The sequence below is a fragment of the Pteropus medius genome, unplaced genomic scaffold, assembly GCF_902729225.1.
Source record: "Pteropus medius unplaced genomic scaffold, Ma_sr-lr_union100, whole genome shotgun sequence".
NCBI lineage: Eukaryota > Metazoa > Chordata > Mammalia > Chiroptera > Pteropodidae > Pteropus > Pteropus medius.
Genome location: NW_024349800.1, coordinates 29,240,585 through 29,301,532, shown reverse-complemented (window position 1 = coordinate 29,301,532; position 60,948 = coordinate 29,240,585). Strand labels below are relative to the sequence as shown.

Here is a 60,948-nt window from a genome sequence, read left to right as displayed (position 1 = left end):
TAAAAAATATTTAAAAAAATTTTTGGCCAGCTAAATTTTTAATATTTTACTAACTAGTTAGCCTCGAGTCTTGAGTTCACAAATATTTTATCAGATTTTTAAAAGTATTGCATATTCTAAATTATGATTTCCATGAGCCATTTACTTTGTGGAATTATAACTAATATAATTAATGATTGGAATGAACATCTTATAGCTATTTCTAATAATTATATCAACAGCTTCTATATATGACTGTTTCAAACTTTTATTATTTGAAAATCATGAGTACTCTATCCCTTATACCAAGAACATCCATACATATACAATTAAAATATGACCTAGTCTATTTAATGAGGAAATGATTTTTTGATATTTCCTAAATATTTGCTAAACTTGGAAAACATACTACCTCATTCTAGTTAGGATTTCATTTATTATATTTACTTAACTATATTATGGTTTTGTGACCAATTTGAAAGGCAGTAAGTATATCATCAAAAACATCAAATTAGCTCCCTCAACTCCATATTACATCTGATAACTGTACTAAAGAAATAGGCACTGGCTTTAATATGGCAGGTTTCAGTTTGTGAAATAGTTGTAGTAAAGTTGGGCAAAGATGATAACCATAAGATGACTAAGATATGTAGGAAGTTATCCATTATTATAGCAAATGTGATCTATTATTTCTAAGTTTTTCAGATATTTCAGAATTACAGTAAATAAAGGGTAGTAATATTTTCTAAGATGTATAAATGGTTAACTTTTAATAAATATTTGATTTATAATATAAATAAGAATATATAGGTAACTCTTGAAATTAAAAAATGGCACATGTAAAATGAACATTTTAATATAAATCATTAGAATATATTTATAGTATATATAAATCTATACATTAGAAGATACTACTGAAACTTTGCTCTACAGAATATCACTCTAGAATTCTCTTAAAAAATATATTACTGGGAAGAATTAGATGATGACTGTGAAAAAGATTCTCCCATTACAATGCTGCTTCTGTCATTTAGAGTTTTGACAACAGTGGTAGCTGGAGACTGGAGCACTTTCCGAGAAAGTCTCATTCTTCCATCAGCTGGATCACGTCCAAAGTATTTCACCTGTGTTAAAGAAACAAATTTACTTTTAAAGTTATTGTACACTGACATCCACATTAAAAGATATTTCAATTTACATGGTCCAAATAAGGCAATGATTAATGATTGTTTTTATTTGTTAACAGAAAGCGTAGCTCAGTGTTAGGTGATGGTATATGCTAATACATATATTTTGGTTAAGTAATGATTATAAAAAAGGAAAAGAGATAGGGGCATTTTGTTGCCTAATTATAATCTTCTGTTAGACTCATCTGTGCCTTCTTATTCTCTCCAAGCCAGGTCCCTACACCAGAACAGTCAAAACCATGGTGAATGATTCTAGACAAAGACTTTCTGAGCCTAATTGTGCTACAAACTATATGAGATTATGCTTAGGTCACTATGCTTAGGTCACTCAGATTACTGCTCAAAGGACTATCACACTGGAGGTTATTTGACTTCACTTTAGTGAAAAAGTCAGGGGGAAATGTGGCAGTTTTTAAGTTGCTTCTGATGTCAAAACAAAACAAAACAACCTTACACAGAGGTATTATGTCTTAGTTCTTATCTTTCCCTAGAGGCTATCTGAACAAGGGGACTACAGATTGGGAATAAACTAAAAGATTTAGTTACTCAGGTGTTAGGTGTAATGGGAACAATGTGATGTGTCCAGAAAAACCCAGGTTAGCAATAAGTTCTTTCATCCACTCATGAAGGACTATAAAAAGGAGGTCAATTTTGTCATCAGAATTGTAGAACTAAATAACATGGCTTTCATCAAACTCAAAAACTTTTAGCCTCAGGCAGTGCAGAAGCAATTGAAGTCTCAATTCGAAAATGACATTAAAAGTCTTCAACAAAGTTACATTTATCAGGGTTCTCATGTCCTGTCTCCAAATCATTGACTTGGCATAGCCATCACTAAGCTGCTCATATACTTTTAAAAGCTCTAGTGGGGACTATTGTTCTAACCAAACTGTAAGTTCCTTGAGGGAAAGAATTGTGCCTTAAATCCTTAATGAGTCTGTTTAAGCAACCCTAAGATTAAAAAAAAGAACGGCATATAAATAATACAAATCACTGATGTTGATTTGATTTTTTCAGCTTACTTTTTGAAACAAATAACTGAAACTTCAAATACAATTTATAATTCTAAGGCTAAAAGTTTGAAATACAAGTACCTGAATTTCTTGGCCAACTTCTAATCCTAGGGCAGTGGGATGTTTAATCTGAAAGAGAACATGTTAGTTGTCATATATAATTACTTAACATCTATGGTAATATACTACCCCCCACCCCGCCCTGGAAGTGGAAAATAGCTTTATTGATTTTTCTGATTATAAAATCTTAATTATAAAGATTTAAAATAATACAGAAGTATTCAGATGATAGTAAAAATCATCCCAAATCCTTCTACTTATAAACTATTATTAACACACCAATGAGTATTTCTTCAAATGTCTATTTAGTGTGTGTATACTGCATTTGTATAGATGGACCTTACTGAGCTTGTTGTTTCATTCAATAATATGTTGAGGACATCCTTTCATATCAATAAATGAAACATAGTCAAGTATTCAAATGATATAATTTGTATAACCAACCCCTATAGATGATCATTTAATTTGTTTTAAATTCTAGTACTGTAAATGTTAATAATTGGTGAATATAAGTGAAAGGTATATGGGTGTTCAGTGTATTTTCCAAAACAAAAATTTGAGGAAAAATAAACTGCAGTGTTGTGATGATTATGTATTCATCTACTTTACTTATCTTCTTAAAACATATCTACACGTGGAACTCCTAGGTCCAAAGGTACTCATATACATTTATCAAATATTTTCCAAAAAGCTTATCTCAATTTACATTCCTATCAGCAGTGTATGAGAATACCCATTTCTTCTCCACATTCTTATTCACACTGGGAATTTTCAACTATCTGAGAGCTGAAAATGGTAATTTGGTTTTATTTGCACTTAAAAAAATTGCTATAGATATTAAATATCTTGATTAACTTAAAAAAAACCCCATTTGTCCATATTCTTTCCTTATTTTCCTACTGGTGTTCATCTTTCTTACTGATCTGTATAAGCCCTTTGTATATGATGCCTCTGTCATATGCTATAAACATTTTTTTCCCTAAGTTGCTGCTTGTTTTTGAACCTTTTTTAATTTTGCCATATAATTAAAAAACACCATGAGGTAAAATTTTATCAATTTATTTACATTTTTGGCTTTGATATCATGCTGAGAAGTATTTACACAGTCTCAAGATTATTAAAATGCCCTCCCTCAACACTCCCCCCATGCCCCAATTTTCTTTTTCTTTTTTCACTACCTTAAAAAAATGTATTTTTTTTTTACATTTAGCTTCTTATTCTAGGTGGGATTTTAGTATTAAAAAAGTAGAGATCTTGCTTTATGATAATCAGCTGCAACAGTATGATTTATTGAATAATCTTTGATTCTTCACTGACTGACTGTTTAGCAGGTCTTATAGTCCCATATATATAACTGGGTTTATTTCTGGTCTTTTTTTTCCTGTTGCATGGACTGTATTTCTGGGACAGTAATACACTGTTTTATTCTCTATAGCTTTATATTTTAATACATGGTAAAACACATTCCTATTAGTCTTCTACTCCATAGTTTTTTGGAATGTTTTCATATTCTGTCTTTATGTATAAACTATAACAAAAATTAAATAAATTTAAAAACATCCTGAGAATTATCTTGCCACGATTGGTTGATCAAGAAAATTGGGAAAACAGTTATACCTAGATATTTTTAGTAACTGCTTTGTGTTAACTTTAGATGTTATTCTACACCAAAATTTTTAAGAGTGTTTCTATTCTGGAAGAAGAAATATAAATAGCTGTAAACAACATAAAACCTTTGGTCTGCAGCACCTCTGTCATTTTTGGTTTTCTATATTAGGCCAGTAGTGGACAAAGTACACAGTTCTTGTCAACCTAGGAAATTTCACTATAGTTATTTTAAGGCAGTTTTTAAAATAATCAAATCTCATTTTTTACCTTTCGTTGATCAAGTTGTGAGTTATGAAGTAGTACTGCAGTCATATTAGGATATAGTTTAACCATTACTCCAGTGTCTCTACAAAAAAGGAAATAAGCCTGGTTAAAATATTAAGTATCTATGTATCTACTGATAATCAAACTGTGATTATGTTTTCATAGAAAAACAAAGTTAAAAAAAAAAAAAACCCCTCCAGTATATTTTTATAACTATAAAAGATATGATTATCTAGAAGGGATACTTATTTTTTCAATTGGAAATACACCCTGTATGTAAACACTTGTGAATCAAAGGACAGAGAAAAGATGAAAGAAAAATATATAGTGAAGAGCTTTTAGAATATATATTCTATCAGTCTCTTCATAAATTTTACAAAATTTTTTTAAATGCTATTCAATATTTTAAAATAGTGTAGCATTATCAATCCATTATGTAGTCATTTAAGGAAGGGGGTTAAATAAACTGAGATACTTATTCCATTAAAAATTTTCCTTATTTACTCTGATCTGAAATAAGCCATTCTATTTCTTAGTTTTCACCTGTGATATTAAATCATCTTACTGCCTTTTAACATTCATGCTACATCTAATATCTTTTTTTCTTAAAAAGAGGATTCTTTGATCCTGAAAATGTAATCTTTTTATCTGGTAAAAAAAATGCTTTGAAGTTGAAACACTCATTTAAAAAAAATGTGCTACTTAGGCATTAAATAGTACTATCTTTAAAACACCAACAAGAAACTACCAAAAAAGGAAAAAGCAGAAAGAAAAAGGAAATATTGCTAAGTCTATTTTGGGCCAGTTAACTATTTACTGGGAAAATTAAAATGGTGAGAAATTTGTTTAAATCAGTTAGAAGAATCTATTAATGTAATCACAGAACCATGTTACTGAAAATCTACAAACTGGTATAGAAAATAAAATTATATTTAAAAATATTAATGATTGGTAATTAATGTGTTATCTAAACATATAATTTCAAAGTAAATAAAACATGAAGTTAATATGGGCTTGTAATGTAAGTCATTAAAAAAAAACAGTACAGCATATTACTTGATATTACCTGATTTCAGTTATTGTGGCGGTATATACTGCTCCAAATTCTAGCTGCTGCTCTTGCTGTAAGTGCAAAATAAGCCATAAGATTGATAAAACAGCAGTAAAAAGTAGAAAAAGTATCATAAGATCTGTACTTACATCATCTTTGCAGATTTCGGTAATGAAGTCTCTTGCTTCATGCATAGCACTGGGTGTTGGTGCAAATATAGAAAATGTTTCTTCATCCACCTGACTAATAGTTACACCTTTTAAAAAGATAATTTAACATTAAAGTTAAATTGCTCATTCCCGTGGAGACTAGTCTTTAAAGTAGATGTGAGAGGAGGGGAGCAAACTGGAAGTAACCAGGCAGGGTTGTGCCGTGTTTAATCACTGCTTTAGGAATGAAAGAATTGACATACATACTGCACACTTGCGATGTACGCAACATTGTACTAGCCAATTTCCTCTTTCTTGCAGTCAATGTCTCCTCTTTCTTGGTGGGATAAAGCATATGTTCTAATTTTGGAGGTTTTGGTTTTGCCTACTTAATTATGAATAGAAATTATACTAGAACCCTTTCTTCACCTTTTCTTTCTTCTTTTTCCTTACCCTTTAGGGTGGTGAACACATGGATGAGGGATGAAATCATGTCAGTTTCTCAATCTTAACTGGGTAAGGCGACTCTTCTTCTCACTTTCTTTCAATAACCTCAAAACTGGTAAGTACTTGGTAATTCAAAAATTGCTTCCAGAAAAAACAAATTAAAGTATACTATTTCTGCACATACTCTTTAAATAAGAGTCTAAATAAGACTGAGTGAAAAATAGCCAAAGCAATCAAAAGAGAAAACTAAAGCAAACCTAAATGTTTGATCTGAAATTATTGCAAAAAAACCCTGAAGAATTCTAGGCCATCCTTTTTGAATATAGTTAAGGATGATCATTTGCTATTTTATAAATAGGCATACAGAAAATTTACAGTAAAGAGATGTCAATGTTAAATCCTTTTCTTTTGGTCTTTCTCTTATTTATCAAACATATTTTTGGAGCAACATAATAGAGATGACATGGCAAACTTACATGGCCTCCTAACTTTATCTAAAAAACCCAAGCTTCATACAACTCTTACCTGTTTCGGCCTGAAGTTTTTTTAAGTAATATCCACCTGGTCCAACAAATTTTGCTCGTTTTGATAATGGAACCTGAACAGTTTCTGAAATGTACAGATAAAAATATAAATAATTCAAATACATATATAAACCTAAAACATGTCCTGGTCTCTTATTTTTATTCTGGCCTAGACACATGTAAAAATATTTCAGTTTGACATAGAAAAAGTTTTTTATTTGACTAAAATTACTGAAAATTCTGTCAAGAATATCTCCCCAAATTTAAAGTATTAAAACTATAAAAGTATTTAAATAGTTTTGTTTTGTTTATGGAGATAAAAAAACATTTAATGATAGTAATATACTTTCATATATTAATGTTTACTTTATCTTGAAATCAGTAATAATTTTAATGTATTACCTACAACTGGTCCACTTTCTTTTCTAGATGTTCGAGGTTTTGAAATAGTTTTGTTCATAATCTGTAATATCTCCTTCTTTGCCCCTAGAAGAGATTAAAAACATAATAAATGTTATAACTACATAAAATAGATGTGATCAGGTATAGCAGTATTCTTAGTTTTTATGGCATTAAGTCTAAACTCTTTAGCTTAATCAAAGCTCTTCACATCCCAATTACCTTGACAATTCTATTCGAATTTCCTTCTGTATAAATTCCATTTTAGAGTTACTAAATTTGTAAAAATGGAATTTTCACAGTTCTCTTACTTTGGTGATTAGTCATGTGCCTAATAACGTAATACTTCTTGATCTACGTTGTTACATGAAAATTTATTTTCTAAAGCATTATTTTATAATAAGCCTAATGGAAATTATAGTTCTATTAACAAACTAGAGGATGAAAAGAGAATGAGGCACACTGGCTTGGCTTACCCGAGGCTTGTTGAATGGCTTCCATTACAATTTTTACTGGTATTCCAGGTAATTTAATATCAGCCTAATAAATAAAAGCCAAAGAATTATATAAATTGCTTCATGACATAATTAAATATTATTTTTAAAAAGAAAAAGGGCTTAAAAATACCTGTAATGCAGTTATCCCCTTATTAGTGCCGGCCATTTTGAAATCCATGTCACCATTATAATCTTCAATTCCCTTAAGAAATTTTAAGAAATTGTGATATAATTTTAAACAAAAACAAAATTCACCCATCATCAGTGTAGAGAAATTAAAAAAAAAAAGCTTTAGCAGTAAACTGTCTCCTACAGTAACTGCTTTCAATTTGTGGCTTTTAATTTACAAATATTTTACCAGAAAATCACTAGTTTTAGATTGTGTTTTCCCCAATAAATGCATAAGGATTAATTTATGACCATCCTAAAGTGAACTATATTATGGATACTTACATTGTAATATATATTTTTAATTCACATCCTATAAAATCTAAGGCAAATGTGCAGAGGAGGAAAGTAAGAACAAAGACCTCTATTCTTTGAGTCCTAGCATTCTTCTAAGATTAGGATGCTTGTAAAGTATGTATAATCTTCACCACTGAATATTTGAAACTGTTAATATACTTGCCAGAATATCTGTTAGCAAACGATAATCTTCTATTTCATCCTTGTCAAGACTGTTTTTGGTGACCAATCCTATTGCCACACCTGCAACAGCCGATGAAATTGGAACCCCTGTAATTCAGGAAAAAAAAAAAACAAAAAAACTTCTGTGTAATGTGTTGCAGCAGCCTAACATATGTATTCATCATTCTTTTGACATTTATTTTAATGTAAGTGGATAGTGTTCTAAATTGATAACCACCAAAACTAAGCTGGAATGTTCTTAATAAGTCATCTGACTACTCATATTTCTTCTCAAACATATAATAAAAGCCCCTTACAACAATGCTAACAGGTAATCACTGTGTGCTGCAAAAACCTCTCTATAATAGCAAACTTAACTCTTAATTAGTTTCTTTGCCTTTTGGGGCCTTCTTTTTCTTTTCTTTTTAAAAGTAACTGTGTATTTGTGAAATCCTTCTAGTCTGAACCCCTCAGTCCACCTTCCCATGACAACCACTATCAGGTTTTCTTGTGTATCCTCCCAGAAAATTTCTGTGCACAAGTATAAATATAAGTGTAATCTTTTATTTTCTTTACTCATAGAGCATACTTAATGATTCACTATTCTGCATCTTTTTTTCACTTAATAACATCTTGGATATAGACACATAATGCCACGCAAAGCTCTACCTTCCTCTTGAATGGCTGCATATTACTCATGGTATGTGTTTATAAGCCACACAATAGAAGTAGGATTTCTGAGTCAAAGGGTATATGGATTTACCTTTGTTTTACTGTCAAACTGACTTCCAAAGAGTATGGCATTTTATACTTTATCAGCAGTATATAAAGGTGCCAGCTATTCTACATTCTTGTTAATTCTTGTCAAATCTTTTGACTTTTCCCTATCTAAAGGGTAAAAATGGTAGCTTATTATTTTTAATTTGATTTCTGTTTTTATGAGTGAGGTTGAACCTTTTTTTCATGTTTATAACCATCTGTTTCTTTTTCTATGAACTGCCTGTTCATGGCCTTCAACCATTTTCCTTCTTTAGTTGTTGGTCTCTTTCTTACAGATTCGCAAGAGCTCTTTCAATAGCGATAGGTCTTTGTTAAATATAAATGTAGATTAAAGTGAATAAAATATATGAAATAATTTTCTAATCTGTTGACTTTATCGTGATTTTTTTCCCATATAGAATTTTAAGTTATATGTAATCATAGCTCTTGGATTTTGCTTAGAAAAGTTTTTCCTTTTCAAGATTGTGATGTCTTCAATGTTTTATCATTTAAAAAAAGTTTAAATTTTGATCACTTGGAACTTATTTAGTATAATGGGAGTGTGCTTCTCCAAGCATCTCACTTATACCCATGGTTTTAAATATTACTTATAATGGTGATGACTTAAAAATCTATCCCTCCTGCCTAGTTCTTTTCGCTAAGCTGTGGAGATGTATAGCCAATCTGTGTGTATTGTATATCTCCAGCTAAATGTCTGCAAAACAACTTAATATATATATATATAATATATATAATATATATTTTATATATATAATATATATATATTTACGCATGCGCGCGTGCGCACACACACACACACACACACACACACACTCAATTTAATCATCTACAATAAATCTTTTTTCTCTTATATTCCCTATCTTGGTTGACACTCATGCCAGAATCAAGATTTCTTTCTTCATTTCCTATATCTTATCAGGTCACAAAGATCTGATTAGTTTGTCTGTAAAAGTTTTTAGAAAGTTCTCCTTTCTCCTAAATATTGAAATATCCATTGTTACTCCTGTAAGTCCAAGTCACTATTATTTCTTGCCCTGCCAACAAGTCTCCCTGTCTGGTTTCCCAGATTTTATTTCTCCTCCTAGCTCTTATTATCTTCCACCTGCATCCCCTAAGGCTATCATCTAAACTGGGAAGGGAAAAAAAAGATTCAAATCATGCCACTCCTCTACATAAAATCCTTCAAGTCCCCCATTATCTGCTTTCACGAAATTTTTATTTTTTATTTTATATATATATATCAACCCTTGGCTGACCTCACAGATTGCAAGGATCTTGTCGGCTTATAGTCCCTTATTTTTTTATTTTTTATGCCTACAGCACCTGGTCTTCTTAGGTGGTGTCCCATCCAAGTACTAACCAGGCCTGACACTGCTTAGCTTCCGAGACAGGAAATTTTTATATATGCTCTATTTTCAAAAACGTCTGGGAAACAGTGCATCCTGTTTCTAGAGAATCAGAATTCACATTAGCATATTAAGATGTGTTTAACCCATGTTAAATAAAACTGCTTCACCCTGCTCAAATGTACTTTAGAACAGAATAATTTTTTTCTTGGCATATAAAACATCCTGGGAACACTAAATTGGGAAATACTGGCTTTAAGTATTTCCTTTAAAATCTGGTCTCAGTTTATTACTTCATTACTTCTTTCCAATACATTTCAGAAACACACTATACTGTTTCATAATTTTGCACATGCTGTTTCTTTCACATGAAATACAGGCTCCACTTTTAATATGCCTGGTCAACAACTATTCAGCCTTTAAAACCAGATGAAATATAGCTGTCTCTATAAAGCCAATTACCTTCACCCTAGTTCTTCATCCATATTGTACAGTTTATCTTTTTTAGGATTTATTCTGTTTTCCATTCTGAGATTGGAAGACTGATGAATACAAGCTCCATTAGGACAAAGACTTTGTTTTGTGTCCCAAGCGCTTAGCACAGAAGTAAAGATTTGTTGAATGAGTGCATGAAAGTAAAAATAGGAGTAGTAGTTTACTAGTTACCTTGAATATCAGATTATGTTTCCCTTCCACTGAACACAACTAGAAAAGTATCTTTAGCTTTAGCTTTTTTTGCTTTGGCTTAACTTTTAATCTTACTAGATAATGTTATATATTCACATCATGCTTTCATTTTATCCTTAGTTATGTTGTCCTCCTATCTTATATACCTGTACTGTAAATGTACAAACTTATAGGGAACTCCTTGTGTGGCCTCTTGAGTGTCTCTAGGTTCCTTTTTCTTCATGAATAGCATCATTGATGATGACTATTTGGCAAGAATTGTTTTCATAGCCTCTTAACATGCTTACTCTTTCCCTGTTGGTGTTTCAAACCCAGAGATTATACTGAACCACTTGCAGTCTTCCTAAAATTCTGTGTACACTTCCATTGTTTTTCCTATGGCTTGTATAAATCAACTGGAAGATTACATGGTTGTTTTCTCTTATCAGTCTTTTTACTTCTGCTTGCTAATCCAAACTTCCTTGGTCAATGGAATCGACTAGGTCACCAAGGCACTAAATAATTCCAGTGTACAGCTTTTAGCCAAAAATAGGAATTCCAGCATATGTCTATATAGTTGAAGCTGTACTTTGTAACTATCTTGCTTCTGGCCTGGTTTGGTAATCTGTAATCTGATTTATCCAAGTCTTACTAAAATGCAATTTTAAAGAAATCTTGTATTTTATACTAACCGAGTATATATAAAGCATTAGAAGTTTTGTGACAAAATTCTTTTACCTGCATCCATTAATGCTAGGCTTCCACAACATGCAGATGCCATAGAAGATGATCCTATAGAAAGAGAAATACTTTATAGTATACTGCTTTTTAAATTAAAATGTATAAAATTGTTAGTATTGGTTATTTCCTTAAAAATATTGTTATATAAAATTCAATATTCTTTCCTTTTTAAAAGCACTTAAGGCAAGCTCTCCTAAACCAAGAACTATAAAGCTGCATTGTCCAATATGGTACCTATTAGCTATATGTGGCTACTAAATTTAAATTAACTGAAATAAATTCAGTCTATCAAATGACAGCACAGGAATTGAGAACTTCCCTTATCAAGAGTTATATTAGCTAGCAGTGCCAGAGATTCTAATTCTAAGAATCCTCCCAGAAGAACCAGCATGCCTCTTTTGTTGCTTAATCAGAAGGCAGTTAAGATACAGGACTTTGGCTCTTTTACTGGGCCATAAGCCATAGCCTAGTCACACCCAGTAGAGAACAGAAAGTCTCTAGTTTAAATTTTGAGCATGCTTTGGGTTTCTTTCCTTTTTTAAAAAATATCTTATGACCATTTGATCAATGTCTGCTACATCTTTGAGAACTCAGTATCCTTCCTGCCTTTAATGACCATACCTTGCTTTGACTTTTGGACTGATTTTTTTTTTACTTCAAATTGACCTTTTAACCTAGCCTTTCTCTGTGGTGTCTTCTTCTATTTGTGATACCTTACAGGTGTTCCCTGCCTAATGGATCACCTGATTTGGGCCCTTCTCGTCAAGCTGGCCTTGCTCTGTGGTTTGTTTGTAAAAATAAAGAAAAAATAACCCAAACCGGATCTCATAACAGATATATAAAGAGAAATATTTGTTTTATATTGCTTTCAAAACATCTAACAAGCTAAGAACAGAAATTCAGACAAGAATACAATTAACTAAACACATTTTTCTCTTGCAGTGGGTTTGGGTACTGAAGTATTAAGCAATGTAACATTTGTCATGAAAAATTAAGAATATAATAAGGAGTTTGGTCTCTTTGACTAGGAAAAATATATTTCAATACCATACCATTTGACTCCAGGACTTCAGATGTGACTCTTATGGTGAAAGGAAAATCTTTGGGAATAACAGGATACAAAGCTTTCTCAGCAAGAGCACCTAAATGAGAGTAACAAATAATAAGCAAAAAAATGTACTAAGTCCCTGTAAGGATACCATATAAGTTTACAGATTTGTACTCACCATGCCCAAGTTCTCTTCTGTTTATACCAGTGACTTTGCCAATTTCGTTTGTTGCATAAGGAGGAAACTTTAAAAACAAACAAACAAAAAAACCACATACATATACAACTGACATGGAAAGATATCCAAGATATAGTACCAAAATAATAAAACAAGTTACAATACTGCAAAATTCCATTTTTGTTAAAAAAAATAGTACATTCATATATATACAGAAAATGTCTGTATATATATATGAAACATATATATCTAAAACATATACCAAATTACTAAAATTAGGTACTTCTAGTGTATATGTGAATCAGGGTGGAAAGTGGATGGTTTTGGGGATTCACATCATAAATTTCTATAATGTTTAAATTGTTAATAATGATATATTTTTGTAATAAGTACAAATACATATATATTTTTTAAAAATGCACATTGAGGAAATAGAGCTCTTTTCCAAAAAGTTTTACTTTAGCCAGAGGTTGCAAACTTTTATTTGACCAATATGTTATCTTAAAGGGATATAAATTAGTTGTGATCATTTAAAAAATTAAGAAATTTCCCATAAAAATCTGGAATTCCAGTTTCTTTAACAAAATATTTTTAAGGAGTAATGAAACATGAATCTGATCAAGCCTCTGGATCTTGCAGTCGATTTGCAGGAGATAGGACAGAAGAATATCAGAATGTACAATCAGCACCACCTAGACTGTGGGGGAACTCTTTAACAGACAGATTATAAGGAAAAGAATGTAATGGAGAAATCTATGGATTAAAAGAGACCTAAAGAAATATCAAATTTTTAAAAATGGACAAGACTAGACTATAGTATCTAGGAATGTACACTAGAAACACAAAGAAAGAAGTGATTATAAAACTTAGGAGAATAGTTACTTTTAGAGGAAGAAGGGTGTTGAGATTGGGATGAAAAACATGGAGTGGCTTTCAGGGTGAATGGGTGAATGGCAACATTCTATTCTCTAACTTAGGTGGTAGTTATGTGGGTGTCTGCCTTATAAAAACTCAGTAAGCCATCCTTTATTTTATATGGTTTTCAGTATCTGTATTTTATTTTATAATAAAAAGGTTTTTTCAAAAAATGAGAAGATAACAATAACAGGCCTTATCTATCTCCTGCTCCCTCCCCCACCTCTTTTCCCAATATCAGCTAGAGCAGCATTTTTCACAGCTGCTCTTTTAAAAAAGATTGCCATGTGCTCTTTAGCTCATGACACAGGAAGTGCTTCTGTAGCATCTGGTATATCTAGAATAGGATATTTATAAGGGATTCAAGACCTGTTAGAATCATCAGGTTTATGGATATTCTCTAGCATATATTAGATGAAATGTTCTTTATTAATAATAGCAAGTTCACCAAAATTGAGATGCGATTCTGGGCAGCCAACAACAGTCCCTCAAAGGTGAAATGACTTGCTACTTTACACTAGCCTCCCAACGTGTATGCTTTAAATACTAAAATTAGTTTTATATGTTGTATCTGGTCCTTTATGATTAGTTGTGAATAAAGTCAATCACAAACTCAATTATATATAAAGTACTTTAAATAAAAATATAAATATTTAAATGAACTAACAGGAAAAGGTGATTTTCCAGGTAAGGTATTTGAAAAGCCTAACTTTTGTTTGACACATGTGAACAAGTACAACTCTTTTTTTTCTTTTTTCTTTTGCCATTTGTTCCACAAACATTTATTTGGCACCAGATGTGCCAAACATCATTTTAGATTACACAAGAAAATGCAACAGAGAACAGACAAGGTCTTTAGTATTTTAGAATTTCCATTCTTGTAAGGATTACAGATTCGATGAGCTATAATAAAAGTACAATATGTAAAATAAACTTAATTGAGCATATATCATCAGTGGAAAGTGCTGGAAAAACATAATAAAAAAGCTGGGAGAGGATAGAAAGTGTTTAAGACATGCCTAACGCCTGTGATTTCAAATTCTTCTTCAAGCAAATTTGAAAGTTTTTTTTAATTAAAAAAATTTTTTTTAAGTATAATTGGTATACAATATTATATTGGTTATATTAGTTTAAGGTATATACAGGTACAACTCTTCCTTCACTAAAACAATATTGTCTACTATACTTTAATGTATGTATACTTTTATGTATGACTCAGACAGGAAGTTGATTGGCAAGCTACTACTTAACTCTCTAAATCTCTTCTGTATGCAATAAAATAACAGCTCCCATATCCTCCTTAACAGATATATAAAACTAGCACAGTAAATGTTAATGTTAGAACCCAAGTAGTGGGTATACAAGCATTCACTGTAAAGTTCTTTCAACTTTGCTGTTTCCTGGAAATTTTTCATAACAAGATATTGGGGAAAAAATTCACCTTACCTCATAATGCAGCATGAAATTTTTATCTTTTATCCCACTACAAACAAAAAGCATAATGTTATAAACATCATAGCAGTTACAAACAAATTTATTTTAACGAACAACTAAAAAAGGGAGTTGGTCTGTAACTGAAAACGAGGAGAATTAGAAGAGTGAACGTCAGAGATGGTATTTTTTTCTGGCCCTTATAAATGAATTCTACACAGATTTAGGAAAAACATTTTGCTTTAATTATAAGCACTGAAATATCCGGATCTGAATACTAAGATAGTAGATACATATTTTTAAGCATTAACTATTGAAAGAACCCTAAATGTTATAAACACATTAGTTAAATCTCAGAGTTATGATCTTTCTCCCAGTCAACATGTGAAATGAAAATCAGTAACTAAAATGATATAGCTGAGAGCAATTAGAAGATCTGACAAGCATCATTTTAAGGTTGAAAAGAGAACTGTTGTGACTGTATCTAGAATGGGGGAAAATAAGGATGAGAAAAAACAATTCGTGGAAGCAGGAAATCAGGTTTATCTTTAACCAAGGAAAAGACAGGCATATACAGGGTCTTAGCATAAATAGTGCCCCCTTTGGGTTGGATTGCAAAAGGTACCTCTCAGTGAGGCAGAGCCCCGTGGTCTTCCAAAACCCTTAACCAGGGAAAGGGAAGCAACTCTGTTAGGCACTGAGGAAAGAAAGAGCTATGTGGCTGTGAGTCCTAGGACTCTGATGCAGTAATGCTGGTGGGGACTGTAATATAGATTCTTATCATATAAAATTGATCAAAATGGTTTTACTGCTAACTTTTTAGGAACAGAGGAGGAGAACCAAGTACTTTTGAACACAAATTCAAATGTGCCTTAGGATTAGATAAGGTTTATTCATTTATTAACAGCCTTCAGATTCTTTTCAGCAACTGGGACTCCTGCTTACTTATTTGTTCTCTTCTTTATAATAGAAAAACCTATCCATTCAAGATTGCCCAGAAAATCTGCCCTAAGGAATGGTTCTAGAGACAGAGAATAAACTAAATGTACCCATATTAAAGAATTAAATTCTTTACCAGTATTCGTTTGAACCAATGAGTTACAATATAGCACAAAAATTCCCTTGAAATTACTATTATATAAACAGAAAAAAGTACAGAGATATAGGTTTTTAAAAGTAATGCATAATAATATATCACATGAGCTTCAATTATATAGTAGAACATCATAACCATCTAAAGAACAGGGGGATGCGGTGGGAGGAACATAGTCTCAGGGACCTGTGGGACAGTATCAACTTACTTTATAGCTGTTATAATTCGGTCCGACTTAATACTGGATTCTAGTGAATCAAATGTAACAGTACAAAAAACCTAAAGAAAAAACAAAATTCTTTAGGCTTTAATTTACTAACAACAAATATAAAAATGAAACATATTTAAAGAACCTAATTAGCTCTTAGAGACATGGGATAAATACAATCTATACAAAGCTTGCCATGGTATTTACTAGAGTAAACATTTGTTAATAATCCAAAGGTGTAACATCACAAAGACTACATATGTAAAGCACTGTACATGGAGTGCTAGGGGAAGAGGACAGGAAGAGGAAGGAATATAAAACCTGACCATAAAGAAAGCCTCATTAATGTTATCATAAAATAATTGCATTAACTGCAATTTTGAAGTTTACTGAGCTATTACTGTCATCAAAAAGTGAAATTATATTCAAAACTGAAAACAGAGGCTTGCATAGGAATAAATGGCATTAACATGTAAACAAATTATATGCAGGAGAAACAGGAATAGCTGTGTGACCAGCACTGCACAACAGGCTTAGCCAATAAAACTGTTTTTTAAAAAAAAATCAGTCTTTGAAGAGACATAACATAATCCAGAGACTCTACATATCATTCAAAATGTCCAGGATACAATCTACGAAAAAAAAAAAGAGGAAACAGGGCCTATTCTCAAGAACAAAAGACAATGACTAAAGACTGACTCTGAGCTAATTCAGATGTTGGATTAACAGACTTTCAATAGCTATTAAGGACTTTCAAAAGTTATTATACCCAAAGAGATAAAAAAAAAGAACAAATGGAAATTCTAGAACTAGAAAATATATTATCTCATAACAAAAGGAGGTGATAGGAGTCAGTGAACATGAAGACAGATTAATAGAAATTGCCAATCTAAAGAACAGGGGGATGCGGTGGGGGGAACATAGTCTCAGGGACCTGTGGGACAGTATCAAGAGGACTAAATATATGCATGCAATCCCAGAAGAAGAGAGAATGAGGTACAAACAATATTCGAAGAAGTCGTGGCTGAAATTTTCAAGTTAAATGAAAGACAAATTTACAAGTCAAGCTCATGAAACTCTTAGCAGGTTAAATACAAAGAAAACTACACTTTTCATACTGCTGAAAACCAAAGACAAAATCTTGAAAGCACCCAGAAGAAAATAATAAATATTACAAGGAACAATGATTTGAATGAGTCTTGACTTTTCAGAAAATGGAGGAAAACAGTGGAATATTTATAAATGGTAAAAGAAAAAAATAGAAACCCAGAATCTTTATCTAGCAAAAAGATTCTTTGTACAGAAAAGCAAAATAAAGACATTTCAGATAAATGAAAAGTAAGAATTTGTTATCAGAAGACCTATAAGACAATACTAAAGGAAGTCTCATCAGATTGAAGGGAAGTAAAAATGTATTTATAAACTTTGATTTGCAATGCCACCTTATATTCAAAGGGAAAAGTGAATTTTAGAAATAGTGTTGTAAAACTGGCTCACTCTGGAGGTTTTCACCTCAGACCATGTATAGGAATAAATTCTAAGAGATTAGTGGTCTAAATTTGATAGCTAAAACTAGAATGTTAATAGAAAAAGTAGGTGCTTATTTTTGTGACTATGGGGTAAGGAAGGATTTCTTAAATCAGACTTTAAAAACACAAACCACAAAAGTAAAAGAGGGAAAGATTAATTACATTTAAATGAATGATTTTATGTTTCTTCTAGACATATAGTAGGGTACCACAAGCAAAGTTAAAAGGCATATGAGAAAGAGGGAGATGATATGATATATACACATTCTGGTTATTGTAAAGGATTAACATTTAAATATATAACAAGTCACTGAAAAATAGCAGGAAATAGAGAGTAAACCATATTGAAAAATGAAAAAACATTGGCCAAAGGATATAAACACTTAATTCACAAAAGAGCAAACCTGAACCAGTGCCACCACTTTGCTCAGCTCTAGGGATACTATGTGAAAACAGTGCTCTAGACTCTAGAGGTGTGCAGCCCCACAGGGCATGGTGTACTCAGTGACTTTATTGACTGGCTATTATATAATGATGCTTAGCTTCACTCATAATGAGAGCAATACAAATGGAAACAATGACATGCCACTTTGTATTTATTAGATTGGCAGAATTAAGGAGTGATTAATATAAGAGGTATAAAGCATAACACCATACGCAAGACAAGAAATACACATATATGTTAACTATAAGAGAATGGGTGCCTCTACAGGCTAAATGGAGAAAACAAATCAGAGTCTTGAAGAGACCAAGAACAACAATATGCCATAAACTAAGGTATATGAATGACTAAATTTTGTGTACCTCAAAAAAGCTTTTCAAAATGTTTTTAAAAAATCAGATGCTAATCTGGACAATACATTCCATAAGATAAAAACCTATAGCATCTACATAATGTATTTCTATTAGATCTACTTAAGCAATCCTGAATCAGCAAATGTAGCTTTTTATATATATATTACCTGCGTTTGTCCCCTTTGAAATAATGCTGATCCATGAAGAATTTTCAACATATCTACCTCACAATTTATATTCCTAAGTGAAGTCAAATCTCGACCATCGCACCTATAGTAATAAAGGAAATAAGCGTGTAAAGCAGTGTTGGAAATGAGAAAAATCACATATTATCTTTTTATCCCTACCAGGAAATTCTCAAGCCCAGATACACATCATAATTACCTGCAGAACTTTAAAAACTTTACCTGGCCCCACCCTAAGACGAGTCTCTGAATCAGAATCTTAGGGGTTGTGACCCATACACATATATTGTTAAAAAGCTCTGTAAGTTATTCTTATGAGCAGTCAGGGCTGTGAAGCACTGCTCGATATACCAGGCCCACAGAGAGACAGTCAACCACATCCACAAAATCCACACACTCTTCAAAAGGTACTCATTTATAAAATAAATATTGTAGTTCTTTCTTGTTAACTTAAAAAAAAAAGTTTCTTTCTTTGAGAAAGTTAGCCACTTTCAAGGCAACTTGCAGAGAGAGTCCCTGTTTGAATTCCATCAAAAAGGATATGTTTACCTTTTGTATTCATTCAAAATAATACTTCTAAAAACCTCCTTTGCAACAACATTGAAGGACTCTATTATTTCATATGACTCAACTTCTGGAAATTTTTCTATAGAAGGAAAACAAACCAAAACAAAGGTTTTCTTTTTTTTGGAAGGTAGGATTTCTCTTAAATTCACAGTCTCAAATCAATTAACTACGGAGTTAAACCAAGGGAGTTCACTCTGCACATGTACTTCTCAGGCAAACAAAGCAGATAAATCAAATGTTCTCAAGTAGAAGAAATACAACAAGTATTATACCTTAAATGTACTGTTATTGGGAACTTAGTTTGCTTTCTACCAGAAAGAATAGTGCTTTGAAATCAGCTCTCTATTGCATTGTTACCTGACAAATCCAGCCAACTGTATTATGAAAAGGTCTGACACTTTTAAGAGTAGTCACCACTGTTTTGCCTGAGGAACTTTTATCTTAGTCTGCAAATAAAGGAATAATTTTCTTTACGTATTGCAAATCCCTAACTACGTTTCCCCCGCCCCCCTTTAATTCCCGCACCTCCTCACTTTTACCGCTGACCTACTGATGTTGCATCTCCCCTTACTATCAATGCTATCTTTGAAGGCAGGGTGTCTCCTCCCACGCACACAAGGCCCGCCCCAGGGGCCCGGTGCCCCAGGCCCGGCACACCAGGGTATGGTCCATGGCTCCACCTGGGGTGCCAACCTAGGACCTTCTGCGTGTAAAGCAGACTTGCTAACCACTACACTATGGAGCCACCCCTAACCTACAGAGTTTTTTAATTAACATTTGTCAAGTTCTTTCATGAACCCAGTACTTTATGTGTGTTTTTTATATGTCTTTAATCTTTATAATAACTTACAAAGTAAATTCTATTGTTATCCCCATTCTACAGAAGAAAAAACAGGCCTAATGGAGATGGAGAAAATTCCCTGAGATCACACAGGTAGTAACTGACACAGCTGTGATCTGAATACAGATTTGTCTGCCTAGGCTTATGCTTTTAAATGTTAAGCCACTTTACCTTATCAGTTGATTTATGCCAAGTTTTAAGCAGTGTTCTCTCAAGCATTTGATTTATTAAATATAACTTTAAAGTAATCAGAACATAAGAAATGGCCACAGAAAGATATATTAAGTATTGTATCTTCATCAGGCAAGAATAATTTTAAATATTATACTTTAATATGAACTTTTATGTTTTAACTAGATTGCATTTGGAGAGGAAATAATAAGACATTTAAAATATGATCCTATGAACCCAGAGTCATGAAGATATTATGTATAATATAAACACAAAATCACTTTTCTTTTTAAATAGATGTTATACAACTTCTCATTCTTAATAGGATGAAAATATAGTAACAGCAAACTTTTTCAATGGGAGTTACAGGTAATGGCCTTACTATCAATGCTAACAGCAGAATTTTTATCTTAAAATAATTAGGTGAGAGGTTATATGTCTGTCAGTAGAAAAATTAACAAGAACTATAAGTCATGTTTGGTACACATTGTTAGTGTGATTGATATCTATAATAAAATCCTTGCTTAATAATTTCTAGAGAGCTAAATTATCTAAAATTTAAATTTCACAATTCCACATGAAATAATAGCACCAATTAACATTTATTGAACACCTGCTATATGCCAGGCAAGATGTAAATTATTTATTCATTTAATCCCCATAAACTGAATATTATTAGTATTGCAATTTCACAGATTAAGAACTAAAGAATTTTAAAGACCATCTTCCGAGGCTTCAGATGACAGGTAACAAGGATCCCTCTTAGAGTATAAGAATCTAATCCAGAAAAGATCAGGACTATTTCACATTCAACATTTACTGGCACCCACTCTGTATGAGGTGCACTACTGACCACATTCATAGACATTAATTTAACAGTAACCTTGGGATATATTATTATCACAAGTTTACTGAAGATAAAAATGAAGAGCAATGAGAATAACTGATTTCAAGGTCTCATACATCCAAAAACTTTTAAGTCTATTCTTTAAAATATTTTTTTAATAAAAAAAAAATACCTTTTAGTTGTTCCTCTGTATCTAATCTTATCTTATTAACAGCTTCATCTCTGGAAATCTGAAAGAAAGTTGAGGTTCAGTTTAGATGCCAACATTTAACATTTCTATTTTTAAATTATTTTACAATTAACACATTATAATAGTACTCAGGTTTCTCTAATGGGTAGTGTTCTCTAATAGATTAGAACTGGTTACTGATTTATAAGAAATACTACCTGTTTATGAATTCATTCAAATATATTTACACAAGTCCCTAAAACTTATACTAATCAACAAAAGGAGAATGGAGAAGCAAACAGCTAGGCTTTTCTATAGTTTTCTGTTTAGAGATTTCTCATAAAAATAGGGCTAACATTCATAAACAATTTATGTGAGATATGACAAAAAAGATTTCCCAGAACAATTATTTAAGACAATATCCAGATATACCTACTTTATCATGTTCATAATTTGTAAACACTGCGTAGAGTCTTTCCATGGCGAGTCTATTTTAAGACAAGATAAATATCAGCATAATATTTGGAAACATGAAGCAGTGTCTATTACAAACAAAACTAAAATACTTAAAAGCTAAAATATTTAATAAACATTTCACGAAGCATTAAAAAAATATATTTATTGCACTTTAACAATGCTAATCTGTTTACTGTTTATAATACGATACAGAACACAAATTTCTTTCTCCTTGTCAGGGGGAATCACTCACAATGGTACTTCTTTAATCGTTCAATTTCTTTCATCTTAGATTTTTCTTATACTTTCTCTTAACCACTTTTTTGCTGTTCTTTCTATTCTAGCTGTTATTTCAGGTAACTCTTGTTGGGGACAGTTTATATAACAGTTTAATCTGACCAATAGCTGTGACACTGATACTAAGAGAAATATTTACTTATTCAATTTAAAATAAAATGAAATAATTTTCTGGTGATTCATTCATATATACTGAGTGCCTGCCTATGTGCAGGCATTGTTGTAAGTACTGGGCATACAGAGGTGTTTATACCTGATTTTGAGAACCACAGCGGTTTCCTTAGATATTCAAATATCTTCTGCTTTATTCTCTTTTTCTTGACATAGAGAGGTAATGCCGATTATTTGAATCTTGACAAATAAACTCATTCCCTCTTTCTTTTGAGATTCAAATCTAGGTTACTGAAGAGGTATTTGGGTTTATCCTTTTTAAAACATTAGACTGGTATTTATGGTAATGACCCTTAAAACAGAAGGGTGCTATTTAAGAAGTAATGCATGAATAGGGCTTCCATGGGAAGTTTTTTTCTGAGAGGAAATTACATCTGGTGACAATTTCATAGTTTCTTTTGTTCTTACTTATGCGTGTGTTTCACAATCTCTGACGAAGGGATAAATAACTTCTGAGGTGTCCTCTTGGTAACACCAATTTCTTTTACCAACTGCTGGATGCCCTGAATTATTTGTTGTGTATATTTTACTCCCACTTTGATAGCATGGCAAAAGTCCTGCTGTAAAATGTTCTCTGCAGAGGCTTCCAACATGACTATTTAAAGAAAAAAAAAAAAAGATTGCTATTGAACATTTCACCAATATAGCATTTTCAAATAACATGACATGACATAAATTCTACAAATCAATTTTATTAGATGAATAAAGAAACCTTGATATGTGAAGTTGGGTTTATAGTCTTCTTAAATTTAATGAGGGAATTCTCATAACGAAACTGAAAAGAAATGCATATTTTTTATAACATCTTTATTAGATATAATTCAAATGCCATAAAATTCTACCTTTTAAAGATACAATTGCATTGATTCTTAATATGTACTTAGTGAAATTTTAAAATATCAGCGCAGTAGGTGTCCAATAAATGTTTCCTGTTTAACAATTATTTGATGTTACCTCCCACTTAATTCTGTCATTGTCACATTGTCTGATTCTTGCACAGGAGGGAAAATCTTTGCAGTGATACTGTTTTAAGTAAACCTACTAGAGGACACTAGCTACTACCATAAAAAGGTTGCTTTTGTGGTTCTGTAACAATAAGACTTCTATGCAAAGTAGGGCTTTTAGCATGGTATCTCACTAAAATCTGCTATTCACCTTTGGCCTTGGTTTTTGCAAGGCTGAATAGAGTCCTGCCAACTTGTGTAGCATTCCTGGCATTTTTCAACTTGTACAAAGATCATGTAATGCATAGTTAGCATCATATCTAATAGTTTAACCACATCATGTTGACATTAAGATTTATTATTATCTAAAAAGTCACTTCTAAGGCTTCTAGGTATAATCTCGAATGAAAAAAATCTTCTTTGCTTTATAAGTTGGAATTCTATCAGTCAATAGAAACAATTCCAACAGACCTGTGAAATTAAAACAGAAGATCTAATATTGGTGTCACTAGAGTCCTGGAAAGAGGAGAAAGATGGCAGGACTGAAAAGTACTGGGGTAGAAAAAACAGCTGAAAGCTTCCCAAATTTGGCAAAGATACAGACGTACAGATAGATTCAAGAAGCTGAGTAAACCCAACATAGGGTAACTCAAAGAAAGACACATCATAATTAAGCTTCTGAAAACTAAAGACAAATAAAAAAGTCTTGAAACCAGCCAGAGAAAATTGACTCCTTACTCATATGGAAAAAGCAACTCAAATAACATCAGATTTTTCATCAGAAACCATGGAGACCAGAAGTGGTATAACATTTTTCAGGTGCTCAAGGAACAGAACTGTTAACTCAGAATCCTATACCCAGTGGAAATATTTAGATATGAAAGAAAAATCAAGACTCTCAGGTGAAGGAGAACTAAGAAAATTTTGTCACTGGCGGACTCACCCTAAAAGTAGTTCTCTAAACAGAATGGAAATAATAAAGGAAGAAGCCATGTTAAGAAAACCATGTTAAAAACAAACCATTTAAAAAATGGACAGAGGACCTGAACAGACACTTCTCCCAAGAAGACCTACAAATGGCCAACAAACATGAAAGGATGCTCAACATCATTAGCTATTAGGGAAATGCAAGTCAAAACCACAATGAGATACCATCTCACACCTGTTAGAATAGTTGTTATCAATAGGACAAGAAATAACAAGTGTTGGAGAGAATGTGGAGAAAAAGTAACCCTCATATACTGTTGGTGGGACTGCAAATTGGTACAGCCATTATGGAAAATAGTATGGAGGTTCCTCAAAAAACTAAGAATTGATCTACCATATGATCCAGCAATCCCCCTACTGAGTATTTACCCCAAAGACTGGAAAGCTCATATCCGAAAAGACATTTGCACACCGACGTTCATAGCAGCATTATTCACAGTGGCCAGGACGTGGAAACAACCAAAGTGTCTTATGATTGATGATTGGTTAAAGAAGCTGTGATACATATATACAATGGAATTTACTCAGCCATAGAAGAGATGAAATACTGCTATTTGCGACAACACGGATAGACCTTGAGATAATCCTGCTAAACGAAATAAGCCAGACAGGAAAAGTTGAAAACCAAATGATATCACTTATATGTGAGATATAAACCTAAAAGCAACAAACAAACAGAGAATCAGGGACATGGACAACAGACTAGTGGTTACCAGAAGGTGGGGTGTAGCGGGGAGGGAGGAGATAGATGGGGTAAAGGGGGTCAAATATGTGGTGACAGAAAGAAATCTAACTATGGGCAGTAAACACACAATGCCATATGTATATGCCTTACTGTTGAAATGTACACCTGAAACTTACTGGATTTTGTTAACCAGTGTCACCATAAAAAAAAAAAGACTACCATCTGATAGTTTATGCAGTCTTTAGAGTATCATTCTTCCATTTAGTGAGCAGTAAGTGAGAATAGCCAGCTGAAAGGCTGCCTATGGCGTTTCTATGGCAAGCCATACATGAAGATCCTTAGTTCATTCCTCCAATGTCCACTTAAAATTAGAGGGTTTAAACTCTAAGGCAGATAGAGGCTATATGACCATTTAAAAGCAAGTTTATATCTGTGCTTTAATAATAATAGCAGGTATAAACTGTATGACTATTAGTTATTATGCTGGGCACTTTAGAAACCTTAACTCTAATCTTCACAACAACTCTGTAAAATAGCTAAATCAATTTACTAATTGAAACTGTAACTTTAAGCAAAAAAATATTTCAGATGTAGACCAAGAGAATTTTACACATAAACCAATGCTTTGCTCAAGGCCTTTTCTGGGATACTCAGAAATGATGTAGGAGTCATCCATTATTCATGGCTTCCCAAAATCTTGGGAATACTCTCTCTAAAGTGTGATAGTTCTCTACAGTATGAATCCCCCTTCTGGAGGAAGAATCCAAAAACCATTTTCCTTGCCTCTCTGGTAGTCAAAAATGCAGTCATGTGTCACAGTTCTGCCCAATGAGATGTAAAGGGAAACTATTTTGTAGGGACTTACTGGAAGGCTTTTTTTTTCTTTTTTTAAAGGTGAGGCAACTCTTGGTTGACCTCACAGATTGCAAAGACCTTGTCAGTTTACAATCCCTTATTTTTTATTTTTTACGCCTATAGCACCTGGTCTTCCTAGGTGGTTTCCCATCCAAGTACTAACCAGGCCCAACCCTGCTTAGCTTCCAAGATCAGACTAGATCGGGCTTGTTCAGGATAGCATGGCCGTAGAGGAAGGCTTCTTAAAAGGGAGGGGGACTCACTCAGCTGGCACACATCTTTTTGCTATTCCCCTCCTCTTTCTTCCTCCTCCCTATAAGTCCAATACGTTGGCCAGAGTTCTGGTAGCCAGTTCATAAACATGAGATGACGGTCACACCTTGAGGATAGCAGAGCAGAAAGCTAGACGGAATCTAGATTGCTAAACTCTCCAGGACTCACTACCTTTGAATTTCTTTTACCTGATAGAAAAATTCCCAACTTAAGTTTTGTCATTTAGTTTAATAACACAATCCCTAACTAATATGTAGATAACATACGACTCCTGTTAAATGTGTCATACAGTACCTAATTCTACTACTGACCAGTAGTCCAAAAGAAGCTGGAAATGAGGTGTTTCACACATTAATTGCACAAAAAAAGCACTAAAAGTTTAAAAATTTACATTTCATCAAAAGGTACCGACATAATAAGGACCTATTTCAAAAAGTCTCAGATATCAAATGCCATGTAGTAGAATAAACTGATAAAAGAGACCTTAATTAATATGTCCAAGGTTATATGACTAACATGTGGCTGATGCTGGGTTTCAAACCCAGGTCATTCTGACTTTTAAAGCCCATATTTCTTCAATAGAACCCAGGCCTGATTTTTATTCATGCAATTATGATATTTCTCTTACAAGGAGTAAAAGTGATCCAGGGCATTTCTTTTACTTTATTACTAGTTGTCCACCTCTGAAATAGGTCACCTGCTGTCTCAGAGGACATCGGATAGGCTTAAAATGACTGAATTAGCTAAATTAACATTTTTAAACTAATAAAATAATTTATTATCAGATTTAGAACTTTAATTTTTAGACTAGCTTATCAATCTAAAAATAATTACTATCTTGGTACAGATTTTTGTATATTTCAAAGTTGTATAATATTCTATAATTATAGGTATTATCTGATATGAAGCAAGAGCACTACCAAAATAAGGCAGCAATAAAACAAAACAAAAATCTTTGACTAACAGATAAAACATACATACAAAAAAGAGTTTAAGTGCATTTTTAATAAGCCAGAACTTGTAAGTAAAATCCAGAACAAATGTAGTACGTACTTACCAATTTGACTTTTAGGTGCTCCAGCAACCACTAAATTTAAAGTACTAGAAGACATTTCTTTTCGTGTTGGGTTAACAACACATTCTCCATCAATCATTCCTATTCGTACTGCCCCTAAAATATATTAAAATATTGGTAATTGTTTAATAAAAACTCTAGGGTTTCAAGACATTGCAGCGATGGCTTCAGTTCAATCCCTATCTTCAATTGTGACAACAATAAAGTTCATATTTTTACCATGATAGTCAAAGCCCAAAGGGCATCCTACCCTACCTTACCTCACTGGATCACTCTGAGTTGCTCCAATATACCGTTTCTCCCACTCCTTTGTGATTATGCTCATGCTTTTCTGGTCTGCACTGTACTTTCTCCAAGGCAAATGCTTACCATCTGATCCTACTAAGGTTCAGCCTAAATGCTGACTACTATGAGTAGCCCCCTTGACAGACTTACCTTGTAAGAGTAAACTAACTCTTCTCTATCATTTCCTTAGCACTTTGACTATACTTTTATAATACTATTTATAAATAATTACTTGTGTTTCCCTTACTTATAATGAAAGGAAGAGCTGCCTCATTCATCTTTGAATTGCTGGTGCTTAGTCTGCCTTTGTTCCTTCAGCATGTAGCTCAGTATCTGGCATTTAGGATGCTCAATAATTATATACTTAATGAATCATTTTTATATTGCATGGTTACAAATTATAAGAGCTATAAATATAAACATATGTTTGTTTAATCTTGAAAGAGTATATACTCATGTCAATTTTCCAATCCTCAGAAGAGGTAACTAAGAAATCAAAGTAGCTTGGGACACAAAATCCCTAAGACCATAACATATTGCTATCAGAAATAAAATCCAAGGCAAGGATGAAGATGTCTCAAAGAGCTGAAAGAAGTCTTAGAATATCATCTAATTCAGGATAATAATAAGAGATAAAAAATCAGAGCCAATAAATTTATGCCCTTGCTGTAACATGCTCCCTAGGCATTTCTTCAAAAATTATAATTGTTTCTTGTTTTCAAATCCTAACTTACCGATAGGTCCATTCCAAGGAATATCTGATAATGAGAGGGCTACAGAAGCTTAAAAAAAGAAAAAAAAAATAAGAGCTGAAATAAAAATATTTCATTGCTTTTTAAAAAATTGACAGTGATAATTTTAATCTCTATTTTTATACTTACCACCATTAATTGCTAGGACATCAGGTTCATTAACACCATCTACTGCTAACAAATTACAAAGGACCTGGTACAAGGGAAAAATTCAGAGCACTTAACAAAATATACTTGATTTGAGAGGATTATCATTTCAGTTAACATCTTGGCCTAAAATATAGGAGCATTACATGGTTAAAAGCATGGGTTTTGTAGTCAGACCCCTTAATTCTTACTATCATTTAACTACATGTTTGACCATAGGCAAATTACTTAAGCCTCAAAAGTTTCCTCATCTTTAAAAGGAAAAATAATAGCATCTTCCTAAAAGGTTCTTATGAAAATTACTGGCTATACTGTGTGTAAAACATGTATAATACTAGGCATGTTGAAAGTATTCAGTAAATATTAGCTATTTCTTTTACGTAAAAACATTGTTACCTCTTGTTTGTAAGCACAGACAAAACAAACCAATGAATATTTTTATACTGCAATAAAATGCCTATATCTTACACTTAAGAAAATAATTTCTTGAGGCAGTGACATCCTTGTAAAGGCATATTTGCCTTTACTTTTTTTCCAAATAAATAAGATAGTTACTTAGGAAGTAGTATAAAAATTCATTAAATATTTCTGGTTCATCTAGAAATAAATAAACTTAAAGGAGACCCTACCTGTGTATCATAAAAGTAGCCAGCTGGAAAGAGAGGTCTAATTGAACGATCTGTCAAAAGAAAAAAAGAAGAGATATTAAATAGTACTGACAGAAGTTGCTTTACAGTTGAAAATGTTTTCCCTATTAAACACCAGGCTAAAAATTAATATAGTATGTCAAAAAAAAAAAAAAAATCCGCTTGGAACTGATTCACTGAAAAGGACGAAAGTAAATGTCACTGCTTCAATTAATACACACCGTGACCTAAAAACAAAAGATAGCAGAGCAGGAGCACTCAAGTCTAAAACTGGGGAGCAACTTTTCTTTGGGGTTCCATAGGTATCAGTCATAAGCAGAGGAAAGAGGCTTAAGACTAATAGCAGACCAAAAGAAAATCCTTCTTTGGTATTATGTGATTTAAAAATGCATATAAACAAACTAGCAGTTTCTGGGTAGAAGAGCTATAAACTACAAATGATCCCATAATATTTAAGGATGTCAAAGATTTGAAAGATTATAGGCATATTTCAGTAGCTGATGAATACAGTGCTTTCAGGAATTACTATACTAACCATGAAAATGAAAATTACTAGGGACAGGTTCAACAGAGTAGAGGTGTGGGCCATGGAATTTATATGTTCAATATAGATTCATTCATTTAGTCAATAAATACTTATTGAATGCATATTTTGTGCCAGGCAATATACCTGGTATAGAGGATTCAGCAGTGAACAAGTTTCTTCTCTCAAGCAACACACATCTGAGATACAGAAGTAAATAATCTTAGTGGTGTTAATGTAATGAAAGAAAATATGAGAGATATTGTAGAACACAGAAGGAAGAGATACTAACAGGCTTATCAGAGAAGGTTAATGCCTCTATCTTAATATCTTACCTATTACTCGACTAGTAAGAATTTCTTTATCAGAAGATCCAATCTCTCTTCTAAGATAGTTTGTGGGAATTCTACCTGCTGCAGCGGCCTTCTGTCTATAGTCAACCTGAAGTAGCAATGAAAAACATGAAATTCATTTGACTGCTTTTTATAGTAACAAACTATTTCTTAAAAACTATTTATAATGATGCTAAGTCTCCTAAGGTTGCTGATAACATATTTCAGATTAAGAGTGGAGAATAATTTATTCACTTTTAGCATTTTTTATCACTTAGGGAAAGGAAAGCTGATAGAAATGTTTTGGCAAATTGATTTTTAAAAAGCCTTCCATTTAGCAGTTAGATGACTACCGAGCGTCACTACTTCCCACAGTAGCTTACTCTGGTCAAGTCAAACATTTTCTTTTTTTATGTGAACTCTGATAGATATAACTGCATAACCCTTTTCATAATAGAAAGACCCATAAGATCGTAATGAACTTTTTACTCTTCAGCAAACATATACTTACAGATTCATTCTGAAGGGAAACCTACAAAAACAGTGAATTCATTTTTTACCCAACATTGAAGTACTCATGCACTTCTACTGTTCTTGTCAATTTATGAACATGAATATTCTGAAGTATGCTAACTACTAATATGAGAATTGCTTATGATGCAATGAATTTAAATTCTTTTAATTACTCAGTATCAAACAACTACAGAAAATTCTTTGTTGTGGGATGTTTACATTTTGTACTCACTAGACAGTGGACAAAAATATAAATTCTATATTTATGCTATACGGCAGTTCAGTTAAATCAGCAAATACTTACCACCAAAGGCATGAACTGGGAAGGTGAAGGTTTTGTTTTACTGACCGCTGTGACCATCACCGCAGTGTCACCTGACTTAGTTAAACACAAACAACAACATGGGTAAATTCCTTCAAAATCAGACATTAACATCCGACTAGTGACTAAATGATTTCTCACTCCAGTTAAACCCCAGAGAAAAAAACTGTTATCCCATGAACCAATGATAATAAAAATAATTATTCACAAGTAGTCCAATCTTGATCCCTTCTGCATGATCATGATCATGATCTGCATTAGAATAGTCACTGAGCTTTTCAAAGGCAATAAAACTAAATGAAAAAAGGCTCCCTGATAGCTTAGTCACATCCAAACATATTTTCTACTTCTTACAAGGAAATTTAAGCTATGCATATAGAAAAACTTCCCAAGTATTACTGTTGCAGAAACCAGTAAAATCACTTTCCTAGAAAAGCATTATAGAATTTATTAATGGAATAAAACAATCTCAAGTTTAGAAAAGATCTTAAAGGTCATTTAACATATCCAGTCCTCTGACTCCCTGGTTATCTGGAATGGTTCTGAAACTGGAAATGGTCTGAATTAATTTCCAGTACCACAATTTTAAGAAGTTATATGACATTGTAAAAATATTCAGTACCAGTCTCCATAACCACTTGTAAGATGAGTATGTAAAAAAACTGGACTTTTTACCTGTACTACAGCAGAGCCATCTGCAAATCTGGCCAATTTTCCAGAGGATATTTCTAATTTTCTGTTTAAAAAGTAAAAATTCAGTACAAACGGAAGTCATTAGTCTAATTCCCAGCTTAGTATAAAATAATCAGAGATTCCAGCAGAACTAAAGGTACCAAGGCCCACACAACCCCACCCAGCAACAAACAAAAAAGAGATAGAGTTCATAATCACTATGAAAAGTACAAGGAGAATTTGAGAGCTGCTTAAGGAAAAATACAGAAATCAAGGCATAGGAGTAATCTGAATGAGAGATAAAGATTATTCTCACTCAGAAGCTCTCTTCCTAACTAAATGTTAATTCCCATTTACCACCTTAGTTTATTTAGTCTCTTGTCATCTCTTGCCTCGTTGGCTAAAGTAGCCTTTTAACACACAAATTGAATCATTTCCCTACTTAAAATCTTTTAAAATCTCTCTATAGCTTTCAGGACAAAATATATACTACAAAAATTGCCTACAAAGACCTTTATGTTCATCAGTGGTGCCAAGACAAATCAGTGGGGGAAAGAAATAGTCTTTTCAACCAATGGTGCTGGGACAACTGGATATCCACATGCAAAAGACTTAATAAGTTGGACCCCTTCCTCATACTATAAATTAACTCAAAATGGATCATAGACCTAAGCATGAGAGCTAAAACTATAAAATACATAGGAAAAAACATAAGAGCAAATCTTCATAAACTTCTAAGTCTTCTTATATATGACATCAAATACACGTGACAAAAAAAGGTAAATTGGAATTCATTGAAATTAGAAACTTCCATGTTTCAAAGGATATCACCAAGAAAGTTAAGAAAGGTGGGGGATGCTGATGTTTGGGGAGGCTATGCATGTGTGGGGTAGGAGGTAAATGAGAAATCTCTGTACTTTCTCTCGATTTTGCTGTGATACTAAAACTGCTCTAAAAAATAAAGTCTATTTATAAAAATAGAAAACCGACAGAAGATATTTACGAATCATATATCTGATAAAGGACTTCTATCTAGGACATGTAAAGAATTCTTATAACTCAACAATAAAAAGACAACCCAGTTTTAAAAAATTGCAAAGGATTTCAATAGATGTCTCTCCAGAGAAGATCTACAAGTGGCCAATAAGTACATGAAAACATGCTTAATGTCATTAGCCACCAGGGAAATGCAAATCAAAACCACAATGAGATACTACTTCACATCTAGTAGGCTGCTTATGTGTTGGTGAGGATGTAGGGAAACTGGAACCCTTGTGAACTGCTAATGGAAATGTAAACTGGTGCACTTGCTTTGGGAAATAATCTAGCAGTTCCTCAAAAGGGCAAACACGGAAGTACCATATGACCCAGCAACTCTACCTTCTAGGTATATACCCAAGAGAAATGAAATGAAACATGCAAAGTTTGCATATAAACATTCATAGCAGTATCATTCATAATAGCCCCCAATTGTCTGTCAACTGATGAATGAACAAGCAAAATGATATACAGTAGAATATTATTCAGCCATTAAAAAATGAAGTACTGATACATATTACCATATGGATAATCCTTGGAAACATTATGCTAAGTGAAAGAAGGCAGTCCCAAATGACCACATATCATATGATTCCATTTATATGAAATGCCCAGAATAGGCAAATCCATAAAGACAGTAGATTAGTGGTTGCAGGGCTGTAGGGTTTGGGGAGAAGTGGAAAGTTACTGCTAACGGGTCAGAGGCTTCTTTCTTAGTAGATGAAAATGTTCTAAAATTTATTATGGTGAAGGTTTTAAAACTCTTTGACTAAAAACTATACTAAAACCACTGACTTTTGTACATTCTAAATGGGTAAATTGTATGGTATGTGAATTCTGTCTTACTAAAGATATATATGTATATGAAATAGGCGGCATTGTCAGGCTTATTTCCCAGTTTCTGCAGAGAGTACAAAAAGAAGTCACTGAGGGCTTGAAATAGACCAGCAAAACTTGTCAAGGAGCCCATAATTCATGAAAGAGTATGGTGAAGCCAAACCAACTCAGTGACTTGTGAAAATACTTAAAAAGATGTTTAGTCTTATGAGCTCAGCTTCAAAAACATTCTATTATAGTCCAATGCTGAAAATACATAATACACCCACTTACATACCCCTAATGCCTAGCCACAAGTAAGAGTAGTTATTCTATCACACGTCAAAGGGATGAAGGGACAATCCTTAATATTTCCACCCATTAAATGCTTTTATGCCAGAAGCCAGAATTCATGAAAAGCATACTTATCTATTCAGTTAGACTCATTTTGTTAAATTTGAAAGTCAGAACAAAGCATGTACATTTGTACTATCAAGTCCTGACCTTGAAATGTTATGAATTTTATTTTAACCACAAGAAATATTTGAGGAATTCTATTTGGGTTTCCATTATTGTTCAACACAGATGTTATGATGACAACCTACAATAAAACTGTATCCACTGACATACCGAATGGTGAGGTGAAGAGATAAAGCAAGAGCTAGAATAGTAGGAATGAATGACATGCCTCAGAACCAGTCACACTGTAGCATTAGGCAGACTCATATCAACCTATAACTGAAATCAGTATTAAGGTTTTATGTGGTAAAATGTAAATTTGGGGGTCTTGAAATTTTGTTTAATCCTGAATGAGAATATGCCACCAGTACTTCCTCCAGACCTGCCAGTAATTGGCATTCTATCTACTAATGTGAATTCTGAAGGGAATTCACCTTCTACCTGTGAGGGGAAGTGGTGGGGGTGGGGTGTGTGTGGGGGAAGGTATCACTAAATAGAGAGAAGTGGGCCCAAGATACAGAGAAAAGAGCAAAGCTATAGCTCTGTTCCACCACTGGGGATCTTGCCCCAGAGTTTTTGAGATTTCCCACATATTCTGTTGAACATCCCCAGTGATAGTCAATCTTTTTTCTGTGATGGTGATATGATTTGTAGAGGGGACCAAGAGAAGGCAGTAGAATACAGAGGTTAAGAACATGGCTTCTCTCTGAATAATGGGAGGCTTCATTGGAATAAAGGGACTACTTCAGACTACAGATGACACATACCACTTCTTCTCAGGTTCCATTAATAAAAACCAGTCAGTCATACTGCCCCATCTAGACTTAGGGTCTAGCAGTGCACCAAAGAAAAGAGCACAGGTACTCATAAGCATGAGCTAAGGGGTGGACTACTAAGATCAACAGGAAGAGAAGTAGAGCCAGGAAAGCACTGTTAAGCTTCTCAAGCTAACAGATTTACTTTTGGGGCTGACTCAATCAGTGAGAGAAAACAGGTCTGCAATACCCCATGTTCTCAAATATTCATGCTTGGATTTATGTATTATTCAAACACCAAATCCTTCTACCTTCTTTGTTCTCTTTGTTGATTCTACCCAGTATCTCCTTTAAGGGTCCTAGGCCTCCAACTATATAGTTCTATGGTCCTACTTTGGTGACTGCCCTAATTCAAACTGTTTTCCTTCTAGGTGTATGCAATTCATATGCAAAAAAACAGGTGTTTACTTTCCATTATATTTTACAATCTCAGCTAGTGTTAACTGACCTATGTAATTTTTTCCTGTCCACGAACTTTTAGTTTATTTCACGGTTGATTTTATCTCTTACCAATTTACTTGCCAATATTTTCTGTATTAAATATCTCCAAATACTACATACAAGATTGATAACACATCAGAGGACTCTGGGGATTGGAACTGGGTGACTATAGTACTATATAGGAAGATTTTTGAGCCTTTAAAATGTTGAACCATGTGAGTGAAAACCTAATCAAAAAATACTTTTAAAAAATAAATAATAAAAAGAATAAGATGAGCAAGGAAATACTATTGGTGGAGAGAAGAGTGGAAGGTGGTAGCTGAGCAAGTAAGAAAGGGAAGAGAGGAGCCATCTGCTATAATAAGTAGAACTCCAGGGAGAGAGATGCTTAAAGAACATTTTTAGAAATATTTGCAGAATGATGTAGAATGTAAACCACCTTCCTCCAACTTCCACCAAGAAAAATTCAGAAACACAAAACTAAATAAACACACCACACACACACACACACACACACACACACACACACACACACACACACACACACACACATCCCTGTATGGTTTGGCCTCTGCCTATGTCTTCTGGCCTCACCTTCATTGCTAAACTCATATTTCACCTTTTTCTTGATTCATGGTGAATTATTTCTAGCTACTCAAATGCACTCTTCCACCTCTTTGCAATTGCACTTGCCATTTCATCACTACTTCCTCCTCGTCCTTCAAGATTTACCCTCAATGGCAAGTTTTAGAGAGGGATAAATATGCTTCTCTGCTCCCTTAGTTAGTACTCTGTCCATACCTCTCCCACAGTGATTTTCCCAGGACTGAACTTGTGTTTATCTTACTCCCTCATACAATGCCCTGTATATAGTAGATACTCAATAAAAGCTTGTTGAAAGGAAAACTAAACAGTTGCCTTAAGGTTATTATGAATATTAAATACATATCTGAAAAACACAATAGTATACAACCTCTCAGGGCACTGTAAAAAATACATTATGATAACAATATAAAGTGCATGGTACACAGAAGTCACCCAATAAATGTTGCACACAACAAATTCATAACATAGATAAAAGAATTTATTTACCCAGCAGGTATGATATTTATGAATCTAGTTGTTACAACACATGACACAAGTTTAAAAGAAAAACTAGCTTCAAAAGAGGTCGTTTACTAATAAAAGGTTCGATGTAGATTATTTATGGAAAACTTGGAGGGCAGAGGCTGATTTTGTTGCTTTGAGTCCTTAGTGCCTAGCACATAGTAGGTGTCTGCTGAATGAAATGTTCTGGGGCATTTCTTCAGAGAAGAATTTTAAGTTTTTGAAGAATGTAAGAGGGATCCTCTCCCTCAAAAAATCGGAATCAAAGATTGCCAGAAGTGGAAAGAGCCTTTGAAATCATCTTGTCTAGGGGTCAACAAACTATAGCCTGTTTCTGTATGAATGTGCTTTTACATTTTTAAAGGGTTTGTAAACACACACTAATATACGACATATAATATGCAGCCCACAAACTCTAAAATATTTACTCTCTGGCCCCTTACAGAAAAAGTTTGATCTAGTCCAGTGTCCTCATTTTGTGAAGTCAAAAAGTGGTCAAGTGATTTGTTCAAGATCAGTCATTCAGTAAGTTAGGGAGGAAGGCCTGGATTCAAAACCAGATTTTTCAGCTTTTTGTGTGAACTATGGTAAAAAAACAATTTTTAAGTACATGTAAGAAATGTAGATATATATAAAATAAGCATTAGCAGTTTTATTATTTTAAAAATGATTCAGGTAGAGTTTTTAAAAGTGATTTTAGACGTGAATTCTGGCACAAGTACCCCTGGAAGAAGTATGGGCTTTGTAACAGAAACACAATTTCAAAATCCACTTAGTTTCATAGTACCAGCTTTGTTGACTCTGAGAAAGTTACTGAACCATTTCTGTGCCTGTTGTATTACCTATAAAATGGGGGTAATAGTACTTTTACTGAAGGTTTAAAAGAGTGTCATATAACTAGTGTTCAATAAACTGTCATTTCCCTTCCCTTCATACTCAGGGTCATAGTAGCCACGCTTTTAGGCAAGAAATCGGATTGGATGACGTAGGTATCCATTGTTAGCCCATTATCCCGAAGTGATTCCAATTTCAGAAGTGATTGCCTATTTCAGAGCGCAAAAGTCTCAAAATAAGGAGAATGGAAGTAAGGTAGACTCAGCTGTAGAAAGGAAGCCCGGAACTGGGAAAGAGGTCGGATCAAAAGGCAAAGGATGCGAGGCTGAGAGACAGGAAGGAAGGAGGAGGGTGCCGGGAGACAAACTCCAAACCCGAGAGGGAAATTTAGGTTTGGGGTAAATAGGGGAATGAGACTTGGTTTGCCAGATTCCTACCCTGGGAGATGAATGTACTCGGGCTGGCAGAACAGGATGCCTTGTGAAAGGACAGAGAACGCACGTCGTCCCTTACCTGCTGCCTAAGTCCACGGCCACAGCACGGGACCCAGCGCCACCCCACAGTGTTCGCACCTGCAACTGCGTGAGTGCCCGATCCCGCCCTGGCAGACGCAGGGGACTATCGCCCAGCGGCCGGAGCCGGAGGCACGAGCAGCAATGCCTGCAGGCCGCCATGACACTCTGCACGCGATCAGCCCGGGCTGCGCCCTGATTGGCTCTCTCTGCCTACGGGGGCGAAGCCTAACACAGTTTCGTTTCCGTGGTGCCGGGGGAACACCAAGGACAAAGATACCTTGGCCACTTTCTACGAAGAGTAGAGAGGGCCAAACCTATCTGAACGCGATCGTGTTTTAACCTGTCGGTATCCGCCAATGAAAGGCAATTCAAAAAATAAGACTTTTTTTTTCTTTTTTCTATCGTAGTTTACAAGAAAGTCCTAGAGTAATGTAAATGTTTAATAAGTAGAGTAAATATAGTAATAACAAGCTATCTGACAACACATTATTATTACTTGGGCTTCTGTGAGCTGAAAGTATTTGTGTGGTGGGCCATAGAAAGAGATCTCTCTCCCCTCCTCCGCCCTGGTTTTTGTTTTATATACTTCACAAACTAAATGTATTACTGCAGAGCTTTATGTTAACTTATTTCTAGTAAGTTAATTCTATTTCTCATTGACTATCATTTTAGATATCTTTATATTGTAATTTCTGATTCATCTTCATTTTCATTTTTAGTATTTAGCAGTTCACTCCTATGCTACTTTCGCTCAAATGTTAATATTTTCTAAACCAACTCAGATGTAAATGTCAGCTACTATTTTTAAAAAAATATTTTGGAAAATGAAGAAAAATATTTTTGGAATTTGAGTTTGATAAATATTTAGAGAGTGGATAAAATTCTCCCACCACTCTTAATCCAGTCTGTTAGAAAATGATTCCTTGAGTGAACCAATGATCATTTTTCTATTACAAGGGTCATATTTATTTTTAAAGGTTATAACCTCCTTCCCCAAAGAAATTGGAACAAAACCCAACACACACTCAAACATGATTTTAAGAACTAAAAACGTTGGACTCCCCAAAACACAATGATTTGTTGACAAAGCAGCTCCCTGATACCTTGCTTTCACAAGCTATTTTTACTGATTTGGAATTTCCATGCTAATCCAATGGATTGCTACTAACTCTATTTATTGGTATTTAGTGTTAAAGTAGTTTTTGCCTCTTCCTCTACCTTTGACTTTACTTTGTGTTGCAACAGCGTTTTCAAGACCAATCCATTGAAACCTGTTACAACGACAAATCTATCAGAATCTACTTGCCATAATTCAACATGACTTTGGGCTTATACAATAAAAATACTAAATCGTCTTTTGGTAATGTACTTAAGTCCTATATAATCATTTTCATTCAGGTAGTATTGCCTCTTAGTTTAGAGTAAGAGTGGTCCCGGTCTTGGCTCTGTCGTTTACCAGTTGTCTGTTCCTATCTCTCTCAGCCTCAGTTTCCTCACGTATAGAAATGGATAATAATAAGAATCTCACAGGGTTTTTGTAAAGGTGAAACATGACAGGATATAAGATATCACAGTACCTGGCACATCATTAGTACTAAATGGTAGATTCAGCTCTGATCTAGCCTTTTTCTTAATTTTCCCTCTAGTTTGAAATATTGAACAATTGTCTTTACTTCAGACCCCATGGATCAGTTAGCTTCATCCAGCTGGAAATACTGGAAAGCAGCAATTGTACATTAAGCTCACCTGTGAGGACACAGGAATCCAAAATAATTTAAATAGAAGTAATTAGATCATAAACTCAAAGGCAAATGTGGGTATTGAAATCTTATAGTAGTGCTCTGTTATGAAGTAAGCAATCATACAGATGATTCAGGCTATGTTTATATTAAAAATTTTAAGATTAATAGAGAAAAATATAAAAAGTTTAAATTCTTATGGTTATAACTCTGAAGCATGATCTATGAGGTTCAATCTGAGATGTTACATTCTAGAAGTATAGTTCTGCCAAGTATAGTTTGACAGCTAAAACATAATTTAAAAGGAATCTATTTACCTATAACTCTTGAAGGACAATAAAAGTGATCCAATTTAAATCCACCAGCACTGTTTCTCAGATCTCTTTTTTACTTTTCTTCAAACTCCAATGAACCTGCATCAAAATACTTATGGCGGGTAACAATTTCACTTAAGTAAAAATCATTGCTTAAAATTATTGCTAATTAAAATTTAATTTGGTTTGTAGTTTGGTTTAGACAGTATAAAAGGAATTTATCTCTTGTAATATATTTGTACATATTTAAGCAACATAAAATGTATCAGCAGACACTGAGGGCATCAATGAAAATTTTTTCTCTTGAAAGAATGTGGGGTGCTCAACTTTAGAAGGACAGCTCTACACCATTACCAGAGGGATCTTTCTGAATCACGAACCTAATCGTATCCCCATTCTGATTAAAGTCCTTCAATGGCTTCCTAAATCTTTAATCTATAAGACAAAATCTTAACTGCATTGTGTGTACTGTAAATCTTTCCTATTTAGCCTTGTCAATTTCAAGTTACTACCCTGTTTCCTTCCTTCCCTCTCATTTTATACACTAAGTAAACTGAACTACTACTTCTATAACATACCACCCTCTCTCCTGCCTGTGATTTTGCATATACAGTTCTCTGTGCTTGGCACATATTCCCTCCCATGTATCAATCAGGTCTCAGCTTCAATAATATCCTCTCTTACTTCCCCAGGCTGATTTATGGGTACAGTCTATGTCTGTCTTTTCATTTTTTTAGTTAATTCATATAGCCATTATTTCATTCATGGAAATGAATGTGGCAGTAGGTGTTGCATAGTGGTTAAAAGAGCTGGCTCTAGCATGACATTGTCTAGGTTTAAATCTCACCTCTGTCACCTCCTAAACATATTGCTTTTGGTAAGTTGCTTACCCTTCCTATGCCTCAGTTTCCTCATTTGTAAAATGAGAATGATAATAATACCTATCTCTTAGGGCTGTTATGCAGATTTAAATGCAATGTTATTTAAATGGAACTAAGCATTATCCCTGGCAAGTAGAAATAAGGTGTTGTAATATTTATCGAATACCTGTTTTACGCCAGGCACTAGTCTAGGCTCACGAGATACAGGGATGTCGAGACAGTCATGGGGCATAATAATCCCTGCTTTATGGAGCTTGCAGTACAATATGGGAGACTGAAAAAACATAACCACACACATAAACTGAAAAATTAGAGTGTAAATAATATGAAGAAGGAAATAAACTAGGTGCTAAGATAGAGAATAGTGGGAAGAGGGAGAACTTACTTCAAATAAGGTTGCTAGGGAAAGCCTTGCTGAGGAGGAAACATTTAAGCCACTCTGAAGGATGAAAAGGAGACAGCTTCTGAAACATGGGGGCCAGGAGGGAGCAGCAACTTCTGAGGGGAGGGTTTCCCCTGAGTCAGGAAAGAGTTTGGCTTCTGTGAGGATATGGAAAAGCTAGTGTGGCTTAACAGTAGTTAGCAGGAGTGTGGTGGAGATGAGGTAGGAGAGGAAGGAACTGGAAAGTTTAAATAAGGAGGTAGCATGATCTAGTCTACATTTTAAGATGGTCCCTCTGGCTGCTGAGTTCAGAATGAATCGGAGAAGGACAAAGAGAAATGTAGAGATTAGGAGTAATATGTTGGCAAGGGTGACAGGAGAAAGGATAGACAGACTTGGAATATATTTTAGTGCTGGAATTGTAGGACTCATTGATGAATTAGATCCTAGGAGGGAGGAATTAAGACTATTAACAGGTTTAGATGGGTTGGAAATGCAATGTCTTAGACATCCAGAGTAGCTGTCAAAACGGATTTGAGTGTAGGACTCAAGGAGAGGACTAGAGTAATATAAATATAGTAATCAGCATAGCCATTGGTATGCTGTCACAAGCCTTGAAATACAGATTATCTCTTAGAGAGAGCATAGAAAGAAAAGAGAAGGCCTGGGTCTGAGTCCTGAGGTGGAAGAGGTTGCCAAGGCTAAGGATATGGAACTAGCACTGACCCAAGAGCAAAGCTAGAATATTTTCCATTTGCACCACCTCCATTTATTCTTTACCCTTTTGGCTCTGCTCCGTGCCCCAAGGGACTGATATATGGATTGCAATACCCTGGCTCTCTTTCTTTTGGTTGGGTCAGCCAATGGGAGACATAAGCAGGAAATAAGAGGGCAAGAGGAGAAACTAAAAATATAAGTCCATGATTCCTTATGGTGTGGCAGTGACTGTCACCAAAGCACTTGCCAAATGGCCCCGTTTGCTTGACTCCAGTTATGCTATTTCTTCTCCTTGCCGCTTCAAGCCTCAAAAGTTTTCTACTGGTGCTTGTCCTTCAGTGCCTTAGCATTCCTCATCATTAGTTTCAGAACTACAGAACTCAATCTGAGTTTCCTTTGTTTCCTGCTTCCCTTTACACTGCCCCTCAGAGAGGAGCAGTCCACACTCTTGCTTCTCTCCCAGTAGCAGACTACTGTTACTTATTATTCTGGAGGTGGGAGGCAAGGGGATGCTGTTCTCTGCTGTCCTGATTAACCATAGTCTTAGGAAGGTGCTGAGTACAGTTGCATGTTGGGTGGAGTAGCATTCTCAGTGCTCATGCCCCTCTCCCAGCTATAATTCTGGACCCAGCATATATTCTGCCTCTTCCCCAGGGGTAAAGGGTTAGATTCCGTTCCTTCTCCCACCTGCAATGGGTTTTCACAATGTCTTCAGGGTGACAGTATTTGTTACTTCCAACAAGACATAAGGCTTTTATTTTTATGGAGAGAGGAATCCAGCAGGGCTTCTACTTTTCCCACATTAGCTGCTGTCTTCCTTCCTTAGGCACCATGAGGGACACTTTCTCAGGTCTCTTGCTGTTACTTTAGTCTTTTTTTGTGAGCTCACAGTGAGGTCCACATCAAAGAGCCCGTGATTGGCTGTAGATTCTTCTTGTGTCTGCATCCGCCAGGGGTTCTATAAATTGGTTTGAAAATTTACTTGAAATCTTATTACCAATGTGTGTCGATGACAGTGCAAGGTAAGCAAGAGCTCACTGATGTCCTGTCTGTCTTTGGAGGCTCTTATCTTTCCTTAGATTTCACCTTAGTTGGTTGCTCTGCCATTTTAACTCTCTGACAGGTCCAGGAAGAGCTGTGAATTTTCAGATGGTCTGGCTTTGCTGTTACTGTTGTTGTTGTTATTGTTATAAAGGTTGAGTGCTCCTTCCAGATTTTTGCTTGCTAAGAAGAAACTAGAGGTCTCACATGCAATTCAAGATCACTCAGCTCCACTAGTCCAGAGCAGTAAAGGATAGGTAGAATTTGTTTTTTCACTATTTTTTTAATTCTCCTTCTGCCTTCATAATTTTTTATGGCTCTTTCAGGATTGGAAAGGAAGAGGGAGCAAAAGAAGGATGAAGCCATTCTGGAGCCATTGAAATTCTTATTTGACTGACATTGGCTGGTCTCATGTCCACCATTAGTGCAGACATCCCAAAATTGGCTATGATATGGGGTATATGTGTGTGTAGTCTGGTGACCTCTGCTGGGACCATGAAATAGCACAATTTTCTAATATGGATACTCTCTGGATGACCTTTTGTGACCTTTCCAGCTTCTGCTTCTGGTGGTCTATGGCATAGCTTCTTACTGCTGAGATCTTATCTTGGCTCCTAGCCTTTCTGGGTGAAGTACCATCAAATGGCTTTCTTGGGTTCTCTTGGCCCACAAATTCACACATCCTTGCCTCCCAAACAGGTAGAATTATATCTTGTTTCGACCACTAACCTCTTCTCTTGCCTTGCCATTGCAGGGCTCTAGTCAGCCTCTGGTCTCCAAATTCTCTTGTGTGGGAAGCAGGCTCTAGAGTCTACATTCTTAAATGTTCCTGTGTGGCCGTTTTGTAGTAGCATGATGGCCCCTCACTACCCAAGAATGGTGTAACACCCCTCCCCTCCCATACACACACGCCAAGTAGATATGAAAAGATTTGTTACTTACGTAATAATAAAAGCATTTTGGGGAGTGAGACAAACTTCACAAGCTGATCTGAAAATGGCTTGAGAGAGTGGGGAAAGGACACTGGTTTGGAATTTTTATTGTGGTTATTTGGTGGGGCTAAGATGAGGGTCCCTATGTATGGGGGCAGAGGCTTGTGTGGTTTGAATTTCCCACTGGTACCAAGGGAGGGAGCAGCCAAGCTTTCTTATCAGCATGCACAGAGGTAAGACACAAGGGGTAGAGGGAGTGATCAGGGTTAAGAATTATTAGCCATCAAACATCAAAACAATGGATTCTAATTCTTTATTACACTCCTCCAGCTCTAGGGGACATTGTTAAACCTTCCTAAGGACTCTCTTACTGTGTTTGTTCCTATTTCATGGCAGCACAAAATTATTCTATAGCCTAATAAATGTCCAGTTCAGAAGAGAAATGCCAGTATTTTCCTTATTCTCTATTAGTGGCTCTCTTGGGCTCCTATTTCTTAATTTGGTTGAGGGTAGGATGAACAAGGAAGGCTCTGTCTTTCTCCACAGAGAGGGAAGGAAAAATGACACATCATTCCTAATGAGGCTGGCAATTCTCTACCTCAATGACTCTCTTTAGTTCCACTTCTACATTTCTAGTGTTTTATGTTTGGTTGGAATGGTGATGGGAGTTGATAATTATGAACTGGTTCTGCTATAAAAGATATATGTTAGGGGTAATTTTCACTCTTTATTTTCAGTTTTGGAGCCTTACCCCAAATTTTGATACAGTAGGAAAAGTCCTCATTCAACGTCCTGTTGGACATTGTAGTGGGAGAAAAAGTGAGGTTAAGAGCAGGTACAGGTGAATTTGAAGGTTTGCCAAAGAGAAGATCAAGGATATTTATTTGACTTCAGTATCTTTAATGACATTTGAGGCAAGGCCAGTCACTGAGAGTACGGTTGGTGGGGAGGAGAAGAGAAGATATACGAAGTTTAGGAAGGAGATGGAAAAGTGAATCTACTCAAGAAGCATGATGGGATTGCCGACATTGGTGCATTGCTGTGTGTTCTTTGAGATTTATGATCATGAATTGCAAGGGAAACCAATCTATTCAGTTCAGTGAATTTTTTCTAGCAAAGTTTACTTGTTTGATGCAGGAATAGAGAAAGTAAATGGTAGGATTAATCTATTTGGGGTTTTCTAGGTGCTGTGGACTGAATCCCTAGCTCTCAATGTGACTGTATTTAGACTAAAGTAATAATTAAGGGTGAACCAGTCCATAAGGGTATGGCCTTGGTAGAATTAGTGTCCTCATAAGAAGAGGCAGCAGAGTGCCCGCCTCACCATTACCTCTCACTCACTGCCATGTGAGGATGCAGTGAGAAGGTGGCCATCTGCGAGCCAGAAAGAGAGTTCTCACCAGGAACCAAACCTGCTGAACCTTGTTCTGGGACTCCTCAATTCCAGAACTATGAGAAAATACGTAGCATTTGTTTAATTCACCCAGTCTATGACGTTTTTTTTTTGGCAGCCTAAACTGACTAAGACACTATGCACGGATGACAGAAGGAGGGAGGGGGAAAGGCGTTGTGTGTTTGCAGAGGAATGATTATAGGGATGGGACTATGAAATCTAGGCTGAACAAGTAGGTTCAAATATGAAGCCAAGAGAATGCTGATGAACAGAAATAGTGGGGTCAATGGACTGAAGATTTAATTATAAGCAGTGTGAATAAAAGATGGTAGTTGTTTTCAAAGTTCATTCATGTTGTAGTATATGTCAGCATACCATTTTTTTTTTATGGCCAAATATTTCATTGTATGGATGTACCACCTTTTATTTATCCATTTATCAGTTAATGGATATTTGGGTCATTTCTGGGTAAGTGAATCAAAAGATTTTTTTGAGTGAATTTGTTTTGGGCTTCTGACATTTAATAGAGTCCGAAATAATATGTGGTGGGTGTGTATGTATGAAATGAAGCTGTCTAGAATGTGTTACCCCCAAATATGCCACTTTGGCATAAGGATTATTTTGAGCTGAAGGAAATTGAGAATCAACAAATATAGTAAAAGTTCTCTACCCTCCCCTTATATGCCTAAAAGCAAGACACAAATGTCTCTTTGTGAAGGTGACACACATTTTCCCTCTGCTCCTATAGCAGGATGAGGAGAGTGATCCTTATCACTGGAGATGGAGGGCCAGCACCAAGATGAGGCTGGATAAACAAACATTACTAAAATAACTCTTATGTTTTATTAGTTTCCCTCATAGATTTTCTAGTCACTTTCCCATGATTTATCACCCCTAGAAGTCCATACTGAATTTCTTTACGACATCATATAACTTCTTAGATTGTGGTACTGGAAATTAATTCAGACTATTTCTAGTGTCAGAGCCATTCCAGATAACCAGGGAGTCAGAGGGTGGATGTATTAAATGAAGCCCAGCCCCTTCCTTTCTTTTGTCTAGTTACTTCTCTACAGTTTATTGCCCCTTGTTAAAATGGTACAGCCCCCGAGTCTAACCACTTCCTTCTGTTTTCACCTCTTTTCTGTGAAGACCCTGTGCACAAGAAGAATATTAACATCAATAAAATTTGTATGTCTTTTCTCTTGTTAATCTATCTTTGGTCAGTTTCATTCACAGGCCTAAAGTACTGACATAAAAAAGGTAGAGGAAACTTTTAGAAAATACCTGTTCCTCATTTTCATGGATTTATTAAGAAAGCTGTACTGGATACTGCTCCTGGCCCACATTTTTTGGTATGAGGAAAGCAATAATGGGTTAGCACACTTCCTCCTTTGGAATGGTCACCCAGCCTTTCTGGTACAGGTAGCAGACATTTCTACCTTTCCCAGGAACAAAGTGAATTGAGCAGTTTTGGGCTCTGGATCATTTGGATAACTAAAAACTCCCACCTTAAGGCAGAGGCGAGGAGCAGGTTAGGTAATGCATAGGTAATACTTGCTGCTACATTTTTGGAGGAGAATAAGGGATAGTAAAAACCCCTTCAGTTTGTCTTTGTCTCTTGCTATACTGAAATTTCCCTCCATCTCAATAAAAGAAAATCAGAAAGAGGTCTGCCACAATGAGGGAATCACCCCAAATATTTCCATATCTTAAAACAGCTAGTCTCAGTATCCAGACCCTCAGTGTCATGGGTATTCCTCGGTACCACAATACTTCCATTCGCCACTATGATTATTTGTTACTTCTGCCACCTCCGGTCATTGCCATTTCTCTTAGTGGATGGATTTTCCTGTACTGACCATACTCCTGATGCCTTCTTTCATTGTCACAAACTGGCTCAGAGAAAGTTTTACAGAATTGTGATAAATAGAATCAATTTACATATAGACTTTTATGTATATTTGTGTGTCTTTAGGATTCTAACTAAGTGCAAGCCCCATTGGATTGTTACTTAAATATTCATATTGGGATAGTGAGATCATTTTTCCTTTTCACCAAACAATTTCTTTAAAGTCAGCATGAAGGAACAGTAATTGAGCACTAAAGCCAGACCTTGCCAACACTGCATTGCATGCTCAGTCAAATTAGTTCAGACCATTATGGTTTATATTAACTGTGCTTTGTTTGTCATTTGTAATTAACATGGATTAAGATTTGGAGGATATTTTTGGAGTTGTTTTCAGTTGATTATGCTAGTGGGAATTTTAGACCATATTAACATTTTCTCTTGCTCCTTGAATTTGTTCTGTGTTTTCTTAACAGAATAATTATGTCTTTGATGTGATTTTGAAATAGGCTGACTTTCATGTTGCTCAGGAACAATGTAAAGCCATTCCACAACCAATTTTTTCCTTTTGTCTTTGACAATTCACACAAAAGTGTGATCAGGAGAGAAGCAATCCATAATTTTGAGTTTTAGCTCATTGCATAAGATGATAACGTTGATCCAAATTTAGAATGTATTGGAGTGACTTACGATTTTGTATTAAAATACCCATGCTGTGTCTTGGATATGAAATGGATGGCTTTGCAGACAGGCATGAGCTGTTGCTAATAAGTGGACTATTGTGTGCAAAGTAGCTTTACATTATCATTATTAACCCTTATTAAAATCACAAACCTTTAGCTTCTCACAGCTTGTTCTCTTTTAAAGAGGTGATGTTCAAGGCCATGCACTATTCCTTGAGATGTTTACATCTCTTTTTGTGATTATACACATGCATCAATCTTATGAGAGAGTGGGCTTTGAAGTTGAGCAGTAATATTAACTTTAATATTTTGTTGTCTGTTTCAGTCTTTCATATGGCTCTCAAAATTAGTAAGTTCACAGAATTTCCATTTGGGCATTTGCACTTGCATTTTTTCTTCTCTGAAACGATTCATATGTTTTTCCCTGTTTCCAAAATGTATCATTCTCAGTATCATTAAACATTTATGGAGCCTATACCATTATGTGAGAAAATACAGCAATTTCTATAGCAAATGAGTATTTGCTATACTGTATTTTTTGCCCTTTAAATACAGACTTACATGGACTCCCAACAAAGCAGTACCAGGGTGAATTGGGCACACGTGATTTCTTTTAGGCCTCTATCTAGTTTTCAGTAGGCCTCCTTTAATTTGGTTTGGCCTTAGATACATAGTTTAGTTTAATTTTTCATGGTTAGTTTGCTCCACTCTCCTCATCAAAGTTTAACTCCTCCTTTTCCCCCAATATTTTCTTATGGAAGATTTTAGTTGTAATTTTTAGCTTTGTAAAATCTGGTTTCTTTGATTAAGAAGGCATACTTCATTCAAACCTTGAATTTTATACACATTCAAATTGTTACCCCTTTTGATGAAGAAGTAAATTTGGAATTGGTATTCAAAGTATTAGGGTTCAGTTTCAACAATAATTTATTATAGAGTCTGTTGGGTATCGGTACTATACTGTTTTCACATTTATTATTTTACTTAATTGTAGAGAATAGGGAACATGGCCATGTAGATTCGGCTTAATATAAATTCATGAGCTATGTGCTATGGGAATTCAAATGATAGGGAAGACTCTGTTCCCTCTTGAGAACTTTTCAAGGAGACATACAAGTATAGTGGGATTATATTCTGAGATACTAATTTATTCCTCTTTTTCAGTATTTTCTGCTATCATCATTATGCTCTACTTAGGAAGTAACTAGGGTGTAGTACTCTCACTGCCTCTGGGAAAGGCTGCTTGTAAGAAAATAAATACTTAGTTTTGAATTTCAAAATAGATACAGACAATCCTTTGAAAGAAACTATTTGTGAGATTTAGGGCAAAAAGCTCTGCATACCGTAAAAAATAGAAATGGGAAAAATATAGGATGATATAAGAACCACTTTTCCAGTAAAGATACTCTACAGAAAGGATGAATACAGGTGGGATAGGAGTGACAACAGGAACTTCATGGAAGCTTGAGGGTCTGTGAGTAGAGGAGATTTCAGTAGTTCATGCAAATTACTTTCAGTTCCCTAAAGCAGCGGTCCCCAAACTTTTTGGCACCAGGGACCTGTGCTCCTATGAGAATCTAATGCCTGATGATCTGAGGTGGAGCTGAGGTGGTGATGTTAGTGTTGGGGAGCGGCTGGCTGCAAATACAGATGAAGCTTCACTCGCTGGCCTGCTGCTCACCTCCTGCTGTGTGGCCTGGTTCCTAATAGGCAACAGACTGGTACTGGTTTGTGGCCTGAAGGTTGGGGAACCTTGCAAAGAGCCATGCCTTAGTGATTTTGGTCATCCTTCTTTTATATTTGCTTGAAGTGTTTTCTTACCTATGTATCTTTTGGCTGATACTTATCTTTAAATAAGCAGCTCAGGTGTTGTTTCTGGTGGGAGGTATTCTTTAAGTTACCCCAGTCTACTGAGTTTCTGAAGCAGAGAAGGATTAACTCAGCAGGCCTGGATTACCCAAACCCAATACTTTCTAAAAGGTCTTAAGTACTTGCCCTGGACCCCCTCCTGGGTCCTTGAAATATCTTTTCTTTTAAGAGTGTCTTTGTAGACCAGAGATTTGGTGCCACACCAGATAGTTTATGCTAACAGTGCAATTTGTGGTGAAGGCCTGTTGTGTTTGTTTGTGTGGGTGTTTGTTTTATGCCTTGGGCTTTGGGCCATCTTGTATCAGTTTGACCTTTGAGTGAGGGGCGGGAGACTGAGTTACTAAGATTGGTCATGTAGGTGTTCCATACATATATGACTGACCTACCCCCGTCCCGTTCAATAGAACTATGGAACCAAGGCTCAGGTGGGTTTCCCTGGTTGGCAACACTTTGCATACATTGTAACACAGTATTGCTAGGAGAATTAAACACTGTGTGAGGCTCCTCTGGTAGAGGACAATTGTAAGCTTGCATTTGGTTTTGCCTGGACTCTGTAATTCTTCCCCTTGCTGTTTTTAATCTATAATGTTTTGCTTTAATAAACCATAACTGTGAGTGTAACAGTTTCTCTGTGTCCTATGGGTCTTTCTTGTGAATCATGGACCCTGAATACTTGATACTCTATGATAATTTTTTTGTTATAACACTTATCACACTGTTCATTCATTCATTAATTTATTCATCTATCCATTCATTTGACCTATTAAGTACTGAATGCCTATCATGTACCAGGCATTGTGTTAAGCTCAGGATATGAGAGTAAACATGATAGGCAAAATCCCTACCTTCAGTGAGTTTATAGTCTGGTGAGAGAAAAGAGACAAGTAAACAGATAAATACAATTTGGTGTGGTAGCAGCTATGAAGGGCAGGGATGACATAGGGAATAGAGATCAGAATCCAACACAAAGTGATGGGGAGTGGTATCAGGTAAGGCTTTCTAGAGAAGGTGAGAGCTACTGATAAGTAGGAAAGTGGCAAATGCATAGAAAAAGACTGGTTAATGCAAATGCAACACATATTTGCATTTGCATTAACCAGTCTTCTCTCACTGGTTAAGTGAGAGAAGAGTGAAATAAATTCATTCTGTTTGGATAAGAATGTTTGAGGAAGAAAGTTGAAAGAGATGAGGCTAGAAAGGGGCCAGGTAATGCAGGGTTCTATTAACCATGTAAAGAAGTGTGGCCTTTATCTTACAATAAGTGGGGAACCATTGAATGATTATAAGCAGGGGAGCGACATGGTTGAGTTTATTTTAAGAAAGGTCACTCTGCCTGTGGATTATAAGAATGGATTGGAAAAGCATAAGAATATAGGAAGGTATACTCATTAGGAGACTATGGCAGAAATCCAGATACGAGATGACGGAAGTCTTTTTTTGTATTTATCAAATTGTATTTATCTGCTTACTTGTCTTTTTTCTCCACTAGACTATAAACTAGGGTGTTTGAAGTTCACCGAAGAAAAGTGGACACATTTACATGATGTTTTGAAGGTAGAATTGATAAGACTAGGTGATACATTAAATGTTGGGGAGAGGGCATGGGAACAGTCAAATATGACATGGCATGTCTGTCTCAGAGAGGTGCGAACAACCATACTTAGGGAGGTATGAAGAAGGCTAGATTTGGGGGAAAAGATGTGTTCAGATTTGGTCATGTCGATGTTGTTTAATGATTTCCTTCTCCCCTAGTCTGTAAGCTCCATTTGGTCAATCAGTTGTCCCAACACCATTTATTAAATATCATTCATTCTGCTATAGCTCAATGGTATCATTCCTAAGATATTTCTCAATACTTAAAGTATATTATCAAAACAACTGTTTCAGTAGAAAAAGGAAATTAGGGGTTAGAGAATTTTAGATTGGCAATAACCAAGTTATTTTTGCTGCAGGGATTTCATAAAGGAATTTTGAATATAAGTGCATTTAGTTATTAAATGCTAAAAATAATAAATTATATTCAAACCAACAAACTTCTTCATTTTCTTTACATTCCACTCACTCCCGAGCCCCATTCTCCTCTTTAATCTTTGGGCTTGACCTGGCAATTTTGCTTGCAGCACATCTCACAAACACCAAATGTAAACATAAGTCTGAACATATGCCCAGGTAAATAAATATTGGGCATGCCAACAGAGTAGCCCGCCATGCCAGCAAAGTGGCGCTGTGTACTATTCTTTGTGCACATTTCCCCTAACTCACTCAGCATTAGCTCCCTATCACAATCGAATTATTAAACTATTGGTCACATTATATCCTATGTGCGTTGTGAAAATAAGCATTATAAGATAAATAGTTGCTATCCTTTCCCCCTAATGATATGAAATGCCACCTTTATAATATACTAAATTCCAAAAAACTGTATTTTTATTATTTTTAAAATTGTATTAAAATTTAAAAAAGTAATTACGGTTGACATATTAGTTTCAGATATACAACATAGAGATTAGACATTTATATAACTTTTGAAGTGATTACCCTGATATGTCTAGTACTCATCTGACACCATACATAGTTATTACAATATTATTGACTATATTTCCTATACTATACTTTACATCCCTGTGACTGTTTTTACAATTGGCAATTTGTACTTCTTAATCTCTTCACCTTTTTCACCCATCTGCCCCAACCCCCTCCCATCTGGCAACCATCAATTTGTTCTCTGTATCTATGAGTTTGAAGCAACTGTATTTTTAAAACTCTGCAAGAGATTCTGATATTCATTGAGCCTTGTGTATGATGAATATGGAGAATGTAGAGATATATACTGTAAGCTAGAATTCCTCCTCTCCAGCAAATCATGTCCTGAAAGTGAGATGGCAGAAACATAACATTCCAGTTTAACCAACATTTATTGAATGTTTAAGGCACTGGGTTAGCAATTGGAGCTGCAAATTTAAGTAAGTCAGGTCTTTGCCCTCAAGTATGGTAATGAGAGAAACAAACACATAACCAGATAATTTCAAAAAAATATGACAAGGTGCTGTAATAGAAGCTGTGTACACAGACTACTGAAGAATTCCAGCCAAGAAAGAGATGGAATTTCGAACTGAACCAGAGTAATAGGTATGACTTTATTAAATAGAGAAGTGGGGCTGAAGGGGCCACTGCAGGCACAACTCATTGTATCCTATGTAAATGGTGCCCCTATGTTTAATGCAATAGGGAAGACTTGGAAGAGAGGAAGAGAAGATCAATCCAGGCAGAACAAAGGTAAAGAAGTGCAAAATAACAGTGTGTTCAGGGAACTGGAATCAGTTTGATATTGCTAGATTGTAAAACAATGGTAGGAAGTAGTAGGACACAAACCTTGAAAATGAATGAGTCTATGCTGTGGATCTTGGGCTGCACCCTGTAGGCAGTAGAGAACTCTAAATGGGTTTAAGCGGGGCAGTGATTTGGAGATTTGAGTTTATAAGAGGTGTTTTGTATGTAATATGGAGGATGAATTTGAGTGGGGAGGATCAGAGCACAAGAAAAGAGGTGAGACTATTTGCTATAGTTCAGTGAGTGATGATGGGGACATAAACTAGGCAGGGCCTTGCAGGAGGACTGAGTGTGAGTGAATGCTAAGGATGTTCGAGGAGTATAAAGTTTGGATCTTGATTAAAAGTTAGGGATGAGGGTGAGGGAGGAGGGCTCTAGGATGACTCTTAGGTTTCTGAAAGGTTTGGAGTGTGAGAGAAGATGATACCAGTTTTGGTCATGCAAAGTTTGAAGTGCTTGCTGACCACCCACATGTATTTGATCTATAACACAAGGTTGAAAATAATAAATGGCACAGAGGAAGTAGAAATAAAATGCAGATGAGCAGAAATAATTTATAGCTTGCAGAATCAGGAAAATTAGAATCACAAAGAAGGTAGTGTTTGATTTAGGCCTTGAAGGATTGGTAAGATTTGAATATAAGGATGTAATGGAAGGGAAATATCCAATTGAAGGCATGGACGCCCTCACGATATTGTTTGTGACTAGAGTAAAGAGTTTACTAAAGCCAAATGAGGGAGTTGTGGCTGGAGCAGTAGATTAGAGCCAGGTCATGAGAGGCCTTGGGGTTCTGTGAGTAATGTGCATTGAACTTTGCACTGGGCAATAATCCAAACAGAGTTATTTTTTCGGGAGGCTAATCTCAGATATTATATGAGACAAATAAACGTAGAGAGATTGAAGGCAGAGAGAAGAGTCAGGATACTGTACCAGGATGCTAGAAACAGGAATAGAGAGGAAGGAGCCAATGAATTGATTGGACAATTCATTGCATTTGAGAATGGTGCTCAGGTCAAAAGTTATAGATGGTTGGATTATAAGGATTTGAGAAGATGGTCTGTCTCTCTAGAAATAAAGGAGTCTAACAGAGAAACAGGTTTATAAAGATAATATATGGTAAAATACCAGGGGCACCTTCAAATAGAAGATGACCCATGTCCCCATTTGTCTTTTTCTTTGTTACAAGCAAAGAAATTTTTTAAAAAATAAAAAGAAAGATAGTGTGCCATATTGGTTAGGGGTTAGTAACTTGGATTTAAATCTCTGCTCTGCTCTTAACTAGCTGTGCACTTGGGTGAGAATTTTAACCACTGTAAGTGAGTTTCCTGATCTGTATCATAGAAACAGCAAGAATACTCATCATGTAAGGCTATTATGGATACCATGTAGTATTCAATATATGCCTGCTGCTATTATTAAAATTCTAAAAGGAAGAAAATACTGTAAAGCATGTAATTCAGTTACTATTTTCAAAAATATAATTCAAAATTTTCATCAGCTCTTTTGATGGATTGATGGATTAGTAAGAAAATATCAATAACATGTTATAATAATCCAGGTAGTGGTTACTAGCAACCATGTAAGTGCTAGAGATTTCCTGTTGGACTTGATATTTTAAAAATGTCCTGAATCACTTAGGCCTGGCTCTAAACCTGTAGGTATGAGTCTAGAGATACCCATGCAGTGGGTGGGGACACTACATAATATACACGATGGCTTACAAAGTATCGAGTAAGTGGAAACAAGGCTGGTGACTTCAACAAAAGTTGTAGGCATTTTCAAGTGAGAGCAGCAGAGTATTCATAAATTGAGATAATTTCATGGATTTACCAGAATCCTAGCTTTGTATATTAACATGTTGTTCTCATGCTTTGGAAACTAGAGTGTAAATAGATATATTTTATGTCATCATCATAATAATTGACTCAGGCCAGAATCATGGAGCCAAAGTAATGGGTAAAATTTTGAGGAGTAACAGATTTGATTTAGATCAATATCTGATCTTAAATTTAGCTTTCTTCTATTTTCATAACAGGGCTTTCCAAAATCTCTCTCCTCCGGTCAATATTTTATGTTTTTTTTTTTCAATGTGCAAAATATTCACCAAATTCAAAGGGTTCAAAAAATAATGGAAATCTTATTATTGTTTAGCATGGGAAACACTCCTTCTTAGATATTGGAGAATTCAGTTCCCACCAGAGGGCGCTCAGGTGTTACTTAAGTCACCTTAGATTTAGGTTTATAACTCCAAATGTAAAATTGAATTTTCATTTTTTTACATTTGTAGGTGAATTTAGTTAGAGATTTTGGGGGGTAATAGAACTCTAGTGTTTAAAAGCTTGAGTATATCTTGTTTTTCCTTTTGGGTTAAAAATAATTGCCCAAATGACATGGTAATCAGAACCTATTAACAAAAACAAAACAAAACAAAAAACAAATTAAGAAAACTCCCAAACCAAGACCAAAACCAAAACCAAAACCAAAAAAAAGTTCAAAGTTCCACCACCCCAAAATCGATTGTTTTTGTTTTTCAGCAAACACTTCCAGTTCCGGTTCATTGCAGATTTGGGAGCCACTGTTCCTTTTCCATCTCATCCACCTTCTCTGGAACCAGGTTACTGAGGGGGCAGGGTGATAGGAACACTCAGTTTCAGGGCTTGGGTGCAAGGTGCTGACACTCTTGTAAGTTCTGCTTTCCAGGGTGTTCCAGCCTTCTATGAGGCAATGCCAATGGCTCTCAAAGTACCCCTACCAGCAGCAGCAGCAGCAGCACCTGAGAACTGGTTAGAATGCAAATTCTTAGGCCCTACACCACACTTACTAAATCAGAACATCTGGGGGTGGGGCCCAGCCATCTGTATTTTAACAAGTTGTCTAGGTGATTCCTATGTACACCACAGTTTGAGAACCACTTTGTTTCCACAAGGCAAGCTGCTTCTGGGCAGTCAGAGCCTCAGTATTATTGTTTAGACCCTGCTCTGAGAATCAGGAGCAGATTTCTTTTCAGACTGGGTCTTGCACTCTTAGGCAAATGGTAGTCAGTGTCAAAGTGGTTTTCTAGCTGCTTCAATCTTCTAAAGGAACTTGTCTTTCACCAGTTTAAGCAGGGGCACCAGCACATAGAAGGAAGTTTTGGAAATAGATTACTTATGTGTAGAGCAGACCAAGAGAGTCAGTTAAGAATTAGGAAAGAAGCATAGCTTAGTGGTTAGGCCTATAAGATTCTGGATCCACCTTCCCTATTCAAATAACAGCTTGATGTGATGCATGTTATTTTACCTCTCTGTAACTCAGTTTCCTTATCTGCAAACTGGAGATAATAATGGTACTATTTTAGAGGATTGTCATGAAGATTAACTTAGACAAGATTTCTAATTCACTTAGAACAGTCCCTGATACTATATAAGTGTTTAAATATGCTGTGCTTTGCACAAGTCTACCATCCTTCCAGCACAATCCTACCTTCTTTGACTAGCAACAAAACAACCATAATCATACCTTTTTCTCAATTCTTATGGGAAAATCTTAATATAAACCATCACTATCACATTTACACAGGTGACAGGAGTCCTAGGAGCTTCTTTTGAGTGATATAGAGCTTTTCTTTTAATCTCAGCTCTCCCACCTAATAGATGTCTGACTTTAAGCAGATTAGTTGACCTCTCTTTAAATTTCACTTTCTTTTTCATTTGTAAAATGGGAATTCTAATGTCCAGCTCGTAGGGTTAGTGTGAGAGAAAGGAAACACTATCAGAAGGTAAATCGTGGGAATAAAGCACCATTATCTGTATACTCCCGTTCCAGAAAGTTTAGTAAAGACTATAGGATAGTGCTTGGCGCATAAGAGGGCTCAATACACATTAGTTCCTTTTCATTCTCAGCTTTATACATTTTAAGTATTCGGGGACCTTTGAAATCACCAAAGCTAATTGTGTTCTTATATCACATACTTTCAGCTTCACACTCTAACTCTTGGATTTCTGGCCTGCTGTGACTAGGAGAGTTGTGTTTCCCCTCCTCACAAAGGGTCTTTTAGATCAGATTTTCTAGTCAGCTCTTTTCCATTTCTTTAGGCTGACTTTTCCCCCAGATCAATAAGCTTATATTTTTAATTGTGGAAAATTTGGAATATTCAATAAAGTATAAATGACAAAATGAATGTCGCCAATGCCTCTCCAAAAGTAAATATCATTAATATTTTGGTGAATTTCCTGCTAGACTTTTCTCTTTACGTAAATAAAATTGCTATCATAAAGTATGTCCAATTTTCATTCCTGCCTCAGGGCTCCTATAGGTGCAATCCTCTTGGTCTGGCATATTTTTCTGTGACCTGGAATGCTACTTATTTCCCCACCTCTTCCTGCTATGCCAGCCATCTCTGATATTTCAGTTGAGGCTAGGTCTCTCTGTTAGACACTTTCAGAGCATGCTGTGCTCATTCTAGACATCATTACTCCCAGTTTGTACTGATATGTTTACTTGTGTGATTTTGTAAGTAGTATCTATCTCCATGACTAAAATGTAAGCTGCAGGAAAGTAGGAACCATGTCTGGTTTACTCACAACTGCATTCCATGTGCCAGCACAATGCTGGGGACATAGTGTGCCCCCAAAACATACTTTTTGAGTGAATGAATGGGTAAATGGAAAAGGTCATAAACATTTTTCCATGCTGGGTATGATTTTGAACAGCTGATTTTAACTGGCATGATTTTAACTTGTTCATGACAGGGGAATAGGTGACATGTTCTCTCAGGACTTCAGAGGACTCCATGGATTTCTGACGCAATCTGTTATGGTGGCAGGATCTCTAGGCTGGGAATCAAGAAACCTGCATTTTTCTTTCTGCTCTGCCAGTTCCCGTGACCTTGAGCAAGTCACTGATCTTTACTGAGTCATATTTTTCTTATTTGCTCTGCTTCTATCCCAGGGAATTTCATACATCAAATGAAATAATGCATATGGAAATACTTCTCAAATTGTAAAGGGCCATGTAAATATGTGGCAGGCCTTAAAAAGATATTTTGCTTGATTAATAAATAGAACCACTTGCAAATTTGCACTCAGGCTCCAACTTTCAAACTTGAAATTGTGTTCCTCAGAGAATCCCGTTTCAAAGTTTAATGATTAGAAATAATTTTGAGTATGAACGTCCTAAGTAGCAAAAAATACATTATAACCACTATTTTATTCTTTAAAGACATAGTTGTTTGCTTCAATTTTGTATTTAAAGATTGCAATAAATTATTATGGTAAGTTGTGACAATAGGAACTTAGATTTCTGTTTCTTTCAAATTTCAATTGGCTGATGCAGTCAGGATATTTTTGACAAACTGGCCAATGATTATAAATTAAATAGATTATTTTAAAAACCCTCAGTTTTCAAATATACTTTCTACCTTATTCAACAAGCAAGGAATATACTAAGATTTGAAATTTCCAAAATGAAATTAATATCTCTGTGATACAATTAGTGTTCACATTTGAAGGCAGGATGGAAGAAAGAACAACTTCTACCAGTATCTCAGATGTCAGAAATTGGAATAAGTAACCTCTATGACTAAATTTTATTGGTTGCTTCTTTGGTAGTTTTCCATTGCATCTTAAGTCATTTCCTTTACGTTTTAAGTGATGTGAAGGTGCTTGAAGTGTACATATTGAGGAGGTAAACATTTTGGAAAACAGATAAGAATTGAAAGTATGATAGAAGGGAAGAGCAGTCTTTTACACTCTGTGGAAATTGTGAGTTCATGGATAGAATGAGGTAGTGTTTGTTGATTTTATTAATTACTCCAACATATTCTGTTGAAAATGAACAATTTTCTTTTATTTCTTCATAATACCACATAGTAAATGCATAGCATTTTAAAAGAGGAAAATATTTTAAAGGTTCAATATCCTTGTTTCATAGATAATATCTAACATTTACAAAGAAATTTACAATTGCTTCCAGATAACATGATTTCATAGAATCTTCAGAACTCTAATATTATCCTCAATTAAAAATGAGGAAATGGAGACTCAGAGCTTAAATGACTTGTCTAAGGTCACAACGATAATAATAATAATGATGATGATGGATAATATTAATCGAGCACTTACTCTATGCCAAGGTCTCCTCATGCATGATCACATTTAATTCTCATGATAATTCTATTACCTCATACATAATATGTGACAAGCTGCGATTATATGTTAGTGTTAAGAAACTGGTATAACTGACTTATTTTTTCATTGAATGCTCTTGTATAGGCACAACTTAAATATTGAATAAATTAATGTGATTCTATGTTTTTAGCTTGTGTATGTATGAAGCCAATTGATCAAGTAAATCGTATTCTCATTTTACAGATGAGAAAGTATAAAGAGTTAAGACTACCGTAATAGTATCATAATAGCTAATGCTGACAAGCAGAGACAAGGATCCAGTTTTTGGCAACAGACCAGGTTCCTTTTCTCTGACATATGTACCTGAGTGTTGGGTGGACAATTCGTGGGTAAGTGCCAAAACTAAGGACAAAGAGGTATCAAGTACCCCATATTCTGAATATTGGAGATCAGGCATTGCCAGCAGGATTTAGTAAGAGTCAGACAAACTGATTCTACATCTCCCTGCACCGCCCCTCCCCCATCAGCATTGGAGACTGAACCACTCCTGTGCCTAATCCACTTAAACTTTCAACTAGAGTAGGGGAGATGAACGTGTTGTTAGAGTCCTGAGTTTTTTGGCTTAATGGAAAGTACTGTGACTCCCCCTTTGAAACCAGAGTGGGTGCTCCGAGGACCATCTACAGAGATTGGGATTAAAAGAGGAGAATATTTCATTTCTTAGTCATTGCACCAGTGCCTGTGCAAGTAAGAGAACAGAGAGTCAAAGCAAAATAATGGGGCAGAGAGAAGTGGGACAGTGGAGCAGCCTGTATCCACCTGGTGGCATGGCAGCGATGTGTAGATTTCCTAGGGGTCAAAAAGCCTCCTCCGTGGAAAGTAGCTAGACTTGAGCCGACTTGCCAGTAATCTACACAAGAGGCCATAAGGATAATTCCAAGGATAGCAACTGAGGGGATATTAGAAGAGAAGGTGGAGACAGCACCCTGGGAAGGCCTCTCACATGTCTCTAAAGAACCCTCATATATGTACCCTAGTGTTGGGATGTCTGCCACACAGAGGCCAAAAAGCAGCATTAGCCAAGAGAAGCCCTCAGTGCAGCACTGAAGTAGACATTTGTCCCTTCCTATCTCTGCTTCTACTGTAAGCCAGGACCCCCAAGCCTACCACTCAATAGAGAAGAGAGGAGAAGTGAAAGAGGAGACCCAGTTCCTTCTCCGTTTTAGGCCCTGGCCATAAATGCCTGAGCTGCAGGAAGAGAGAAGCTGAAAATGAAGTTTTTAATTGGACTGGACTTCTTATTAACATGGTCATTTCAAAGCCCTGGGAGCTTCCCAGAATATTGTTATGGGATGGGAAAGAAAGATTCAGCAGAGCAAGATTAAGGTAGTAATTGGAAAAGAAGACATTTTAGTTTGTTTCTCTCTCCATCTTTCTCTACCCTCTTCCCCCCACCAAAGGAAGACAACCTGAAGTCTAATTTAAGCTCCAAGTACAAAAATCTCTAGGTGTTTTGCCTTCTTCTTCATCAGGTATGGACACAACTCTTCACAGTCTAATGATTTAAGGGGTCTGCTTCCAATACAACCAATATGGAAGTGTGTAGAAAAAGCAGGATAACTTCAGTAAAACTCTCTTTAAAAAAAAGAGAGGCTCAAATACAATCCGTAGCTTTTCCTGGCGCACAGCAGGCATCATATTTCACTGATAGGAATTTTAAATTCTCCTTTCCCTGGTTGGAAGAGAGACTCTGGATAGAGAGTGTAGGAAGTGAGGTAGGTCCCAGGAGCTAATCGCTGCCAGACTGTTGAGGGACTTTTAGGATTTTAGCTTGTAGGCAATGGAGAAAGAAAGAATCATTGAGGAGTTTTGAGTACGGTAGTGACACGATCAAGATTGCTTTGGTAAAATTAATTTAGAGGTGCTATGCAGTCTAAATTCACAAATCTTAAAATAATGCCTCAGGGAGAAGTTTCCTCACATAAACTGAAAGTGATGCTTGAAAAAGAAATGCTAACAGATTCTACAGTAAAAGTCCACGTATAACCCAGATTTGCCTCTTTCCAAATAGAAATTATAAGTTGTTTCTAGGCACCTACATGGAACAAACAGGGCGGTTCATGTTGTGTCACTTCCCTGGCATTAATTCCAAACTAGAATGAATGAGCTTTTAAGACTCATTTGAGAAGGTTTGTAATAGAAGGAAGGCGTGGTAGGTAGAGAATGATAGGAGTAAATTCAACTTGAAAAAAATCAGAAAAAGTAGGGAAAGCATTTTTAGATAACAATAATCCTTCGTTTACCTGTGCATGGTGGAAGAAATAATAAAAATTACTGTTTAAATTATTTTACTACCGAAGTATTTTACTACTGTAAATCCTATATAAGTTAGCTGGTTAGAAGTTTGTATAGGCTGTGAAGCATTTTTATTTGAAAAA

At 35.2% G+C, this 60,948-nt stretch overlaps 1 protein-coding gene and 1 pseudogene across 3 annotated transcripts; both read right to left on the bottom strand.

Moving 5' to 3' along the window:
* Positions 1–231: 231 nt before the first annotated feature.
* On the bottom strand, positions 232–37,447 carry PNPT1 (polyribonucleotide nucleotidyltransferase 1). Of its 3 annotated transcripts, none has more exons than XM_039887118.1 (29): positions 37,275–37,410; positions 36,371–36,509; positions 31,255–31,315; positions 30,562–30,636; positions 29,748–29,853; positions 28,872–28,921; positions 28,225–28,288; positions 28,078–28,125; positions 27,041–27,154; positions 22,648–22,834; positions 21,752–21,803; positions 21,319–21,376; positions 19,270–19,366; positions 18,703–18,805; positions 16,212–16,282; positions 14,926–14,962; positions 12,565–12,631; positions 12,391–12,480; positions 11,336–11,389; positions 7,807–7,913; positions 7,309–7,380; positions 7,158–7,221; positions 6,685–6,768; positions 6,284–6,367; positions 5,312–5,418; positions 5,178–5,233; positions 4,115–4,193; positions 2,261–2,308; positions 837–1,103 (listed from the first exon to the last, which is right to left on the bottom strand). In XM_039887118.1, exons 4-29 carry the CDS (start codon positions 30,616–30,618, stop codon positions 945–947), a joined length of 2,115 nt encoding a protein of 704 aa, XP_039743052.1. In that variant the 5' UTR covers positions 30,619–30,636; positions 31,255–31,315; positions 36,371–36,509; positions 37,275–37,410; the 3' UTR covers positions 837–944. The 3 variants fall into 3 exon arrangements, with proteins under 3 accessions (XP_039743051.1, XP_039743052.1, XP_039743053.1); XM_039887119.1 differs by having other exon boundaries at positions 30,562–30,632; XM_039887117.1 differs by lacking the exon at positions 36,371–36,509 and having other exon boundaries at positions 232–1,103; positions 37,275–37,447.
* Positions 25,825–25,943, bottom strand: LOC120622483 (uncharacterized; annotated as a pseudogene).
* Positions 37,448–60,948: the final 23,501 nt, after the last annotated feature.

Bases quoted from the DNA above. Each gene is read 5' to 3' on its own strand.
- PNPT1 (XM_039887117.1), bottom strand. From the start codon at position 37,435: ATGGCGGCCTGCAGGCATTGCTGCTCGTGCCTCCGGCTCCGGCCGCTG. The intron at 28,289-28,871 runs GTAGGGTCTCCT...CCCTTGTACCAG, and splicing joins GCTACTTTTATGATACACAG to GTCCTTTGTAATTTGTTAGC. The intron at 4,194-5,177 runs GTAATATCAAGT...CCTTTTTTGTAG, and splicing joins GCCACAATAACTGAAATCAG to AGACACTGGAGTAATGGTTA.